Below are 72,089 nucleotides of genomic sequence, written 5' to 3'. Positions count from 1 at the left end.
GCGGAAATCGTGGGAGGTATATCGGTCTGGGGGTTTCCGGGCGCGCTGGCTTCTGCGCAGTGTTGTTGGTGGAGAGTCGGAAGGCGCTTCAGCTTGCGCCTCAGGATATGCGTTGTGAGCAGCTGGCAGCTGCAATTCTTGCCCGTCTTGTGGTGGCGGGGTCGGGGTTGGTGCATCATCGCGAAGAGGGGGTACTGCCGCGTCCGCGTCGTGCTGCGCCTCTTGGGGTGGGGAGGGGAGCGTCTCCTGATGACGCTCAAGGTCGTCGGTGTCGGGTCGTCTCGGGGCTTCCGCCCCGGTGTCCAGTCCTGCATACTGGAAAGAGCTGCCTGATCGCAAATGATCAACATGGACGTACCGAACTGTGTTCTGAGTCTCTACGAGATAGGTCACAGGGCTGACTAGCCGCACTATACGCCCTTCCGTCCATGACACCTTCTCTTGCCGGACAGTCTTCACGTTCACCCAGTCTCCTTCCTTAAACGAACGGAAAGTTGATCTCCATTGGTCATGCTGCTGCTTTAGCCCTTCTTGCCTACTCTGCATGTCATCCCGAAATGATGGTCTTAGTAATGACAGTTTAGTGCGTGGAGTTCGTTTCAGAAACAGTTCAGCCGGACACTTGCCAGTTGCCGTGTTAGGGGTTGTCCTTTACGCCAGCAGGAAGTCGTCCAGTCTCTCCCGCATCGATCTGTTGTTACCTCCCTTGTTGTCGTGCAGAAGCTGCTTACGAAGACTCCTTTTTACAGTTTGCACCGACCTTTCGGCAGCCCCGTTGGACTGCGGATGGTATGGCGGGCTGTACGTGCGTCGGATGCCACAGGCATCGAGGAAGTCCTGGAACTCCTGCGCTGAAAACTGGGGGCCGTTTTCAGAAACCAGTTGTTCAGGGTATCCGTAAGCAGCAAACAGACTTCGCAAGCGCTCGATAGTTTTCGAGGCTGTAGTAGAGCGCACAGAAAACACTTCGATCCACTTTGAAAACGAGTCCACGCACAAAAGAAATGTCGTTTTTTCAAAGTCAAAAAAGTCCACATGCACTCGTTGCCAGCAGCGGGCGGGAACCGGCCATGGCTCGAGTGGAGAACGGGGAGCGCTATTTTGCATTTGTTGGCAAATGCTACACGTTTTTACCGTGTTTTCTATCTCTGCGTCTAGCCCTGGCCACCAGAGAAGCTACGTGCGAGCATCTTCATGCGTGAAGCACCGGGGTGTTCCGTGTGCAACAGACTCAACACTGCATTTCTCATCTTTGTTGGCACAACAACACGACTGCCCCATGTGACGCATCCCGCTTCCAGCGACAGCTCCGCACGTCTGTTATAGTACGGTACAAGTTGAGCATCTTTGATTTGTGCTGGCCATCCTTCAAGCGTATATCTGTAGACTTTGCTGAGAATGCCGTCATACTTGCTAGCTTTGGCAACGTCTTTAGCCGTCAGTGGCGTAGTTTCAAAAACAGCGAGCGTATGTGTCTCATCAACGCTGTTTTCGGTTGCAACAGGCAGTCTGGACTGCGCGTCCGCCACTTCCATTTGAGATCCTTTCCGATATCTCAAGTCGTAGCGATAAGAAGCCAGGATTAACACCCACCGTTGCATTCGAGCAGCCGCCAAAGATGGGACCTGCTTCCGTGGCCCTAAGATGCCTAGTAATGGTTGATGATCCGTGAACAACGTGAATGCCCTTCCATATAGGTAACGATGAAACTTCTTGAGAGCAAAGATTATTGCCAGCGCTTCTCGCTCGATCTGGGCATAGCCGCGCTCAGCTTTCGATAACGTCCTGGAAGCAAAAGCGACAGGCTTTTCTTGCCCACTGGGAAGTATGTGAAAAAGAACCGCGCCGAGCCCATACTGCGACGCATCACAGCTTAGAGCCAAGGGTTGCTTCGGATTGTAGTAAGCAAGTACCGGACTGGTCGTGAGCAAGTTCTTTGTTTTTCGAAACGCGCGAGAACACTCGCTTGTGCATTTCCAACGCGTACCCTTCTTCAGGAGCTCGTAGAGTGGCGCAGCCACAGTCGCCAAGTTCGACAGGAACTTGGAGTAGAATGTTACCATTCCCAGGAAAGCCTTCAGTTCAGTACCATTTGTAGGCTCCGGTGCACGCTCTATTGCCCTTGTTTTCGATTCCAGTGGCTTTATTCCATCCGCTGAAATTATGTGGCCCAGATAGCGGACTTCACTGCAAAAGAGCTTGCATTTTTCCATGCGCAGCGTCACATTGTGCTCCTGCAATCGTGTCAAAACTTCTTCCAGCCTTTTCCGACATTCATTCTCATTTGAACCTCCAATGATGACATCATCAATATAACACCCTACTTGAGGGATACCCTTGAGAAGCCCGTCCATGAGCGACTGGAATATGGCAGGAGCACTGGCAATGCCGTAAGGGAGCCGCTGGTACTGGTAAAGGCCTTGGTGGGTGTTTATAGTTAAAATCGCCTTTGCATTGTCGGCAAGTTCTACTTGCTGGTAAGCGGCAGCAAGGTCTAGGACGCAGAATACTTTTGAGCCTGCCAATGTTGTGAACAAATCTTCTGGCAAGGGAAGAGGGTAGTGCTCAGTCAGCAGCACAGGGTTCACCGTGACCTTGTAGTCACCGCACAACCGCACTTTTGCTCCTCCGTCTTTCGGTACCACTACCAGCGGAGTCGCCCAATCGCTTCTGGTGACCCTTTTCAGTACCCCCGCCCGTTCCAAGGCGTCTAGCTCTTCGGACACAGCTTGCTTCAATGCAAAAGGCACGGGACGGGCCTTGCAAAATACTGGCTTGCTGTCTGGCTTCAAGAGGACCTGTGCTTTGTAGCCCGTTATCAGCCCCATCTGCGGTGAAAACAAAGCCTGAAACTTCTTCTTAAGTTCCTCCATGGCGTCGTCTTGCTGTATAGCATGGACTTCCTGCCAGTTTAATTTCAGCTTCCTCAGCCAGTTGCGGCCGAGCAGACACGGCAACACTTTCCCACCGTCATCTACTATCAGAACAGGTAGAACGTCAGTTTGATTAGCGTGCTCAACACGCACATCAGCCGACCCTACGACCGGCACTTGTTCTCCTGTGTACGTTCTTAAAGGAACCGTAGCCGTCGTTACTGTCAGATGGGGAAACTTACGAAGAAAAACTGACTTCGGCATGACGGTGACGGACGCCCCTGTGTCGATTTGCATCCTTAAGGCCTGTCCTTCCACCAGAACTGTGACATATTATGCAGACTTATTTGTTGTTATACTGTATATTTCTTGCTCTTCTTCAGACTCATCGGCCGAGTTATCGATCGCATTCGGCGCGTTCGGTTTGCCTGTGCGCTGCCTGCACTTTTATTTCAAGTGACCTTGCTCTCCGCAGTTATGACACTTGAACTTGCGATATCGGCAATTATTGGCCGCATGGCGTTTACCGCAACGGAAGCACTCTACGGGCTCAGTCTTGCTTCGATAATTGTCCTTAGCACGGTAGCCTTGACTCAGAACATCAACTTCTAGTCCTGAGCGCCTTTGTGGTATACTTTTCAGCTCTTCTAGCTTTACTTGTTGAGTCTGGGTGGTGGCTAGTTCACGATTTAACGCAATTTTGCACGCCTCTTCGAACGTCAGCTTTTCAGCGGCAACCAGCTCACGCTGAGTGTCGACGCAGCGTAGCCCGGCGACTAGCCTGTCTCTAAGCGCTTCGTCGAGAAACTTGCCAAACTCGCAAGTTCTGGCCAGGTGCTTCAGCTGCACAATGAATTCGGCTACAGTCTCTTGCTCAAGTTGCAATCTTCGGTTAAATCGGCACCTTTCCGCAATCACGGCCTTTCGGGGACTGTAGTGTGTTTTCAGTAGCGCCGTGACCTCGTCATACGTTTTGCTGGCAGGGGAATTCGGAACTAGCAGGTTCTTCAATACTTCATACACTCGAGGTCCTACTACAGTCAGGAATACGGCTAGCTTCTTGCCTTCAGCCACATCATTTGCCAAGACGTAAAGCTCAAATCTTTCCAAGTAGGACTCGAAGCTGTCGCTCCTTTCGTCAAAAGTATCAATTTTTCCCACCTTCGCCATTGCAGCATCCGCCAGGCAGTAGTCTTCAGCAGCAACCGAAGAAAGCAGCCAGCCGCCTCGATCCCATCCTCGTCGCCAGTGTAATGTAGTAGCGTGCGGCAGCCGAGCGGCCGCACCAAAGAACCAGCGAAGACCGGTGCAGGACAAGAAATCAGCGTTTATTTGTCTGACGCTTCTTTTATACGCAGCGGTTGCTTATCCGCTGCTGCTATCAGTGCGCGTCATGGCAAAGTGACGCGTCATGCACTTGACGCTATCACAAATGTGACAGAAATAAAGGATTCTATGGCTCAGAAAATCCGAGTTCGGAGCACTTCGGAACAGTGGGAGCGGCAACCCAGTCCTCCAAAGAGGATTGGTCATCCATTTCCAGCGAGCGGCCAAACTCAGCGGTGCCCTGGAATAGGGGCGCCGACCTCTGCAACACGGAGGGAGACATCTGCTTGAAGATGAAGACCTCTGTCTGACCGAAAGACCTTGTTAGAGCAATAAAGTGTATCCTATCCTATCCTATCGGTGGACACCCGAACCACGCCGTAAGAGGCTTGACCTCTGGCTCACTTGAAGGCCCGAACTGTAAGCACCGCGAAATCGTTACGAGGTAGCGTAGTGTAGCTTTCGCTTCAGAAGTGAAGGACAGGAATGTTGTCGGCCATGGCAATTGCTATCTAATATCTTACGCACCCCAGCTGCGGCCGGCGGAGGTGAAAGGCAAAGGATAGCGAGAAGTATAGAGGGGTGCGATAGCAAGAAAGCACAGGGGCTCGTGCTGGGTTTGGGTATCGTCTTCTTCATCAACTTCCAATCGGGCGGCGTGAACAGATCAGCTTTGCTGACCATTGCATTGGAGCAGCACGCCATCGCCGCAGCCGAACACCACGTGTGCATGCTTCGTCTTCACAGCTCGTCAGTAGACTTAATTGCTCTCCGTAATTTTTCCCCGTTGCGAAAAAACTTGACAATTATGGTGAGTCAGGTTATGCCGAGATATGAGATGCAGCAAATGAGCCGCACAAACTCCTGTATGTATCCAGTCACCATACATCAGCCAATAATATACGGACCCATATCACTGCCGCCTCTTTCGGAAAAAAAATAAAAACAATAAAGTGTAAACAAGTCCGAAACACCAGGTTATCACTCATTCTTATACGGCCGCTAGTTCTGTTCAGTCATCCAGTCACAACTTTTCTGCACACCAAAAAACCTTTACCATGGAGACGCGGACCGATCCACGGAGAGAAGTTGGGTGCAGCGCTAAATAATTCTATTCCACGCACTACGTTCTGTACTCACTGAGTGATGATCAGGGCCTTGGCGCAATTTGCCTTTCACCCTTCCTATTTGACAGCAGCTGGGAGGGTTAATGGTACTTGCAAGGCAGTGACTTAAGCATTGTCCCTTTATACCGACAGCAACAAAGGGTTGATTTATGGAGGAGAGTGTTCCGGCATTACCTGACAATAGATGTCTAGAATTCTGCCCCCAAACAGGTTTGGCCGCCATGGAGAAAGAGTTGCCGCTGTTCAGAGAAGCTGACTTCCAGTGTTTTGGAACGTGTCCGTAGCCTATTGTAACATGTGTACTGTTATAGTACATAGGCAGTCTTTTCTTCTTTTCTCTGTGTCTTGAGAGGTTCGTGATCTTATGACACGTGTTCCTGGTTAGCTGATGTGACAATGCCCCTGCTGCTTCTTAAACCATTTCTGATCTTCAGAAATTAGCTCACACAGATGAAATTTGATCCTGAAATAATTTTCGTAAATATAAAAAAATAATCGGGCTATGTAGGACGTTTACTAAACGCAAATAGCGACTGTTGAACTAAGTGTTTAGGCTATCTGAGCTTCCTGCTCCTCAAAGTAATTGTTTGCCGTGGCTGTCAAACTTCTTAAATTTCATTATTTGTTCGGTTCACTCTCCACCTAACGGCTGTCCAGGCTCTTAAGTGTTCGTGATAATACAGCTTTTCTCGTCCTGTATATGTGCATTAACCTCATTCTTCACACTTTAGACAACTTACCGACAATGTTGTTAATGAGAGCAACTGTTGGGCTTTTAGGGTTCCAATGCCTGATTATCGCAGCAACAAGCTTGTCTTTATCAGCAGCAATTGGAATTCTCGTTGTCTTAAATAATTATGTACGCATTCTGGAACTTTTAGCCATATCTTGTGTGATGTGCATATATACTTGCTGTAGTTTTTACAAATGACAGCTGAAAGTCAGACGAAGACGGCGCGTGCGCGTACACCGCGTTAACCGCAATCCGACTTCTTTCTTTGCTTGCACCCCAGTGAAGAAACTGACTAGGGCAGCCGCACAGTAAGCCCGCCATGAACACACTGGCTGAAAAAAGGAAAAAAATAGAAACGCAAAGGCCCCCCCACCCCCGAGAAACTGGGCTTGAGGGGAGGACGCACAAAGTGGACAATGGGCGAAGCTTACTAGCGTCTCTCTCTCAAACCAGAGAGGAAGAATGTAAGAGAAGGAGGAGGAGCTCAGCTTCATGCGGCACGTGGTGGCGGCTTTGTGAACTAGCGGCGCATGAACCAGAATCCTGGCCATGGTTGGAATCTCAGTGCCAGCTGGGCTACCAAGAGCACACACACTGACAGACTGAGGTTAAAGTTCGCAACTTCTTGCTACACGAATGCCTGGATGAGAAACACGATAGGCAGAGGCATACGACTGGGATAGGCACAAGGGCCTCTAGTTCACGTTACACAATCCTTGTGACAGTGTCTGCGAGGGCAGGCATTTCAGAGAGTGGACGTGCTGGTAGCTGCTGGTCCTAAGAGGAAGAGGTTGCTGCTGTGTTAGGAAGCCGAGAAAACAGCTGCAGAATACAGCAGCTTTCAATTTGCTCGAAGCGATGGCACTCCCTGATGGTGTCAATGATAGTGCGGTCCTTGCAGACAAGCAAATGAAAAGCATCATCCACAATGCCATTGCAGCCCACGTTGTCTGATTCAGTCAAAACAACGTCCACTTCGTGGCTAAGCGCCAGGACATCCAGAATATAGGTATGTAGCCCTCTGTGACAGACTGGGCGCGTGACAAAAGCTGTTGTTTCGAGGTTACCTTCCAAGCATCAGGTCTTGCAAATAATATGCGTAGTTTTTCCTCACAAGTGTCCCAGCTCATGTGCTCATTGTCATGTGTTTCATGTTACACCCTGGGTGTGCCAGTAAGGAAAAACATGACATTCGCCGGCTTCAGAGTAGGGTCCCACATTTTATAGGTGATGACTGGCACGTATGAGCAGAGCGAGTCATCAGCATCCGTGTCATCAGTTTCAAACATGCCGGAGTATCAGGGTGACACCATGACTACGAAAGGCGCGCTAGCCATCCTCTGTGACTCTGTGGCGGCCTGACTACTTCAAGATTCATGTCGCGATCGCACACCCGGCTCCTCCACCAAAAATGTTAAGTGGCGAATGACCCAGTGACGACCCTGACACAGTGCACAGGAAAAGAACACAGAGCCTGATATTTGCACAAAAGCACAGAGTACCAAAAGCGGCAACGCGCACTACCAAAACACTTCATTCACTTCATCCTCATAGCACATAAAATGAAAGAGGGGAAATCATGCAGCATCACTTGTACTAGATAAGAAGGCACTATCGCAGTAAAGTAGTAACACAAGGGGCAGAGGCAACCCTGACAAGGGGTATTGAACACCGATTTTGTGCAATGTGATGCTGTCAAATAATAGAAGAAGCAAGACATATAAAAGCTGTGCTAACAGAAGCTCTGGAGATAGAGATAACCCTAAGAGAGGAGGGCTTTTATTTCTATCACGATAAACTTTCATAGATAGTCCCAGCTGCACCAACAATGCATCGGCTGTGCTGCAATTCAAGCGAAGCAACGTGTCATGCGCATCGGCCTGCAGCCGCGGTTAACACTAAGCACACGGCCCACTTTACACAGCGTGGCGCCTCTCAGTTTGCTATGCAGCTGACCCATGTTACGCAAGTGGAAGTTTTAGGCCACTTGGTAAGACATGGCGTAGAGGAAAAAGAAAGCGCAACTTCAGACAGGACGCAACACTGAGAAGTGGTCGTACGTCCTGTCTGAAGTGGTTTTTTTCCTCTACAGCACATCAGTGTGTTCACCTCAACAACAACTATGTAGGGAAGACCGAGATAACGTATCTGTGAACACTCACCAGAAGAACTCCTCAGTTCAGCACACATCAGAAAGACATGAAGCACGTGTCTACAACCGAAAGAGTACAGGCAACATGTGTGCTCCATCATTATCACTACAAATCAAGAAGATACACAAAAGTAGCCATTGTGTTTGAACACAAAAATAAATGCTATTTTCACTGCCTGCAACACCCAATACTCTGTCAAGCAAAACACTCAGATAATACAGCTACAATATAGCTATGATATACCAGCTATGATGGAACAATACTCAAAGTACGCAGTTACTACCTATGATACACTAAGCCAAGATACACTTCTGTTAAAAATGACAATGGAGCAGAAAAACAACACTGAGAATTTTCTCTACCACGATAGACTTCTGCTGGCTATGAAGATGGAGTACAATGCTGAAAATAACCTGTAATATAGTCCTAGCTAGGAGAAGAAACAAAATAATCTGAGTCTTCAACAGTACTTTCACACATTCCAAGCCCAAGGAACCCACAGGCGACATCCTTATGTCATGTGAAGCGTTGTCTGTGCGGAAAATCTTGAGCTGTTCTGATGGAAGCAGAGCAGAGAAGTTCCTTGCATGAAGAAAAAACAGAGTACCTTACTCCCATTTTACTCATTTCTGTTTAGAGTGCAAACTCGTGTAGGCACGGCCAAGTACGCACGCACGCACAATCTAAACACGAATACGCCTATATGGGAGTTAAAAAAAGGAGTAGCTTACTCACATTTTGCTCATTTGTGTTTAGAGCGGAGACGCCCATAGGCGCGTGGACGCACGTACGCACGCTCGAAACACGAGTACGCCTAAATGGGAGTAATAAAAAGGGTAGCTTACTCCAATTTTACACATTTCTGTTAAGAGGGCACACGCGCGTAGGCACGCGCACGCACAATCGACACACGAATACGCCTATATGGGAGTGAAAAAAGGAGTCGCCTACTCCCATTACTCATTTCTGTTTAGAGTGCACACGCGCACGCACGAACGCACGCACACTCTAAACACGAATAAGCCTATATGGGAGTAAAGAAAGAGTAGCCTACTCTCATTTTACTAATTTCTGTTTAGAGTGCACACGCGCACGCACGCACGCACACTCTAAACACGAATACGCCTATATGGCCATAGAGTGATAAAAAGAGTAGCTTACTCCTGTTTTACTCATTTCTGTTTAGAGTGCAAACGGGAGTAGGCACGCGCCCGCACGCACGCACTCTAAGCACGAATACGCCTATATGGGAGGAAAAAAAGAGTAGCTTACTCCCGATTTAACTCATTTCTGTTTAGAGTGCACACGCGCACGCACGCACGCACGCACACTCTATACACGAGTACACCCATATGGGAGTAAAAAAAGAGTACCTTACTCCCATTTCACTAATTTCTTTTCAGAGTGCACACGCGCAAGTACGCACACACGTACACTCTAAACACGAATACACATATAGGGGAGAACAAAAGTAGTAGCTTACTCTCATTTTACTCATTTCTGTTTAGAGTGCACACGCGCGCGCACGAACGCACGCACACTCTTAACACGAATGCGGATATATTGGTGTAAAAAAGGAGTACCTTGCTCCCATTTTACTCATTTCTGTTTAGAGTGCACACGCGCGTAGGCACGCGCATTCACGCACATTCTAAACAATATTAGGCCTTTATGGGAGGAAAAAAGGAGTAGCTTACTCCTATTTTAATCATTTCTGTTTAGAGTGCACACGCGCACGCACGAACGCACGCGCACTCTTAACACGAATGCGGATATATTGGTGTAAAAAAGGAGTACCTTACTCCCATTTTACTCATTTCTGTTTAGAGTGCACACGCGCGTAGGCACGCGCATTCACGCACATTCTAAACAATAATAGGCCTTTATGGGAGGAAAAAAGGAGTAGCTTACTCCTATTTTAATCATTTCTGTTTAGAGTGCACACGCGCGCGCACGAACGCACGCACACTCTTAACACGAATGCGGATATATTGGTGTAAAAAAGGAGTACCTTGCTCCCATTTTACTCATTTCTGTTTAGAGTGCACACGCGCGTAGGCACGCGCATTCACGCACATTCTAAACAATAATAGGCCTTTATGGGAGGAAAAAAGGAGTAGCTTACTCCTATTTTACTCATTTCTGTTTAGAGTGCACACGCGCGCGCACGAACGCACGCACACTCTTAACACGAATGCGGATATATTGGTGTAAAAAAGGAGTACCTTACTCCCATTTTACTCATTTCTGTTTAGAGTGCACACGCGCGTAGGCACGCGCATTCACGCACATTCTAAACAATAATAGGCCTTTATGGGAGGAAAAAAGGAGTAGCTTACTCCTATTTTACTCATTTCTGTTTAGAGTGCACACGCGCGCGCACGAACGCACGCGCACTCTTAACACGAATGCGGATATATTGGTGTAAAAAAGGAGTACCTTACTCCCATTTTACTCATTTCTGTTTAGAGTGCACACGCGCGTAGGCACGCGCATTCACGCACATTCTAAACAATAATAGGCCTTTATGGGAGGAAAAAAGGAGTAGCTTACTCCTATTTTACTCATTTCTGTTTAGAGTGCACACGCGCGCGCACGAACGCACGCACACTCTTAACACGAATGCGGATATATTGGTGTAAAAAAGGAGTACCTTGCTCCCATTTTACTCATTTCTGTTTAGAGTGCACACGCGCGTAGGCACGCGCATTCACGCACATTCTAAACAATAATAGGCCTTTATGGGAGGAAAAAAGGAGTAGCTTACTCCTATTTTACTCATTTCTGTTTAGAGTGCACACGCGCGCGCACGAACGCACGCGCACTCTTAACACGAATGCGGATATATTGGTGTAAAAAAGGAGTACCTTACTCCCATTTTACTCATTTCTGTTTAGAGTGCACACGCGCGTAGGCACGCGCATTCACGCACATTCTAAACAATAATAGGCCTTTATGGGAGGAAAAAAGGAGTAGCTTACTCCTATTTTACTCATTTCTGTTTAGAGTGCACACGCGCGCGCACGAACGCACGCGCACTCTTAACACGAATGCGGATATATTGGTGTAAAAAAGGAGTACCTTGCTCCCATTTTACTCATTTCTGATTAGAGTGCACACGCGCGTAGGCACGCGCATTCACGCACATTCTAAACAATAATAGGCCTTTATGGGAGGAAAAAAGGAGTAGCTTACTCCTATTTTACTCATTTCTGTTTAGAGTGCACACGCGCGCGCACGAACGCACGCACACTCTTAACACGAATGCGGATATATTGGTGTAAAAAAGGAGTACCTTACTCCCATTTTACTCATTTCTGTTTAGAGTGCACACGCGCGTAGGCACGCGCATTCACGCACATTCTAAACAATAATAGGCCTTTATGGGAGGAAAAAAGGAGTAGCTTACTCCTATTTTACTCATTTCTGTTTAGAGTGCACACGCGCGCGCACGAACGCACGCGCACTCTTAACACGAATGCGGATATATTGGTGTAAAAAAGGAGTACCTTACTCCCATTTTACTCATTTCTGTTTAGAGTGCACACGCGCGTAGGCACGCGCATTCACGCACATTCTAAACAATAATAGGCCTTTATGGGAGGAAAAAAGGAGTAGCTTACTCCTATTTTACTCATTTCTGTTTAGAGTGCACACGCGCGCGCACGAACGCACGCACACTCTTAACACGAATGCGGATATATTGGTGTAAAAAAGGAGTACCTTGCTCCCATTTTACTCATTTCTGTTTAGAGTGCACACGCGCGTAGGCACGCGCATTCACGCACATTCTAAACAATAATAGGCCTTTATGGGAGGAAAAGAGGAGTAGCTTACTCCTATTTTAATCATTTCTGTTTAGAGTGCACACGCGCACGCACGAACGCACGCACACTCTTAACACGAATGCGGATATATTGGTGTAAAAAAGGAGTACCTTGCTCCCATTTTACTCATTTCTGTTTAGAGTGCACACGCGCGTAGGCACGCGCATTCACGCACATTCTAAACAATAATAGGCCTTTATGGGAGGAAAAGAGGAGTAGCTTACTCCTATTTTAATCATTTCTGTTTAGAGTGCACACGCGCACGCACGAACGCACGCACACTCTTAACACGAATGCGGATATATTGGTGTAAAAAAGGAGTACCTTGCTCCCATTTTACTCATTTCTGTTTAGAGTGCACACGCGCGTAGGCACGCGCATTCACGCACATTCTAAACAATAATAGGCCTTTATGGGAGGAAAAGAGGAGTAGCTTACTCCTATTTTAATCATTTCTGTTTAGAGTGCACACGCGCGCGCACGAACGCACGCACACTCTTAACACGAATGCGGATATATTGGTGTAAAAAAGGAGTACCTTGCTCCCATTTTACTCATTTCTGTTTAGAGTGCACACGCGCGTAGGCACGCGCATTCACGCACATTCTAAACAATAATAGGCCTTTATGGGAGGAAAAGAGGAGTAGCTTACTCCTATTTTAATCATTTCTGTTTAGAGTGCACACGCGCACGCACGAACGCACGCACACTCTTAACACGAATGCGGATATATTGGTGTAAAAAAGGAGTACCTTACTCCCATTTTACTCATTTCTGTTTAGAGTGCAGACGCGCGTAGGCACGCGCATTCACGCACATTCTAAACAATAATAGGCCTTTATGGGAGGAAAAAAGGAGTAGCTTACTCCTATTTTACTCATTTCTGTTTAGAGTGCACACGCGCGCGCACGAACGCACGCACACTCTTAACACGAATGCGGATATATTGGTGTAAAAAAGGAGTACCTTACTCCCATTTTACTCATTTCTGTTTAGAGTGCACACGCGCGTAGGCACGCGCATTCACGCACATTCTAAACAATAATAGGCCTTTATGGGAGGAAAAGAGGAGTAGCTTACTCCTATTTTAATCATTTCTGTTTAGAGTGCACACGCGCACGCACGAACGCACGCACACTCTTAACACGAATGCGGATATATTGGTGTAAAAAAGGAGTACCTTGCTCCCATTTTACTCATTTCTGTTTAGAGTGCACACGCGCGTAGGCACGCGCATTCACGCACATTCTAAACAATAATACGCCTTTATGGGAGGAAAAAAGGAGTACCTTACTCCTATTTTAATCATTTCTGTTTAGAGTGCACACGCGCACGCACGCACGCTCACTCTAAACACGAATATACCCATATGGCAGTAAAAAAGCAGTAGCTTACTCCCATTTCACTCGTTTCTTTTAAGAGTGCACACGCGAAAGTACGCACACACGCAAACTCTAAACGCGAATACACGTAGAGGGGAGAACACAAGAGTAGCTTACTAACATTTTACTCATTTCTGTTAAGAGTGCACATGCGCACGCACGCACGCACACTCTAAACACGAATGCACCTACATGGCAGTAAAAAATGAGCAGATTACTCCCATTTTTCTCATTTCTGTTTACAGTGCACACGCGCCTAGGCACGCGCATGCACGCACACTCAAAACAAGATTACGCCTATATGGGAGTCAAAAAAAGAGAAGCTTACTCCCATTTGACTAGTTTCTTTTTAGTGTACACGCGCGCACGTAGGCACGCACGCACACTCTAAACACGAATACAAATATATGGGAGTTAAAAAAGAGTAGCTTACTGCAATTTTACTCATTTATGTTTAGAGTGCTCACGCGCGTAGGCATGCGCACGCACGCACGCACACTCAGAACAAGAATACCCCTATATGGAAGGAAAAATAGGAGTAGCTTACTCTCATTTTACTAATTTCTTTTTAGAGTGCACACGCGTACGCACGAACGCACGCACATTCTAAACGCGAGTACGGCTATATGGGAGTAAAAAAAGAGTAGCTTTCTCCCATTTTATTCGTTTTTGATTAGAGTGCACACCCGCGTAGGCACGCGCACGCACGCGCGGAAACTCTAAACACGAATACGCCTATATGGCCATAGCGTTATAAAAAGAGTAGCTTACTCCCATTTTACTCATTTCTGTTTGGAGTGCACACGCGCGTAGCCACGCGCACGCACGCACGCACACTCTAAACAATAATACGCCTTTATGGGAGGAAAAAAGGAGTAGCTTACTCCCATTTTACTCATTTCTTTTTATAGTGCACACCCGTGTAGGCACGCGCACGCACGCATGCACACTCTAAACACGAATACGCGTATATGGGAGTAAAAAAAGTAGCTTACTCCCATTTTACACATTTCTGTTTAGAGTGCACACGCGCACACACGCACGCACACTCTAAACAATAATACGCCTTTATGGGAGGAAAAAAGGAGTAGCTTACTCCCATTTTACTCATTTCTTTTTATAGTGCACACCCGTGTAGGCACGCGCACGCACGCATGCACACTCTAAACACGAATACGCGTATATGGGAGTAAAAAAAGTAGCTTACTCCCATTTTACACATTTCTGTTTAGAGTGCACACGCGCACACACGCACGTACACTCTAAACACGAATACACCCATATGGGAGTAAAAAAGGAGCACCTTCCATTTCACTCATTTCTGTTTAGAGAGCACACGCGCAAAGGCAAGCGCACGCACACTATAAATATGAATAAGCGTTTGTGTAAGTGAAAAAAGGAGTAGCTTACTCCCATTTTACTCATTTCTTTTTATAGTGCACACCCGTGTAGGCACGCGCACGCACGCATGCACACTCTAAACACGAATACGCGTATATGGGAGTAAAAAAAGTAGCTTACTCCCATTTTACACATTTCTGTTTAGAGTGCACACGCGCACACACGCACGCACACTCTAAACAATAATACGCCTTTATGGGAGGAAAAAGGAGTAGCTTACTCCCATTTTACTCATTTCTTTTTATAGTGCACACCCGTGTAGGCACGCGCACGCACACTATAAATATGAATAAGCGTTTGTGTAAGTGAAAAAAGGAGTAGCTTACTCCCATTTTACTCATTTCTCTTTTGAGTGCACAAGCGCTTAGGCACGTGCACGCACGCACACTCTAAACAATAATACGCCTTTATGGGAGGAAAAAAGGAGTAGCTTACTCCCATTTTTCTCATTTCTCTTTTGAGTGCACGCGCGCAAGTACGCACACATGCACACTCTAAACACGAATACACATATAGGGGAGAACAAAAGGAGTAGCTTACTAACATTACACTAATTTCTGTTTAGAGTGCTCACGCGCACGCGCGCACGCACACTCTAAACACGAACACACCTACATGGGAGTAAAAATTGAGCAGCTTACTCCCATTTTTCTCATTTCTGTTTACATTGCACACGCGCGTAGGCACGCGCACGCACGCACGCACACTCTAAGCACGAATACGACTATATGGGAGTGAAAAAAGGCATAGCTTACTCCCATTTTACTCGCTTCTTTCTAGACTGGACACGCGCACTTACGCACCCACGCAGATTTTAAACACAAATATACCTATATAAGAGTGAAAAAAGAGTAGCTTAATCTAATTTCACTCATTTCTTTTTACAGTGCACACGCGCGTAGGCACGCGCACGCACGCACACTCTAAGCACGAATACGACTATATGGGAGTGAAAAAAGGCATAGCTTACTCCCATTTTACTCGCTTCTTTCTAGACTGGACACGCGCACTTACGCACCCACGCAGATTTTAAACACAAATATACCTATATAAGAGTGAAAAAAGAGTAGCTTAATCTAATTTCACTCATTTCTTTTTACAGTGCACACGCGCGTAGGCACGCGCACGCACGCACACTCTAAGCACGAATACGACTATATGGGAGTGAAAAAAGGCATAGCTTACTCCCATTTTACTCGCTTCTTTCTAGACTGGACACGCGCACTTACGCACCCACGCAGATTTTAAACACAAATATACCTATATAAGAGTGAAAAAAGAGTAGCTTAATCTAATTTCACTCATTTCTTTTTACAGTGCACACGCGCGTAGGCACGCGCACGCACGCACACTCTAAGCACGAATACGACTATATGGGAGTGAAAAAAGGCATAGCTTACTCCCATTTTACTCGCTTCTTTCTAGACTGGGCACGCGCACTTACGCACCCACGCAGATTTTAAACACAAATATACCTATATAAGAGTGAAAAAAGAGTAGCTTAATCTAATTTCACTCATTTCTTTTTGCAGTGCAAACGCGCGTAGGCACGCGCACGAACGCACGCACACTCTAAGCACGAATACGCCTACATGGGAGTAAAAAAAGGAGTAGCTTACTCCCATTACTCATTTCTGTTTAGAGTGCACACGCGCAAGCACGAACGCAAGCACACTCTAAGCACGAATACGCCTACATGGGAGTAAAAAAAGGAGTAGCTTACTCCCATTACTCATTTCTGTTTAGAGTGCACACGCGCAAGCACGAACGCACGCACACTCTAAGCACGAATACGCCTATATGGGAGTAAAAAAAGAAGTAGCTAACTCCCAATTTACTCGTTTCTGTTTAGAGTGCACACGCGGGTAAGCACGCGCACGCACACACACTCTAAACACGAATATGCTTATATGAGATTAAAAAAAGAGTAGCTTACTCTCATTTTACTAATTTCTGTTTAGAGCGCACAGGCGCGTAGGAACGCGCACACACACTCTAAACACGAATACGCCTATATGGGAGTGAAAAAAAGAGTAGCTTACTCCCATTTACTCATTTTTGTTTAGAGTGCATACGCGCAAGCACGAACGCACGCACACTCTAAGCACGAATACGCCTATATGGGAGTGAAAAAACAATAACTTTCTCCCATTTTACTCCTTTCTGTTTAGAGTGCACACACGCGTAGGCACGCGCTCGCACACTCAGAACAAGAATTCGCCTATATGGAATAAAAATAGGAGTAGCTTACTCTCATTTTACTAATTTCTGTTGAGAGTGCACACGCGTGCGCACGAAAGCACGCACACTCTAAACGCGAATACGGCTCTATGGGAGTAAAAAAAGAGTAGCTTACTCCCATTTTATTCGTTTTTGTTTAGAGTGCACACCCGCGTAAGCACGCGCACACACGCTCGGAAAATCTAAACACGAATACGCCTATATGGCCATAGAGTGATAAAAAGAGTAGCTTACTCCCATTTTACTCATTTCTGTTTAGAGTGCACACGTGCGTAGACACGCGCACGCACGCACGCACACTCTAAACACGAATACGCCAATGTGGGAGGAAAAAAAGAGTAGCTTACTCCCATTTTACTCATTTCCCAGTTGAAAAGTACACCGGGAAGTTTTGGTGTGGTCTGGTGTTTTCTGGTGTGAACACCAGAGTTTTAGTGTGTTCTACTGTTTACACCAGTCTGGTTTGGTGTGTGCTGGTGTGCACATCCTAGTGTGTTAGTGGGTTTTGATGTGCCCACCATACTGGTTTTGAGTGTGCTGGTGTGCACATCCTAGTGTGTTGTGATGTGCACACCAGGGTTGGTTGGTGTGGTCTAGTGTGCACACCAGACTAAAGTGCACATCAGAGCGCTGGTGTTGGTAGCGTGCACATCAGAGAGATGGTGTTTCTTGAGTATGAAACACTGCCCACAGAAGCGAATTAATTCGCTGCTTGGATCATGAGCAGCTCAGCATAATTGTACAATAGATATGTAAGCAATTACTTCACACCATTAAATAATAATTTAATTATATAGAAATAATTATATGTCGAATATCACGGTGAATTACACGGCGTCAGGAAATATCTGAAGATTAATATGACGCGCCATTGCAACATCGAGTGCCTTTGAGGGGCTGATTATGGTCGTTCTAAACACGGAGGTGCGAAGCGCCTCAGTCTAACAGCAATTTTGTAGCAGTTCGCAGTAATTATTTGCCATGACACGCGCAGCGCGAATAGCCCCGCGCCAGCGCCTAGCGTGCTTCCCAACACCGTTCAAATCCAGCGCGCTTCGGCTAGGTCACGTGGCAGGAAACACTTTATCCTCTCTCTCTGCATTCCAGTGCGATATCCGGTTAGGCCTTACGCCGCGGCGTGGCGTGGTCCGTGCTGGTGTTCGTGTGCTGTTTGTGTTTGAGTTCAAAATCGTTGCTTCAAACTTGCGTTTGGGTTTCCTGCTTATCGTAGCTTGCGCCGCGTGTCAGCAATGCAGCCGTTCGCGTACTTTGTGAATAAGTGACCACGCCGAGAAGCATGGAGCCGTTTCATATTGACAACACGTTCGACTTCAACCGTGGCAGCCGAAAAACAAGAGAAGAAAGGAGTTACTGCAAGGCGTCGAGTGTTCGTTTGCAGGTGAGACCCATAGTGTAGCGCAGGAATGCGTGCAATTTGCGACCGCGGAAATAAACGAGCGAGCACAAAAACGAGAAGAAACGGAAGGGACGAGGCTCTGTCAGTTCTGCCCTGTTCGTTTCTCTTCGGCATTGCGCGTGTTTCACTGGTTGTTTCCGCGGCAGCAAAGTGCATTCCACATCGAATCATCAACATGCTGGTCTGTCAGTGTTCACAGTGTATGCGTTGCTACGCCAGCGCCGAGGTCGGTCTGTCATAGATGCGTTTGCTAAATGCCCGGCACGCGTAGGGTCCTAAATGTAAATGTGCGAATTGGATACCGCCCAGCAAGGCGCTGTCGCAGCGAACTGTGTGACTGTGTTTCGGGATTTCGTTAATGTGGTTGCCCGACTTCCTGTTTATTATTCGACGTGCGACGTGATCGTGCACTGACATCGCACAGCACACGGGCGCCTTAGCGTTTTTCCTCCAGCTGTCAAGCTCAGGGTGCGAGGGGGGTGACGCGTCAAGGCATGCAAGCGACTGAGTGAATTGAGCGACGCGTCGCAACGATACCCCAAGAGGAAGATGGCTGCTCAATCACCAGTGTAATACCCCTGTCACACGGGCACTCTAAAGGCACTTTGAACTAATGCTCCTTTACGCTCCCAAAGGAGCACTACTTCAAGGGAGTTCGTCCGTGCTACACGGTCGCGGAACGACCTTCGCAAGAACTTTTTAGCGCCCTCATCGGCGAAAAGCGTTATTTAAATTGCAAACCTCACTGCACATATAAATACATAAATGTCACATTTTTTTAGTAAATTAGTTTTATAACCGTATTATGTTAAAGCTAGAGTCACTAAATAAAGACTTAGAGTACCGTCACTGCAGCACGGCGGTAAGCAGGGGCGGCCATTTTGTTGTTTATCATTGTTGCCAGATTGCCGCTTCGGCGACCTCGCCGCTAACTTTTGCCCGGCCATTTTGTAAACAACGCTGTTAGCCACCCTGCGCTGCGGCGGGGATCGTAGCCGTACGGCATGGAAAGCGGAAAGCGCATGAAGCGTTTTCCATCATTCTGCGAGTTGAAACAGCCAACAACGCAGCAAAACGGCATCATCGTATGCTCTTGTGCAGCTGAAATGCTGCGAGGCGCGGAATCCCTGGTCACTGAGTCGGTCACCGGCAGCACTCGCAGCACTAGGACTACCACAGTTGCCCGACTGAAAACGCATAAGCCACAAAATGGCAGCCCCCATGAACCGTCGCAGTGTAAACAAATATCACGTGATGCAAACTGACCAATGATCGTGGCGGCGGCACAGAACAATAAGAGAAAAGAGTGCCGGTACTCTAAGTCTTTATTTAGTGACTCTAGTTAAAGCAATGCAATTTTAACTGCAATAATGACATGATTTTCCAAGTACAGAGCATAACATCACAGTGCTGGCCACACTGAGCCCAAATGGCTCGTATATCTGGAACGAGAGTATGCCGTGGTGAGACTGCCACAAAACAAATGATCTTATATTTTAAAACACCACTAATCTTATGAAGTGAATTTATAAAATGAAAATCTAACGTTTCTTTTCTCAATTTATTTATGCTGTTAACTCGCTGGGAGAGAGAGTACTCCCTTGAAGCCTCAAAGGACGAACTCGAGCTGCCTTGTTTCGAAGCTCCTTTGAGCTAGGTGTCCTTTGGCGCGTCCGTGTGGCAGCGCGCGTTCGTCCTTAGAGTAATGGAGCATTAGTTCAAAGTACCTTTACAGTGTCCGTGTGACAGGGGTATAAGATTGGTAACGTTGCCTGCAGCTGTTAAGTTCGTTTAGTTGCAGGCGGTCGTGAATAAAAATCATAGCTAGATTTTGACGAAGAAGTAGCCCTAGAAAAAGAGCGCCTCGTAGCCGTTTCAAAATAAGTGTTTTTGAATAACCTGTGTAGTACAGAGCTTATCATGATAAACTAGTGTGAGCAGGTGGCGTTTTTAAACATTTTCTTGTGGTTGTATGAAATGCCAGTAATACAAATAATTACCAGGAAGTGCCAGGCATTGTGGGTACAAAATACACAGTGGGAAATTATGTTATTCAGGTGAAGTGCCTGGTGTTCAGTAGTGAAGAAATCTGAAAAGAGCTTCATCAGAGAGGATGTCTCGACATACGTAGTGGCACAGGCAGGAGCTTATTGGTTTACGTTTTTTTTTATGGCAGCTCCACCATACTTTTTGTCCAGATTTGGGGCAGCTCTTGTCTGTGTCCCTTTCAGCGTACATTGCAGAGCACAAGTATGTATTGAGTTTTCTAAGATCTGTTTTTTCACCTTTGTGTTGAGATCAGTGTGTTGCAATGTCTGCTTTGGACCAGAACGTTGAAGGCATGTATTGGCATTCCCCTATTGAAAATAAGATGTGTGTCTCTTCTAAATAGGTCACCATCAGATAGTACCACTTTCCTGTTCAGTATGAAGCAGTGCTTAAATTCCGGGGGGCCTCGGCAAGCCTCAGAACCCCTACCAAGACTAACGAAGAATCTGAGACTCCCGGTACTAGAATGTAGGGAGTGTATGAATCCGAAGCAAGCAACCAATTTTCTTTTTTTGTTAACGGTACTTAGAACATTTGTTCTGTCATTTCTAAAATTTCGTGGTAGTTTTTACAAGAATCATTAACACGTTTTATTAAAGCCGAGATGAAAAAAAATGCAGTTGACAGCACAATACAAAGGGTGGAAGAAAAAGGAAAACCTGCACCCTCATACCACGAGTGAGTCCAGAGCTGGCCGCTCAGCTCTAAGGCTACACAGCAACAACGAGCACACTGGCATAGCCTCAGCTCAGCCACTTTCTTGCTCTCCCGCTCTAGTTCCCTCCCTACCTGTTCTCGAGCCACTAGAGGCCCCCTTCAATGCAGCCAGGCTTTAAAAAACACCAATATGAAGTAATGGGCTACAGGGCAGCATTTTAAGGTGGTATTACAGCATGAGGACAATGCTTTTATCCTTTTTTCTCTGGTACCTAAGTCACATGGCACTCCTCATAGACAATTATAGCAGGATAACCATGTTATTCTTCTGCAATAATGCCGGTGTCACATATCACTCTTCCGAGGCTGCTCCAGCAAAGGCATCTTATTTCACTTGGCCGAAAGAATATCAACAGTGTTATATAGTGCAGCTGTGAATGCGCCTCAGAGATGAAATATGAATTGCACTGTACAGCTTCCCTTGTAAGCTTTTTTTCTGCGGCCTCTCACTGTAGTTGCAATATTTTTACTGCCTCTGGATCTGAGTACAAAATAGGCGCCGTCTACTGCAAACTACTTCAGGATCTGTTATATTATAGCCTGTGCACAAAAAAGCTGAAAGTGGTAAATGAAAAAAAGGTGAATCTTCAACATAAAACATTACCTCAGTTATTATCTTGGTGAGTTTTGATGTTTTTCTTGCCAATTCACTTGCCTGGTGTTGACGCTGTGCAAGTTCAGTGAATATACTTGTCTAATGCAGCATTAAAAAAGATATGTGACCAAAATTAGGTGTTTATAGTCCTTGAAACTAATTTTTTAGGTGTTGCACATTTCACTGCTCTCAATTTGCAGAGGTAGCAGTGTTTAGTACTGCTTGCCTTCTTTCTGTTGTTCTCTTTTCATTGATTGGTTGTGCCCTGTTTTTCTGTGTTATTTTGTGTTTTGTCATCACGTAGTGCATCCCTTCTTTTCTGTTTGTGCATCCCTTCGCTTCAGAGTTTTTTTTTTGTGGCAGGCCTCATGACAGCTGGCAGCTTTCCTTTCATTTTTGCCTCGTGGTACTAGAAAAAATATAGTTTACTGAAAGGCTAAATTCTAAATTGTACAGCATCATTTAGGTGCCCTCTTCCTTCTTAGCAGATGCCATGAATGGGGATGCCTACTGTTGCCAAGAATCTTACATTGACACAAATTTGGTTCACAAATGCAGGGCATGCTTTGCTCTCATGTAGAGTGCATTTGCAGTGTATATTTTGTATATGGTCTCTTAGTTGGTGACTGACATAGTGGCGTCATTGGCTGACTTGTATTATTATGAGGTGTTAGAATTTGTTTTTCTCATTGCTGATGAACGTTTACGGGACCTTATTATGCCTTCTTGAACAGTCATGTCTTTTTTTGTTGCTTTAGGTAGGATACTGTGGCTCAAATGAGCGAGCATCTGGGGCCAGAATACCAGTATAACTTCGTGCCGTTTGTCAGCTTTCTTTATGATTGCATAACTGTGGCAGTAGGGAATAATTTCAGGTCTCAGTGGCCCTTTATTTGCTTTTGTTTTTGAGCCTTTATGTCAGATTTTGGAGGATAGTTTGTCACAGCCTTCATCATTGAAGTGGGGTAGCACAAGGTGCCAGCCATGACAATTGGCCATTGTAACTGAGCACCCCACCCTCACTTTTTGAGCACACAAAAGCTGAGATCAGAAGGCAACTTTGCTGAGCATTGACATCGTCTTTTTACGAGCGTAATGTTACAAACCACTTGTAAACTTCCTTAAGCTATTGGGTTCAAATCATGTTTTTGCTTATTCTAACTCGCTGAACTGCACTTTCATTGTGCCTTCATGGAATTTGACGCCGGATTTCTGCTCCTGCAGCAATTCATGTAGGTCAGATGGGAGGTTGTGTTAAGTAATGCAGCATGGAAGTGAAAATCACAATGCACACTTATTACTATTTTTTGGTCCTTGACCAATTTCTGTCACTTAGAGGCACTGTACTAAAAAGTAACTAATGTGTGCCAGAGCCGCTGGAAACCTTTTGTGTGAAGAAAAGGCATACTGACTTTGGTCGTGACAATTTGATGATTGTGCAAAATTTCAAAATTACCATTTTACTACTTCTTCATGCACATGTACTCTCTTGTGTCACATAAGGTGTAATGGCGGAACTTCTCTCATTTTTCTTTGCACTTTTGTTTTGTTTTGTTTCTATGTATATTTTGTATTTCTTAGCATGAGCACCATAGGCCATGCACTCCTGTATTGCTTTGTATAAGGAAACAGTGGCGAGTACAGCGTGTGCGGGCTCCTCATTGAAAACTGTTCTGAGGCACTAAGTTGTTTGCCTTGGACTATATCAATAGCCCATGCACTTCTAGGTCAAAAAATATTAAGTAATATTTCGTTCAATTTTGACTACAAGAAATTTGCTAAGCAGCATGTTGAGGACATATTAGCTTTACTGCAGGTCAACCGGCATTAGTGCCTTGCTTGACAAGGGTTTGGGGAAGAATTGTAATTAGAAAATTGCTCTTGCAGTCGCTGCGTGTTGATATAAACACTGGCAGTACTCCTTGTATTTTATTTTCAGTATTTGTTGCTCCACTTACTAATCTGTGATTTTCAAGGATCAAGTTAATTGTTTTTCAATAATTCTGCAGTTAAAGTTGCAAATTCTTAAAAAGAAAGCATGCAGTTGCCTTTTGTGCACTGCTATCAGAACTCACCGCTATTGCATGGCACCATCAACACCAAGGTGTATGTCTTGCATTGGTAATAAACGAAATGATTTCTTACTTTCTTGCTTCAACAGGTGTTAAAGCATACTGCCATTGTGAAGTGTACAAATGCAATTAATATCACATTCCTGGCTGTGAATATGGCTAAGAATTTTTATACTTGTGTTCTTTTTCCTGTAGGTGTATCTGAATTCAAGGTAGAGAAGGCAGTTTGCGGCACCAAGAAGGGAATCCCAAAGGATGCATGATTTCACAAGAGGGCTGCCACTACCATCTGGTCAACAGAAGCAGTTGCACAATGCAGTTCCAGTAGCAAGTGCTCAGGAGGTGACAGTGGAAGGCAAGGAAAAGCTTCTCCACAAGGCTAAGCATAGAGGGCAGGGATAGTCGGTTCTGGGAAGAATTATGAGACATCATTTCAGCGCACAAAAAATATGTCCGGTGACCATGGTGTCTATTCTCTTTGTTCGTGTGTTTTTCTGCGCTGGAGTGATGTTTCACAATTCTCTCTGCAAGGCATTGACTGAAGTGAAAAATAGATGCACTGAGATGTAATTGCCAGCTTTAGCTGGCTTTATCTCAGAGGCATATTCTCGGTCCATCAGTGTATGCGAGAATTACGACTCAGGTTTGTTAGTGGTTTACAATATAAAAGCACCAAACAAAGGATAATGACAAACATATAAGATGTGACCAAATAATTGCACATATTGTCTACATGTGAAAGTTCATTTACAGGAGGTTAATTGATGGGTGCAATTAGCTGATGTGAGGATAAAAGCTTAAAGGCCTAGGCACTATGTGCAATGTGGCAGTGCATGAGCAGTGAAATTGTCCATAATGAACAACTTTTAATGAATACTTTAGTATCATGCAATGGAGACAGAAGATTGGTGGTACTTGGGAGTCAATTGCCCTGAAGCTTGGATTTTAACTGCTGAGGCTTGAGTGATGCTGATTCAGTGTAGGCTTTCGTGGGTGCTGTCACATTTGCCATCATTCATGAATCCTCTGGTTGTCTCTGCTTAATGACGAAAGTTTCCATATTATAACTTGTAGCCATCACTGAAAATTTTGCACAAAATAAGCTTGAATTGAATGCAGGCCGACCTATTGTCTAGCTGACAGATGCCATGATGGTAGTGACTGTTGGCGTCCATCATGTAGCCTGTAATGACCCCTCTTTTCCCTTCTCTGCTCTCTTGTAGAGATATTATGCATATAGTTTTGCAAATCATATTCTAACTTGGGCTACTTCAGCTTACATGTAAAAAGTTTTTGGCTACTTTTTACTCAAGCATAGGTGTGCTTGAGCTATCTTTTGCTAGTTTTGCTGCATGCTTTGTAAAAATAGTTTGTGGCATTGATTATGACTATCTTAACCACTTTTTCACACTTAGGAGGGATGGGCCAATGAGGCCTTTTAGAGATGGCTCGAAGCGGATGCAATACTTTGTTTCATACATGTTGGGAGGGATCATGTGAATTTTGTGTTTCCCACTGGGACTGTTACAGGAGTGGATTTATAAGCAAGATACAAATTAACAGACAGTAACACAAGGGTCAGCAATAAGGTTTAAAGAAAAAAGATATTAAAGTATCAGTAAATGGTCACATAGAGTGTGGCATAGTTGATGGAAGATAGTGCTCAATTCTGGTCTTCAAAGCATGCATTCAAACACATTCAAAGCAGTACAGGCAATTGGCCCAACATTGGAATCTGTATTAGCAAAGGCCGGCCTTACATGTATTTGTGTGGCAGTAAACATTGCTACTTTGGAAAAGGCGCCAATCTGCCATACAATGTCAGTAAAGCTTAAAGAACCCCACTTGTTCTAAGTTATTGTGGAGCCCTCCATTACAGTCGAAGAACAATTTTTACCAGCCGAAAAAGAAGAGGGACAAGAGGAGAACCTACACTGGTTCATGTGTATAGGTTCTCCTCTTGTCTGTCTTTTTTCGGCTGGTAAAAATTATTCTTTGACATTACTTACCAACTGGCCCACCATTCAGCCTTGCTGCACTACAGTGTGCTGCAGCCGTTATTGCTATCTGCCTTGCTGTGAGAAGCGGCTCTTGCAAGTGATATGCCTTCTTAGATCCAATCAACTGGTTAAGCATATTTTTAAGAGGGTTTCAAATTGGGGTAAGTTGGTAGTTAACATTGTCAAACATAATTGCACTCTTAGACTGACGTGGGAGAACACAGGGACGGCACAAACACTGGTGCACAAACTATGAAATGAGGTTTAGTGTGGTGTGCACACATATATAAGTTTAACATATCAAAACATGAAAAACACATTTGAACCAGCAACTTTGCTATCGTATCGTCAAGCATCAGAAAGAGTTTGTCCCAGCAGATCGGTTTATGTTTGGTATATCTTGTCCAAGAATTGCTTTTCCTGTTTGGTAAGCAAAACTGAAGGGTCACTAACCCACGTCCCTTCTTTTCCTGATTCCAAGCATTAGGCTTCCCACAGCTCCCTGGTTGTCTTATCTTTGGATTTCAGCAGAACTGTAGTCTGTTGGAAGTGGGGTTTGCAGCTGTCGCATCTGGCGCAATGTGCCGCCAGATTTCCAGGTGACTTAATGTGCCGGCAGTTGCGGTTATGCTCTCTGAGTCTTTCATTTAAACATCTGCCCGTCTGGCCCACATATGCTCGGCTGCAAGATAGTGGTATCTTGTAAACCGCTCCTTCACAGCACTCGACGAACCTGTTTGTGTCCCTGACGCCACAAGACTTCTCTTCTCCAAGACTGGTTTCTTCATTTACCTTCGCACACATTCCTTTCAGTTTTCTTGGTGCGGAAAAAACTACTTGCACTTCATGCCTTTCGGCAAATTTTTTCCTACCGTACATTCATGCACTTTCTCACAATTTGATAAACGTTTCTGGAAGGCATGAAGTGCAAATAGTTTTTTCCACACCAAGAAAACTAAAAGGAATGTGAGCGAAGGTAAATGAAGAAACCAGTCCTGGAGAAGAGAAGTCTTGTGGCGTCAGGCACACAAACAGGTTCGTTGAGTGCTGTGAAGGAGTGGTTTACAGGATACTGCTATCTTGCGGCCGAGCTTATGTGGGCCAGACGGGCAGATGTTTAACACGTTCACTGCGTAGCCCCTTATCATAGTTTTGATCTCTGTGCGTCGTGGCCCACCGGTGGGGCACATTTCTGAGGCTGTTTTTTCCGCCTGCTGAAAGATGGCTCTACTGGCATTTTTGGTTGCAGCTTGCGCGGGCTACTTCAATCATGTATGCTAGCGCAGAAAATCATCACGTAATTCCCTTGGCCCGTGCATTTCCAGGAAGTTGCTTCCCCTGGGGCCGCATTTTATAAGAATCCATTGTCCATTTTCCGCTCCATTTCGCGTGACGTAAGCCTGACTGAATCATCAGACGAAAGCAGCAGTCGATCAATCAAAGAACTGAAAAGCAGCAGATACCCGCGTTGACGATAGCCTTCGCCATTCGTTGCGCGCTGTGGTTCAATATGGGCTGCAATGTGCATCCAATAGTGAGGTCCGGTCGCCAATGAGCCAATAGTCAGGTGGCTTCCCACGGACGTTTGAACGGCACGGCTACGTCATCGAACAATAATGACCTGACGTAAAGGACCAAATGGATCATAGAAACAAAATGGATAATGGCTTCTTGTAGCATACGGCATCTGGAGAATTTATCTAGTCATTTATTACCGCGACTCTGCTCGCTTCATCCCCAGTGAACGCGACTGAAGCGCGTTCTCAAGGATGTCCTTGAAAAGCAGCGCCCTTTCTGTCTACCAAATTTCTGCTTTATGCAACTAGAGCGCGGCCAAGAGTTTCGGTCGTTCTGGTCCGCACAAATGCCAGAGGCGCTTGTTGCTCTCGCACCCTCGATTCTTCTTTCTTTTCCTGGGCATGCACAAGTTTTCACAATATAGAGTTTGCGTTTTGAAGCCGTTGCCTGCTACGTTACCTACCCACCGACCAGCTCCCCTTTGTGGGGCAACGTCACGTGACCCTGCGTTTCAGCATTCACTAAGCACCAATACTCAAGAACAAGACCTCAAACTCTACATTTTATTCAAGTACTTCCAGAATAATTTTCGTAAGAAAAAAAAAACAGTTCAAATCACAGCATTTGCAACTAAACGTCTTACGTGCCACCAGCTAACGATGTCAAAAACGTAGTCTATGTTCAGGAGTTCTACTCGTGCAGAAGATTGAAACATGGCAAACACATAAATGGCCTTCCCGCGCAATTTGCGCAGAATGTAACAACTTTCTTCGCCATTACCCTTGCCTGCTCTGGACTTCTGCGAGCTCTCAGCGATGCGTAGCATCCAGTACATCTCCTTCGGACAGACCGTGCAGGTCCATCGGCCTTTTCCAGCGTATGGGCGCGCTTTGTTCCGCGTGTCCTTTCGGTCTCAATCTGAGCTGTGTTGAAGAGTGCGCGTGCCAACTCCTTGCGGAATTCGATGATTGGCGACGTTTTACCTTCCACCATTGAACGGACAACCCATGCGTTCACAACTGCAGTTCCAACGATGAGCTCCACCGCAGCTTTCCTATACCACTTGAGCCCTTTCCGTAGGCAGGAGTAGTAGGACGTCATTTGGTCACTGTAGTCTACGCCCTTTTTCGCCACGTTGTAGTCGAGGACTGTGCGCGGTTTCATGATCGGCTCACCCTTTCTCGTTTTTTTTCCGGTATCAACAAGGCTGGCGTCATGCTCAGCAACCATTGTGATCATGAGAACGGGCCGTTTATCCAACCACTTCAGCACCTTTACGCCGTTGTGGGATTCAAGACCAACGACTTCGCCTTTTTTAACTCTAGCTTGTGTAACTTCTTTCGGAAGCCCCTTTCGGTTCGATCGGAGAGTGCCACATAAAAATGTATCATCTTTCAACAGGCGTGACGCAAGCGGCATGCTCGCGTAGAAGTTGTCGACGAAAAGTGTGCGACCGCAGCCGGTGAAGCCAGCCATCAAATTTACTACTACTTCTTCGGCATGCCCCATGCCCGCTATGGCGCCAGATTTTCCGGCATATATCTGCACTTTCAATGTATAGCCCTCCTTCGTGCAGGCCTTGTATAGCTTGACTCCATATTTGTGGGCTTTACCAGGGATGTATTGCCTAAAGGCGAGGCGCCCACGCCACGGAATCATCGTTTCGTCAATGACAATCTCTTTGCCTGGCTCCAACACTGAGCAGAAATTGCGATTCATTTTTTCCATCAAGGGTCGAATACGATAGAGACGATCCTGCTGTGCGCTCAGTTCCTCGTTATCTGCGAAATGCCAGAACCTTAGTAGCAGCAGAAACCGGTCGCGGGCCATGTTCTGGCGAATGCAGCTTACGCCGTACAGATCGCTTCTTGCCCAGTAGTGCTGCAGACTAGGAAGCCTTACTAGACCCATGCAGATCAGTACACCAACAAACACTTTCATTTCTTGCACGTTTGTCTCAGTCCATTTCTTCACACGCGATTTCTCTTGTAGGACGTTCGAGTCTATGTACTGTTTCCCATACCTGTTTGTCTCATGAACCATCATGTCCCAAATGTCATCAGTCAAAAAAAGAGAAAACAAGCTGAGAGCATCGTTGCCAGTCGGGAGGCTGATTAGCACAGGAGGGCTCGAATACGATATCGCTCTAACTCTAGTCGTTATCGCATTCCAACTTTCGGTAGGTAATGCAGCCTGAACATCACCATTTTCTGAATCCTCAGATACCGCTTCGCCGCAATCGCTTGACTCACCATCCCACAGTTCAGAAGAACTTTCCAATAACTCTTCGAGGCTGTCATCGTCGCTGCTTGGACACTCAACGTTCGCTGGAGCAGAAGTTGTGCCGCACGAAGTGGATGGCAACGTATTTGGGCTGCCGTGTGTCCCGGCGGATCTGCTTCCACCGCAGGGTCTTTTCTTCTGGTTTTCTGTACCTCCGTCGAATATTTGACAGTCCATCACGATTTTTGAATGCTCGTAAAAAATGGAAATCACAAGGATGAGGACCACGAGGCTTGGCACTGAGAGTGAGCCAAGTTATTGCGAATAGGACAGACTAATTCTTCAGCTGAGCTCTTGCACACATTGTGAGCGCTTTTCAAAAGTACGTTGCGCATGGGCAAAGCGCCCGAACAAAAGGCTGGCGCGGGTAGCTGGAACATTTTCTGCCGTCAGCTTTATCATCAGACCCATTGCAAGCGCCAATGTCAATAAATACAGGCGCGCTTTATATCTCTACCGCCATCTGTGATATGATAGTGGAAACGCATTTTCATGCATTTGTGGAAGCATATCGTCGCCGCACTGCAAGAAACGCCTCGTTGTTTGCGCCACCACGGCTGGACTGCGTTGCGTGACCCACCGGTGGGCCACGACGCAGTGAACGTGTTAAATGAAAGACTCAAAGAACATAACCGCAACTTTCGGCAGATTAAGTCACCTGGAAATCTGCTGGCACATTGTGCCAGATGCGATAGCTGCGAACCCCACTTGCAAAAGACCACAGTTCTCAAATCCAAAGATAAGACAACCAGGGAGCTGTGGGAAGCCTAATGCTTGGAATCAGGAAAAGAAGGAACATGTGTTAGTTACCCTTCAGTTTTGTTTACCAAACAGGAAAAGCAATTCTTGGACAAGAGATACCAAACATAAACCGATCTGCTGAGACAAAGTCTTTCTGATGCTTGATGATACAATAGCAAATTTGCTGGTTAAAATGCGTTTTTATGTTTTGACATGTTAATCTTATATATGTTCACATGCCACAATAAACCTCGGTTGATAGTTTGCACACCTGTGTTTGTGTCATCCCTGTGTTCTCCCACATCAGTCTAAAAGCGCAATTATGTTAGTCTCTTAACTCGGAATCAACTAGGTCATTTTTTGTAACTGGAACCCTAGCGCGTCGATGTACCAAAAGAAGTGCATCTCACTGGAAGACAGGGAGTGCTAGGCACCATAGTGGATAGTGCACAGTACCCAGAATCTACGGTGGGTTTTGTATGTGTGCAAATGTCTGCAGGTACCATACAGTGAACTGCACCAGATGCTGAGGATCTGTATAGCAAGATAATACCTAAACAAAACTGATGTGTGCTCAGGCAGCTTTGGTTTCAACAGATTCAGCAAGAAAATAATCTGGCAGCTTTTTTTGCACATCTGTTGTGGTTTTACAAGTGGCAGGGTTCAGAGCATCTTGTTTAATTTTCATTGAAATTGAGTGGGAGAAAAGTTTCCTTTCGAATCGTTAAAATTCTAGCCTTGTCTGTTTGTATGTGGCATTGAGTTTAAAATAAATTTCAACAGTCTGCTTTTTATGCTTTTCCGCCAAAATAGGAAGAAATGAAGAGGAATGGTCTTCTAAATAGATGCAGACAGACATTGCTTTACTGTTCTGCACCCTGTGGGCATAAAAAGTCTCTATACATGGATTTTCTCACCCTGAATTGCACTCACATCAAATTTTTTGTTTTTACTGGAACTGCAGCTTATCTCATTTTTGTGCCCATCTTTATGGGCATCTTCTAATCATTTCTCTAATGCTTTAATCCCTCTTAATTTTTTGTTTTCTGCAGTGTAGAATTTCCATGGTAATTTATTTCTCTAGGTTACGAAGTATTAGAATCTCTGATTCTGGTAATGAATGAAATTACCCGAGATGCTTGAGTGCTGTTCATTGCCTAAGAAAGCTTGATTTTGTATTAAAAGGACTGTCATGCTCAATACCACATGCAATGCTAAATATTTGGTAGGAATTCAGATTATGAAGTGGGTGTACCCAGCTGTGGTGTAAATATGTGCAATTGGCTATGAATGCAAAAAAACACAACGCAATAATTCACTTTCATTCACACAGCATGGTGATGAACAAGGGCAAGGGGGACGCATCACAAAGTGTTTTTGGCGTCTTTCCGTGTATGCATTGTCACACTGTGCGAATGAAAATATGAAATATTAGCTCATCCAGCAACTGATTTCAAGCATCTTAATGCAAGTGTGGGGCTTTATGTGAGTAGCATTGATTTACTATAAAGCAGAAGACTCACTTGGTTTACTGCAGAGGCATTGCGAGTCGTATTGAATGTGTAGTACATGTTTGCACCACTGAGCTAAATTTAATGGCAACAGTTGCTAGTTGCCTTTGTGCTGTGATTGGTATACTGTACTTCACACAAATTTGCGATTTTGTTCTGTTCTTCAGGTATTGGGCTACACAGCTAGAGTCAAGCTGCTGTCAGGGAAATGCAAGATTTTCGACTTTCTCAGAAAAGATGCATGCTACGATGCAAGGGGCCTCTAGCTTGACTGCACTGCCAATTTTGTCTACCAATAAAGCTAAGGATGCTTTTGAGCAAATGTGAGCATTTTTTCTTTCTATACATGCTTGTTCTTCATCTTCGGCAAGAACACAATTGATGTGGTTATGTGCATGCTCCAGCGTACAATCGTAAAAAATTATGACGCTGCGAGTGTGTGTCAAACTATGCCTAACTGTGTGCAGGTGCCACTTATAAAATGCTCGTGCCGTCAAGACCGGCACTGCGAGATCGGTGGATGTTAGTGCACCTGTCTCGACATCAGGAGTGCTTGCAGTTTTACGCCATTTGGCGTGCGCTCACAGGGATCTTTTTAGTTTCTGCTCACGATAGTATGTGCAAACTCACATCATCTCTATCAACACATTGTACAGTACACCAACCACACCAAATCGAATGGTACACCGACCACACCAGAAAACACCAAACGAAACCACATCAGAACCGGTGTCAATTGACTGGGTCACAGAACACCAGACCGGAACACACTAAAACACACCACACTACACCACATCAGGACCCGTGTCTGAAAAACCGGTCTGGTCGGAACACCAGACACGGTGACACCAGAAAACACTACACCGGGTCACACCAGAACCCGTGTCTGAAAATCCAGTCTGGTGTAAACACCAGAAACGGGCTGGTGTTTTTTTCAACTGGGACACCACCGTCACGTAGGTGAAAGTGCCTTTGAGGTGTCCACTGACCCTTGGAGCCAGTTATGCGCCTTTTCTTCCCTATAAATCACCGATGTCAACTCAATGAACGCCGGCGGCCTATGAAAAAATATGAAAATTTCTTTTTGGTGAAAGAAAATGGAGTATCTGTCTCACATATCGGCGAACACCTGAACCGTGCTGTAAGGAAAGGGATAACGGAAGGACTGAAAGAAGAAAAGAAGAAAGAGGTGCCGTAGTGGAGGGCTCCGGAATAATTTCGACCACCTGGGGATCTTTAAGTTGCACTGACATCGCACAGCGCTCAGGCACATTAGCATTTCGCCTCCATCGAAATGCAGCCCCCGCGGTCGGGTTCTAATTATCAGTGGCTGGTATCGGTAAGGCGTGCGGTGCACGTCGCGAGACAAGGGCGACAGTGCGGACTGTGAAGGCGGTCTCGTGGGCTGACCTAAAGGGCATCTTGACACTCAACGTTATCGACGACCCTTCGCCTCTTCATGTCAGCCGTTTCGAACCAGTGGGGGCGCGACCAAAGCAGTTCTGTTTCTCGAAGCCTTATAGCGTATCCGAATTGGCAATCCAGAGCAAGGTTTCTTGCTTTAAGAAACCGAAGATTGTGTTGCAATTGGCGACTTTACGTGTGGTAAAAAGTTTTGCTTCGACATCGACAGTAAGGTTGTTAGACGCCCTAGACATCCTGCTCCATCGGGTCGCCGATCGGAATTCACCACACGGCATCATGGCAACCTCTCATGCTGCTGCGTGCTCTAACTGGTAGCTTCTTGCGCTATACGTCAGAAGTGGTCGTCTTCATCATGTTCCATTCATTCGTTCAGCGCCGCGAATGTTTGCCAAGGCCGATGGAGAACGGACGAATGCTATTTGCCTCTTCAAGCAGCAAAAAGGACGTTACGAACGCAACGAGAGGCATTCAACACGCCACCCTAGTACGAAAAAGAGCAGGAATGAACGCTCCGGCATTTAAAGCACCTGTAGCGACCCGCGTCACCAGTGCCAGCCACGTGCAGCAGAAGAGGAAGTAGTGCCAGGATGTGCAACAGGTCGTGGTCGACGAAACGGAGCGGCGGTGTCTGCGAAGGTTGTTGCTGTTGCCTGAGGTCACATGGCACATACCCACGACGGGGGATTGTCCAGGGTTCAGTGGGGAGACCCCATAGAACTAGTTTAAACTGGTGTCAAGCTAATGATTGTGCCTTGGGTGAAATTTCAGAGTAATTTAAAAGAAAAAGGAAGAAACAAAATTTCGTTAGAGAATATCTGAGAAATAAATATATGAAGATACCCAAACGGTTTATTTTAATGCGGATATTTTGGAAACAATTAGCAAGATAATCTGCCAGTAGCTGTTATATAATTGTGGAGGTATTCGCAAACTTGATGCAATGCAAAACCCCTGGCGCTTGCGCCGAAAGAGGAGGGGAACCGACAAAGTGAGACCCAACTTCGTAATAGGAATTTCTAGGTGTACTCTCCTCTGATGTGCAAACCTCCGGCAAGAGAGTAGGAAATTTTCCAATGTCACTTCACCACAAGCCGCACAAAGGTTTGTGGGACTGAACCTGCATCTACATAAGTAAAGATTTAAACGGGGAATCATGCACTGCATGAGTTTCATCGCTACCTCACACTGCCGGGATTTACACGCACGAGCCTTCCATGGGTACATGAGATATTGGTAGTCAACAGTAGAGAGTAAGGGATCGTTGCACGTGGTGGTTATAAACTGAAAACGCCGAAATCGAGTCATACCGAAAAGAACAGGATTAGGGACGCTACAGTCAAAGGTGCATTTAGAGCTGGTTTTGCCAGAAAGTCTGCTGCTTCATTTTGCAAAATACCGCAGTGGCCTGGTATCCAAACGATACCCATCCAGGAATAAAAGACTTAAATGAGCGCCTCAAAAAAACGTCTTGTGTGGACTCCAGTGCCAGCAAAACACAGACAGTCTAAGAGGAATGTCACCAGAGAAACTGTTTGCGAATTTTCAAAGCGGCCAGCCCAAGAGCCATGAACTCTACTACAAATATGGTTGTGTATGCCGGGACTCTAACCGAAAAGCTTCAGAAGAGAGGCTTTGGAAAATACCAACCCCTGCCTTCGTGTTGGCGCCAGACGCATCTGTAGCAGTTACTGTCTGTTGCGGGTACTGGGCAAGGTGGTACAGGGTACTGGGCGAGCAGCGAAGATTAATGGCGCATTCCAGCGTTTTCTGTAATGCCTTTGTCTTCTACCTCTTAAAACATGGTGTCTTCTTCTTCTTCTTAGTAAGCATGGCACATACCCACGCAGGGGGATTGGCCAAGGTTCAGTAGATAATCCCAATGAGGTATTTGCGCAGGAAAAGATAGGCGTGCGAAGACTGAATCAAGATAAAAACTGGAAAAGTCAACCGCATTAAAGAAATATGAATTACCAAGAATAGGATCGAGCAAGTTTGGACATGCGACAAAATTTTGTTTACAGCTAACAAGGTAATCGATCACTTGCACTTATGTAATCATGAAGGTAGCCGCAAACACTGCTTAACGGGAATCCCTTTGCGCTCGCACCGAACGAAAGAAGAATGCAATAGGCAGAGGGAGTCCTAACCTCGATAGAGGATCCCCCAAGTACTGTTTTCTCTGAACTGCGAACCGCCGGCTAGAGAGAAGTAAATGATATATTGTTTCAACTTGCCCACATGATACACAAAGGTTTGTTGAAGCGAACCGACATCTGCATAAGTACAAATTTAAGTGAGGAATTCTGTATCGTAGAAACGTCATTGACACCTCACAAAGCCTTGGATTTACACCACCGGATATTCCATGGGTATTTTAGGTGGTGAAAATTCATGGTATTGAGCAATGAATCACTCAAGTTGGCTGAAATATGTTTGAAGCACTGTAAACGTGAAGTTTCTAACAGAATGAGGTGAGGGACGGGATAGATTACAGGAGCGCTAAGAGCTTACCTTGCCAATAAATCAGCCACCTCGTTAAAATTGACGCCCGAATGCCCAGGTACCCAGACAAAGCTGATCGCACACACTGTGCGCGGAACAAAAAACCTAATCGAACGATTCAATAGAGATTTTCACATATTTTGGAGAAAGACTAGAACTGAAAGGCAGTCTGCAAGAATAAGAACCCGTGCTACATGCCTAGGAAGTTTGAGAAGAGCCAAACCAATGGCCAGAAACTGTGTGAAGTATATAGGAGTATAATCCGGGATACGAAAATAATAGGTCCAAGCCAGCTCCTGGGAATATATCCCAATCGCCGCCTTCTCACAGCTGCCGGAGGCATCAGGGAAGATAACAGTAAGAGGAAAATTTTGTAGGTGTTCAGAAAGGAGACCATTGAGGATATTTGCGGGAATATGTTTCGCATGGGACGGAAAAATATGGTCGTAATAGAAGACGGGGTCAGCCTGCGTATCTACAAATTGTTGCAAGAAGATCAGAACCTGAAGCGGGGCAACAGATTCTGTGTGAACCTAACTTGCGGAAGCTGATAGCGTTGCCAATAATTAGTGAGAAACAGGTGTAGTTGGGATAGAAAATGAGACTACTAATGCCGGCGGCCGGGTCAAAGGACCTGACGAGAGTACGCACGGTTAGAAGTTGGAAAAGAGATCGCGGATACGGGCTTCCAGATAAAGGACAGCGTTTGAAGCTAATTTTGGGAGCCCGAGGCACAGCCCTAGGGCACACCTTTCTAGTAAAGCTAATGGCTGCAGCTTGTAGTTTGCGCTACCAGAGAAAAAGACGCAACCAAATTCCACAATCAGTCTCAGATAAGCCTTTTAGAGCAACAGTAACGTTTCACGACGCATGCCAAACTTTTTAATGCCAACTGGTGTCAACCGGCCAAGATCACGTTCCCTTTATTAACATTATTCTTAATGCGGCGTCGCCAGTCCAAACTTTGATCATAAGTAATGCCTATGTATTTAACCGACTCCACCTGCGGAATTGGAGTGGAGCGGTAGACTAGCGAGATGTACAAAGGAGTGTCGGGCAGAAATACCAGCACGCCACATTTGCTGACATTAAGTGATAAATTAATTTGGCTCAACCAGATTTAAATAGCATTCAGGTATGCCTGCAAATAGCCGTAGAGATCATGAATATCCTTTGCTGTTGCGAAAAAAGCTATATCATCTGCGTATACATAAACTAATGTTTGGATGAATGGGTATGTCCCGAACCAATATGTTCGATATCCAGAAGGTGAGTTGTAAAGTCTTGCGCTAAAATATTTAACATGCCCACAGAAACATCAGATCCCGGGGAAGTAGACTGCCTGAGACATAGCGCCTGCTAGTGCCACCTCTTCTTCGGCACGTTCCCGTTGGTGGTCCCGGGGTCGCTTCATATCAAAAGTGGCGAACCAAGTGGAACGCGTTGTGCAGCTAAAACAAGGTGGGGGCGGCCACTAATCACGGATGCTCCTCAATACTCGAGTACGTCTCCCAGCATGTATGCGCAGTCTTTAGGTTGCGCTACGCATTTATCTCATTCGAATTCAAATTGCCGGCGCAGTTGACGTCAAACCAACGTGGTTTTACACGGCTACATGCCAAAGCAAGAAAGTGAGCCACGCATCACTGAAGCGAAAGAAAACCGGGCGGAAACAAATTTACATGGCCTGACAGACACAGATCAATGGAGTACTGCTAGTAGTGCCTATTAGTCGTCCCAGAAATGTACCACGCCTTCTTGTAAAACATTTCGTACTCGCACCTGGTGTAGGACGAGATACACTGCATTTGACTTTTTACCTTTATTGACAGCGCACTGAAATTACAGAAAAGCGCACACAAAAGCGTTACTGTTCACTCAAGAAATCAAAGTGTGCTGCTAAATGCGAGAAGATATAAAGGCAAAAAGATCGAAAGGAAAAGAAAAAAATAGGAAGATTATTGCGCTGTGAAGAGCCTTGCCGCATTGTCCTTTTTATGGGCTTGGTCCCGACAGCCGCAATATCGACACCAGCCTATTGGCCGCCTGAGTACTGGAGCAGCTCAAAAATAAAAAATCAAAGTTTCTCTCTCTTGCCATAAGTGTCTCTGCACATCCCTGATCGCGGTTTCACACGATCACACAATCCTGGCACTCATTGGTGTCCAAGGTCATAGAAAAAAAAAGGAAAGTGCTCTCTTTGCCAGGCGCACTAGGCGCTGTCCTCGCTCCACACCCGCTCTCAAAATTCCACTCCGCTAGAATGTAAACCTGCACCGCATTCCATCGATGATGATGATGAGAGATCCGTTCATGTTCTGGCAGGTTCGCTGAAGCCGCTCTGCGTAGCATCAGACCTCTGCGTGGAGTGCACAGTCGCAGCGCTTTCACTGGCAGCTGCGGCCTCTGCAGCTCCCCATTCGCCGCCAGCGTGAATCACATTTGGCACCTGGTCCGTTGCTGGCTGCTCCGCTTCTCATAACTCGGGACACAAGGAATCACATTTCGCACCCCGTCCGTGGCTGCCTGCTTCGCTTTTCGTAACTCGGGCCACCGTGAATCACCTGCGGGCACCCGGTCCGTGGCTGCCTGCTTCGCTTCTGGTAACTCCTGCATAGCCACCGCAGAGAACGCGTCGCTGGCACCCAGGCTGACGAAGAAGTCGCCTCTGCCTTGTCCTCCTGCACACCCGTCTACTTATGCCCGAGGACGCTAGCCCCAGGACCGTCGTGGTCGCGACGAGCGGGCGTCGGCCGGCGCTTGGGGGAGAGCGCCGCCGCACCTCTGCCGGTCCACCAACCTTGTCCTCGGGATGCGGGGTTGCTGCGTTCTTCCTCGTCGTCACGCTTGAGTCCCCTGGTGTTGTCGCTCGAGGAGGCGAAGACGGGCATGGGCCATCCAGGAAGAGCGCGATGGTCGCCTGCCGGCTCTCGATGGGGTTGGCCTGCGCCTCGGTCTTCAGCGTGCCCTTCTCGCCGATGGCGGCAAGCCGAGGCGCGCCGGGGCGCCATGGCGCCGGGCCGAACACCAGCAGCAGGAGATGCGACCGTCACCACCACCACCCAGGATTTGAATGCGGCGTCAGCGATCCGAGCCTGTGGTGGTCGGCGGGGCGCGTGCCCTCCATCTGCTTCCGCTTCATCCCCTTCTCCGCTGCTGGCAGCGAAAGCTAAACAATGGCACTTGCACATCGCGAAGGACGCTCTGCCAGGCTGTGTGGCCTTATAATTTTATCTTGCGAATCCCAAAAGATGTGGAGAGCATAATGCGGTCTCCGCATGCGGTTCGAGCAGGCACTACTTTTCAATTGTTTGCTTATTTTTCTTTCACAGATGCCAGCGCCGCGTACTGGCAGAATTTATTGCAGCGCGGGGTAGTATATTCGCGATAAAAAAGAAGAACAATGACACGTGGTCTTGCATGATTCGTCCCAGCTTATTCTTCGATTCTTCATTCATTCAAATAAGTATTATTATTTCTTCCACGAGACTTGCGGCAGAAAATAGCTACGCGGAAGGTTTGCATGTAAGATTCCAGAATCTTCCATCAAAAGGAATTTTTTTGTGTTCGAAGCAGCCCATTCCAAAACACTCGTAGTGGTGCGAAGCCTTTCATATCCATAACTTCACGTGGCCTCTCTGACTTCGTCCAAATAGGTTCACACATATAGCGGACCATAAAACGCATAGAAACAGTGGACATCTCAGTTATCGTCTATACTACATTTTATGTGTTACGTTGTGTTATTTGTGCTAAATGTATTCCACTGCATATAGCACAGAGTGATGTGATTTCTCAATCCCCAAGTCAATGCACCGACCACGAAGGTGAGTTTGAGCCACTTTTTCAGATTCAAAACATTTCGTGGAAATCGCTTCAGCGCTTGGTTAGGGCGCTCTGCTGCTGATCCGGATTTCTCGGGTTCGAACCCAATCGCTGCAGCTGTGTTTTTATGAAGACAAAACGCTAAGGCGCCCGTGTCCTGTGCAATGTCAGTGCAAATTGAAGATCCCCTTGTGGTGGAAATTAATCCGGAGCCCTCCACTACGGCACGACTTTTTTCCTTTCTTCCTTCACTCCCTCATTTATCCCTTTCCTTACGGCGCGATTCAGGTGCCCAACGATATATAAGACAGATACTGCGCCATTTCCTTTCCCCCAAAGCCAATTATCATTACTATTATTATTGCCGAGGAAGAAGTGTTGCGCTGTTTTCAATTGTTCAGACATGGCCGTCCAAGTTAGGCATATTCGTCTCGAAGACGGTTCGTATACATGTACCAGGTATTGCATCCTTAAAACCTCGACACGGATGCTGAGCAAGTAGAAGGGAAAGCAAGCCCTTAAAACAGCAGTCAGAATGCGGACGTGCGCAACCGCAGCACGATGGCCCTCGAAGACGAAGAAATAGAAGGTAGAAGAGGGCAACTTGTAGTGTTCAGGCTGCGCTGAAAAAATGAAAATTGTTTTTGGGGAAATGAAATGGCGCAGTATCTGTCTCAATTTTCGGCGGACACCTGAAGCGCGCCGTACGGGAAGGAATAGGAGGGAGGGGAGGAAGAAAGAGGTGCCGTAGTGGAGCCTCCGGAATAATTTCGGCCACCTGGGGATCTTTAACTTGCACTGACATCGCACAGAACACGGGCGCCTTAGCGTTTCGCCTCCGTCGAAACGCAGCCGCCGCGGTTTCGTTCGAACCCGGGAACTCCTGATCAGTTGCCGAGCGCCATAACCACTGAACCGCCGCGGCGGGTGGCTGCGCTGCGTCTGTTCCGCTTTGCCACGGGAAACTGTTATCGCGGCAATATTTATTTCTGAAGGTATCTGAGAGGCTTTAGAGAGATGTCGGTTTTTCCGTGTTTGCTAGTGAAGTAGCGCTTTCGCTAGAAAAGGTTGTTCCAGCCCAGTTGAGTTCATGAATAGCAATGCACCTTGCGTTCACTCCGCCAACCACTGAATGATGAAAGACGGAGTAGAAGAGCGAAGGAAGAGGAGCACAACACTTAACTCGACACTTACTGCACCAAACCCTGGCCAATCCCCCACCGTGGGTATGTGCCATCATCTTTCAGGCAACAACAACAGCAACTTACGTACCTCTTCTAGAAACCTGCTAATTCTCGGAATTAGCGCTTATAACAACCGCGCTCGAGCGTGCAGTTTTTGCTGCGTGTCACATGGATACCTCGCTTTTCCTTTTATCATAAGGTTCCATACTATCTGCGCTAAGCGCAACCGAGTTGGGATCTGGGCCCGAAATGGTGCTGTTATTATGGCCATCCTGTGCTTGCAGCATTGACTTAGCGGGACGCCGCGAGTGGTGCGTCAAATGCTTACAGGCCAGACGGCGGTGCAGCTATGTAGACTCATTAGAGTGAGGACAGGCGCAGCGCGCCGCGACGAAGCGGCTAGGTTAAAGTAAAACCTGGCTACCTGGCTGGAGATTCCTGACTTGGCTCCCACAGGACTTCCCACAGTTCCCACAGTAGGATATCCTACGTATTGCGCAGGGGTACCTAGCTTTTCTTCTTGCCTCCCTTCACAGTTAAGCGTCATGTACAACCTGGAACAAACACGAGCTCTGAAACGTCTTTTCTGCAGTTGGGCTCAGCTAAGTCTAAAACGACAATCTAAGACGACAAGGAAAGAGTTGTAGCCAACCATTGACGTACAAGTGTCATTTTTCTGAATGTTTCTTCGCTACGCAGAGCTCACATCCTCTCAGTGAATTAAGAAACTAATAAATAAAGTCTGAAACGTATACCCATCTAGATACTTTACTAATCAATGTGATGTACAGGGAGCACTAGACGACGACGACAAGGAAAGAGTTGTATTCTATCGCTCACATACAGGTAAGATTTTTCTGAATGTTTCTCCGCTACATGGAGATAATCAAAAAAGAAGGAACGAACACTTGCAAGCAGAAGGTCTATGGCTAAATCTCTGTGGCTCTGTGTTTAAATCTTTACTTATGTAGATGCGGGTTCAGTCCCACAAACATTTGTGCGGCTTGTGGTGAAGTCGAGACATTGTAGCATTTCTTACTCTCTTGCAGGAGGTTTGTACATCAGAGGAGAGCACACCTAGAAATTTCTACTACGAAAATGGGTCTCACTTTGTCGGTTCCCCTTCTCCTCTCTTTCTGCGCGGGCGCTGGTGGTTTTTCATTGCATCAAGTTTGCGAATACTTCCAAAATTATATAATAGTAGCCGGCAGATTCCCTTCCTAATGGTTTCCAAAATTTCCGCATTCAAGAAAGCGTTTAGAATTTTTATATATTTAATTATTTAATTCTCAGATGTTCTCTCCCGATATTTTGTTTCTTCCTTTTCTATTAAATTACACTGAAATTTCACCCAAGGCACAATCATTAGCTTGACACCAGTTCATCCTATTCTATGGGGACTCCCCACTGAACCCTGGACAATCGCCGTCGTGGTTATGTGCCATGTCACCAAGGCAACAACAACAACCTCTGTGGCTGGCCTGATAAACTGTGGCCTTTGAGCAACCTGAATGCCTACAGATGGCTAAACCGGGCTAAAGCGATGAGGAACAACAAGAAGTTCTTGAAGGCATGTGCGATCCGCTTTCAGATCTTCATCTCCAGCTACAAAGGTTGCGATGACGAAGAAGTTGCCACAGACGGCGGGTGGGTGCGTGCACCCCTTCCCAATTTCACCCAAGGCACCCAATTTCACCCAAGGCAGGGTCGATCTCGGCCTGTGTCGCTGAAGCGCAGCTGCTGCTCTTGGTGACGTGGCCCAGCAACACAGGCTTCAGGCCAGTGGCTAAGTACCTGGCGGTGTTGCGCTAGCTTCATGAATTCTCCTTCTTTTTGTATGTGCTTGCTTCCTCCTGTTCTGGGGTGATCGGGCGGGGGACGAGAGCTTAATGTCTACTACTTCTCCCGGCCAGCGCTTTTCCCCTTGGTCGGCATCTCTTCCTCAAGAACAGCTCCCAATTGATCTCTTTTTCCGCAGTGGTGTTTCAAGCATTCCGATCGCTTTAGTGCCTTCCCATGGAGGCGCTATCCGACTGAACAACCCGGAGGCAGTGCAGGCGGCCCTTCAGTTCACATCGAAGCACTTTATGCCATTACCAATGTCCGGCAGTTCGGCAGGGGTGGTATTTTGTGCAGGTCGCCGGATAAACACTGTATTGAAGACCTTCTAAAGTGTAAGACCTTCGCCAATCACCCGGTGAGCGCATTCATTCCGCTTCATCTAGCATGTTCCAAGGGCTTGGTCCGAGGGTCGACTCTCGATTGTGCCCTGCGGAAACGCTTGAGAACCTCTCGCCTGCAGGAGGGATTGCTGTTCATCGATGCAGCAGGATGGCTGACGGAGTAAAAATTCCTACGGAGTCTGTCATTGCCACATTTGCAGGAATATTTTGCCCGTCAGAGATTAAGGTGTGGCCATTGGTTTTTCGAGTAGATGCCTTTAACTCTCGGCCCCTTCAGTGTCCAAACTGCTGGTGATTTGGCCACAGCGGCAAAGCCTGCAAATCGGCCTTACGCTGCTGTGCCTGTGGGGAACGTCATTGCAGAGAGGAATGTCCTGAACAGCAAGAGAAATGTTGTTTGTGTAGCGGTGCTCACCCTGCTGATTCACCTGACTGTCCTGCACGAGCACAAGAAGTTCAGGTGCTCGAGGTTATAGACAAGCGCAGATGCACGCGGAGAGAGGCTTTTGCCGCAGTCAAGGAGAGCGCCTCAGGCTACTCTAGTGTGGCCGCCAAATGCCCACCCATAATGGATTCTAGTTGGTCCCAGGCTATTACAGCGGCAGTTGAGAAAGCTGTGGAAAATGCAATGGATCGCATTATGGAAACCGTGTCCGCGTGCATTTCGCTGGTCATAGCTGCACAGATGACCAATCTTCTGCAGGCGTCCACCGCTCCGCTCTTGTCTTCTTTGCCTTCGGAAGCTACCCCTCCTTCTGCAGTAATCGATTCCGCTCCACAGGGCCAAAAACAATGTGAGCAACAAAAGACCTCTCAGGCCTCTCCTTCGACCAGCGTTATGGACTCATCCTCTATAGGCTGTATGGATATGGAGTCTGATCTCCGCGCCCACAAACGAAGTGGGTCTCCTCTGAATATTGCAGGCCCATCTTGCCCCCAAGCGAAGACAAAGAAAAGTAACGCAAGTCAAAATGCTAAGACCAGGATTCTAGAAAAGGCAGTCGCGGCTGAGGCACTCCCGCCAAGATAGGGTTCTTAAGTGCACTAGAGTGGAATTGTCGATCTATATTCTCAGCTTCAACAGATTTACATTGCCTATGCAATCAGCTTCTACCAGATTTAGTTGCTTTACAGGAAATATGGCTAACTTCAAATTCCAATTATAATCTCAAGAATTACCCTCCTTTGCGGCTTGACCGGTCATCCCGAGGGGGAGGGTTGTTAGTGCTCATCTCTACAAAGTTTTGCCACAGGGCATGCATTTCTTTCCATTATGCGGACAATGAATGTGAAATCCCTGCGGTTGACCTCAGCGTCCCAGGTCACCAGCCCTTTACGGTAGCTAATGCATATTTCCCGTCTGGTGTGCGTGACACTGGGACCCTTGACTCACTCATGTCTAGTAGCCGATCTCAGGTTCTATTTCTTGGAGACTTCAATTCGCACCATGTGGCGTGGGGGTTTAAAACAGACAGCTTTGGTTCTAAACTATTTGATTTGGCTTCTGACAACAACTTGATTTGCAACAATTTCGGATTGTCTACGTTTGTTCGGAGCCAATGCCGCTCTGCCTTGGATTTAAATTTTTCCTCCCCAGGAGTCTCTGGTATATCTTGGGCGACTGTTGACAATGCAACAAACAGTGATCATCTACCGATTAGTTTCGAGTTTTCGTGTAAATTAACTCTTCCTGAGCGACATCAGCGCACGTTAATAAATTACAGTTGCTTTAAAGACACGCTAAAATCAGCCCTCCAAATCACTTCAGACACTTGCGTTTCGACAAGTGCCGAAAGCAAGGCTGCACATCTATGTTCAGTACTGGACCATGCAAGGCAAAAGTCTGAATTTTTGGTTAAGAGAACCAAGGGTGCAATCGCGAACAATTGGTGGAATGCTGAGTGCACGCGTGCATACAGACGACGGAAAGCAGCTTGGAATAAACTTCTCATCAATCAATGCCCAAAAAATTGGTTGGATTATAAGTATGTTGCAGCAACATTTAAGCGCACCGTCGGCCGTACAAAGGAGGAGTATAATACAAATCATTACGATTTTCTTTCACAATCAGGAAATAAACGAGCTTTGTTTAATTTAATGAGGCGCAACAAGGTGATTCCACCGGCTGCCAACATTGAATCCCTCGTTCAGTCCCCTGCTGAAATAGCAAAACCCTTAGAGGATATTGCGTGAGGCTCAGAGCTTCGCTTTAAATCTGCCTTATCTTCTCCTACTATATTTACGTGCACCTCAAGTGATTTCACTGAGGTGTCTATGCCTGAGCTGTCGCAAATTGTTCTGCGCTTATCCCCAGCGCCTCCTGGCCCCGATAAGGTCACTTCATCTATGATCAAAATTTTGTTCAATGAATCTTCTGCAGACCTGCTGGCTCTAGTTAACCATTCTATTGAAGGTCCATGGATACCGCATGAGTGGCGTCTTGCTGAAATAGTTCCACTGCTTAAAAAGCAAGGGGAGGGCTTAACTTTAGACAATATACGCCCTATTTCCTTAACATCGAACCTAGTGAAATTGGTAAAAAGGGTCCTTCTCAGCCGTGTCATGTCATTCATTTCAGAAAATGCTATATTGAATCCATGTCAAATTGGTTGCAGGCCGTGTTGTTCAATTTGGTGTGCTCATACTGACCTAGACAGTCGTATTAAATTAGCTCGCAATAGAAAACAGTTTGCGGCGCTTGTCACCTTGGATGTCAGTAAAGCATACGACAGCGCTGAGCACTCGACACTATTACTAAGATTACAGGAACTGAACTTCCCATGCTATTTTGTAGCCTGGATTTCTGCTTTTTTGGAAAATAGAGAATTTTACTGCTGCCAAAATGGTGTTTCCTCAAAGAGATTTCCACAGACAAGAGGTGTACCGCAAGGATCAGTTCTCTCACCTGTTCTTTTTAACATTTTTCTAAACTCAATTCCATGCATTCAAAATGTGAGCACTTATGTGTACGCCGACGATATTGCATTTTTTGCAACAGCAGGTGACATTCACACTCCTTATCGAACCCTGCAAAATTACCGGAATGTTCTTAACAACTGGTTAGGAAGAATTCATCTGTCCCTTAATGTGAACAAATGCGCATTGTTAGTATTTGCAGTTTCTGCTCCTGTAAATATCTGCCTGGTCTATAGAAATAACTAATTACCGCAAGTTCAGACTGTGAAGTATCTCGGAGTAATATACTACTCTACTCTTTTCTGGTGGCCACACATTGAGCAACTTTATGCAAAAGGAGTTCGGGCCATTGGTATCCTGCGTAGGCTTTGTAGTGCTAGCTCAGGCATGAGGAGGCATGCACTTCTGATGATTTATAAAATGTACGTCCGCCCAAATTTGGAGTTCGGGTGTGTTTTATTCTCGGGAGTTCCAGCCTATAAACTTCGCCTTCCTGTGCGGTTGGAGCGTGAGGCGTTGCGCCTTTGTCTTGGGCTTTCAAAATATGTCGCCAATGCTGTTCTGCGCCTTGAGGCGCGAATGCCATCGTTATCAGCTAGGTTTCGCCTTTTAACAGTTCAAACAGTTTTAAAATTGTGCGACTCACCTCTTCACGCTTCCAGTATAATATTTCTTAGTCAACCTTCCGCCTTTTTTTAATGCTGCCTGGTCTCGTTTTCATACCCCGCAGATATGTTCCGTGCAGTCCCTCCTTGATCCCATAAATACTCATTTCACAGATGTCCGCCAATTGTATAACAACTCATCATCTGTTCAGATTGAATTCGATGACATTTTCCTATCGAATGCAAAGCTGCAGCCCTTCCCGCTTCTTCAGGGTCTGTTGCAGGACCACCTAAGGTCCTTTCCCTCTCACGTTCTTATTGCTACCGATGCCTCGCAGCATCGTGAGAAGGCAGGTGTGGGAAATTTTTCGCCTTCACTGGATTGGTCTTTTTCTCTCCGTCTTCCTGACTTCACTCCCATTTTTCTGGCTGAATTATTAGCAGTAATCTTAGCCTTACGAAAATTAGAAACTACCGTTTCCCAGGTTGTGGTTATGAGAGACTCTCTGTCCATTTGCTCTTCCTTATCCTCACCCACTGAGTCTCGGGCATTAAGCCTCTTTAAGTTCCTGATTCCGCTCCATCTAAATTCGGTAACGTTGCTTTGGGTACCAGTTCACATGGGTTTACACTAAATGAGGTTGCATATTCCTTAGCTAGAGCCTTTCTCTGCGGCCCAATTGTTGTTGTCCTACCAACGTGTGCATATACAGCTTCGGTGAGGTTTCGCAGCTACACAATAATTCAGGAATTTGCTGCCTCGACTATTACATCATCTCCCGAATATCAGCATCGTCTGCATCCTTGGAGTAGCAAAGACTGGCGCTCACGCAGACTAGAGGTCTCTTTCACGCGCTTGCGTTCCCGGGTTCCACTTCTAAATTTCTACCTTCACAGATCTGGCCTGGCGGCTTCCCCACTGTGCCCTTTTTGTGCCGAACCAGAGACAATAGATCACTTCCTGCTGTTCTGCCGCCTTTTCCCTCGTTTGAGGAAGCGTCTTTTGCAAATTTCATTTCATCAACTGGGCTTGCCTGTGTCTTCCGCGGTTGTTCTTTCAATTGGCGCTTCTTTGCTTGGACGAAGCGACAGGAGTGTGCGCTCTGCTGTGCAAAATTTTCTTCAAGAAACGCAGCGCCTCCCATTCTAATTTCTTCTTCCCGCTCTCAGTCAGTACGACATTGGAACATTACAGGCATTGTATACTATTGTGCACATTAAGCCATTGTCCCGTCTTCGATCTCCAAGTTAACAGGACCCCTGTCCTTCCGTCTTCCAATCTATCAGGCTACATCCTATTACCACTCCTTTTCCCGTCAAAACTTTCCTATATCCAGCAATTAACCGCCTGTGTCTTGGCCGCTCCCCCGTAGTGGGTATGTGCCAGCAACGTCTGAGGCCTTCGTTCCTTCCTTCCCCCCTCTTCCTCTCTGTTAACTGAACGCTGACGCGGCATACGAAGCCGGAGCAGCGAAGGAGGCCGCCGCTGTGGCTGCAGCTCCTGCTGCAGCAAGTGTTCCGTCCTACTTCGTGGCGTCGCTGTGCGCCTAGGTGGTCCTCTATCTGCACCAAGGGCGCCATGCAGCCCTAGCGGGTGACGTAGGCTAAGTCTAGCGGTGTAGCTCATCACCCTCCGGGACCCGGAAGCCATCATTTCAGTGCTTGACGGTTCCTTTGCAGCATGCGCATTCGTCTTCAGCCACTCGCATGCCACCCAAGGCGAGCTGAAGAACAGTCCTGAGAACGTGGGCAACTTCGTGTACCGGGCCGAGGCGAAGCAGAGCGGAGGCAGCGCTAGGAGGACCACAGGCCGACTCCTGTTCATTGGCTTCGGTACGAGCTCCTGCCACCTTTGGCGTTCGAATCGACGTCGTGGCGCCGCTGTTTGCCTGCCCGCCAGCGCCAACGTTGGAGGGTCGCCATGGAGACTGAGTGGGAGGCGCATGTGAGCCTGCCGGTGGAGCTCATCAATTGCCGGGGCCCGGCCGCGATCAACGCAGTCTCCAACTGTTCCAGTGCAGCTTGCACGTTCTTGTTGGAGGCTCACAAACCAGCAACAACGAGCTGAACAGCGCTGTGGATGTACGAAACATCATCGCTTCGCGGGCCAGTGTTGGGGACCAGCAGAGCGGCGACGGCGCTTGGGTGGAAGGAGGCGCAAGCTGACGTCCGGATATCCACGATGAAGTCCTCGGTACTTGTGTCCCCGGCCGCGGAGGATGAGGCAAAAACAGAGGTGGGAGTGCCGAACAGGGGCAGCGTCTCCGCTCTCCAGACTAAAAACGAAGCGTTCTCAATGTTGGCTACGCACTCGAAGTCGGTTCAAGGCGGCCACGCAGTAGCAGCGGCTGCAGCTGCTGCCACGGGTGCGGTGGTGGTCTGCTCCGTTCAGAGTTCGAACGCACACAGCAGGGCGTCGGCAAGGCTGCCTGAATGAGGACGGCACTTTTAATCGCCGGAACACATGCCCGGACTTCTAAGATATTGCAGCTAAGTTGTTCTTGGTAGAGACTGTTTCTGGAGCAACTGCGCCTAGTGCACCTACTATAATGACCTCCGCAGGGGCCTAGTTTTTTTTTTTACTCTGGGCATCATTGAGGAAGATATGCCATCTTTGATTTATAACTCATCGCGATGAGACGTGTGTGTAGACACGGCTGGAACGAATACGACTGCAGTGCTCAGGGTGCCAAGTGAGCGAGTTCGGTGTCAATACAACCTAGGAGCGCAACACGTTGGTGGGACGAAACAATTTGATAGGCCTTTTCTTTGAAATCCTTCTGACTTTATTTTTGCTTTCCCGATGATTTTCACGTTTTTGTTCGTGTTTTTTCCCTATCGGTAGTAGGAGGAAAGCTGATGTTCGTAACTATTGCTGCTGCTACAGCTCCGGCTTTTTCGCTCGTGCTACAGCTCTGGCTTTTTTACCTTGCGCTACAGCTGGGGCTTTTTTTGCTTGCGCTACAGCTCAGGCTTTGTTTTCCGCTCGTGCTAGAGCTCGGGCTTTTTTTCCGCTCGTTCTTCAGCTAGAGCGTTGGTTTTCTCTTGTGCTCCAGATCGAGTTTTTCTCCTTAGTTCCGGCTACCTGCTCGGTTTTCTTTTTTGTCCTCCCGATTTATCTCGCACTTCTCTGTTTGCTTGTGCTTGAAGTTTTTTTTCTTCCGTGGCACTTTATTTTGCTCATGCTTCGGTGCGGGCATTTTCGCGGGCATGTTCCGGTAACTGCTCGACCTTTTTTATTTTTGCTGGAGATCCTGTTTTTTCCTTTTTTTCTGCTTGTGCTTCTATGCATTTTTTTCCATGAGCACTGCAGTCACAACTTCGCTCCTATTTTTTGAAGCACTTAGCCTGCTGGGCTTTATTTCTTGTTCTTTAATGGTCACTACGAAGAGTCAGCGCCTGCTTTTTGTGAGGGTTTCGTAGCACTACTTCGAGATTTTGTTTGCTCTCATGCTTGGTTTTTTCGCGCTTTTGGTAGCAGCAACAAACTCTCGCCATTGGTTTGCGTTTTCATTGCACTGCCTACTGCTTTACCCTTTTTTAGTGCCCATGTAGCTGTTTGGGCTCACTTATGCTTTGCGTGTGTAAGAGTGAACGAGAGAATTATTTTTTTCTTCGCTTTTTGGCAGCAGCAAGAGAGGTTTAATAATAATAATAATAATTGGTTTTGGGAAAGGAAGAAGGAGGTGCCATAGTGGAGGGCTCGGGAATAATTTCGACCACTTGGGGATCTTTAACGAGCACTGGCATCGCACTGCACACGAGCGCCTTAGAGTTTTTCTTCCATAAAAACGCAGCCGCCGTGGTTGGGTTCGAACCCGGGAGAGAGGTTTTCTTCGCCTGCTCCTGCTCTCTTGATGTGACTTTATTTTTTTTTTTATATTGCGGGGAGAGGCAGCTTCCTTCCTTTCTTTGGTATGCATTTTTGTCTTATGTTGAAGTGAGTGGATGAGTCAGAGGGTGGGCTGCCACTCTTTTTTCTTGGCTCCGGCATCACGGGTTCACTTTTTTTTGCTGTGTTTACTGGAGAACTTGGGTATGAACTTTCTGTTCCGCGCTTTCGGCGGCAAAGGCAGCAGGACTTTGACTTCATATTTTCTTTTTTGGACTTTCCTTCTTTGCTCTGTGTGGTCCAAAAATGCTCATAAGGTGTGCGTGTTTCCGGTTACAATTAAAAGAAACTTCTGCGGCTAAGTTTCAGATCCCAGCCCTGTGTGCGTTGGAGCGGCAGCTATACAGGTGCCCATAAAAGTTTTCAGAACACTGATATCTCTTTTTTTTAAATCGCTGACCAGACACACAGCCAGGCATTGAGTGGCGCATTGTGCAAATCACGCACGGAAGTTCAAAGCACATCTTCAGCTTCTGGCTGGGTGCCTAGGTTGCAAAACTGTTAAGCTTTGTAGCAATTCTCGTGGTCCCAAAAATTTTTGGACACCCATACGAGCCACAGCGACGCGTTGCCATAAAGGCACTGAGCATGAATTTACTCAATCGAGCTGAATTGCTACGCAGTCTCTCACAAGACGTTTATTTAAAATTTATTGCTGATTACATTTGCTCACGTCGTTCAAAATGAAAATTGATTTCCGAGGGAAGAAAATGGCGCAGTAACTGTCTTAGTAGAACTTTCTGGTGGGCTAGATGGTACATTTAAATTCATTAGCGTGGGCTAACAGGACGAACACAGGAAACTTGGAGAAGACGCTTCTTCTGTCTGCGCTTCTTTCGCCTTCTCCAAGTTTCCTGTGTTCTTCCTGCTAGCGCACGCTATTCAATTGAAATAACTGTCTTATCTCGGTGAATACCCAAACCGCGCCGTAAGGGAAGGGATAAAGGAGGGAGTGAAAGAAGGAAGAAAGAGGTGCAGTGGTGGTGGTCCCCGCGTAGTTCAACCATCGGTGGCTTGGGCAAGCACAGTCTACATCATTGACTAATACCCCTGTTACACGTGCACTTGTAAGGCCTTAGAAATTAATGTCCTTTGCCCCAAAGGCGCGTGACGCGCATCTACACGGCAAAGCATCGAGACCTTTGCGATAAAGTTTTGTAGCAATAAAGGCGGCCGTCAGCGGCCTTAAAGTTGCTTAAAGGAGCAACCCAGACGGCAGCGCCAGCTAGCGAACTCAAAGAATAAAAAATTGACGCAATTTTTAGTTTTTAAACTGTAAAAAATATCTCATTTATCTTATTCAATGGTTAATTTTGCGTTACAGTGCATGCACTTAACCGTTGAAGAGGCTATGACTAAAGACATCCACACTGCTAAGAAAGGACTTGAACGCTTTTCAGCAGCCGCATCGACACACACGTGCTTGCGCATCTCGCTTTGCTGTTTTTTCTTCATTTGCTCTTTGTTGAATGCGTGTTTTGAGTTTGCTTGTGTGCACAAAGACACAAGCAACAAAGCACTCTTCTCGAACACAACGAGGAGCCGAACGGAAAAGTGCGCCTACCGTGGTCGGACCGAGAACGATGAAAAAAAAAAGAAACTTTGATTCGAAATATCCGTTTCTCACCGTCAGAACGCTCGTTTATTATCGTGATAGCTACTTTTTCCAACATAAACGAATGCACTCTTAGCTGAAGTGCTACTGTCTGCTTTAATTTCATAATGTTACTAGCGCCGTTTCACACACAGCGGTGACTTTTGGCATTCACGGAGGCCGCGTTCTAGCTCCTTTGGATTTGCCGTGTAGCAGCGTCACTGCTCCTTTTCGGTTTTCCTCATTTAGTGCAATAAGACAACTTTACGGCAAAGGCCTAGAAGAAGTCCCGTGTGACAGGGGTATAAGAATGACTCGCCAGCCAACAGCGAATTTTCCCGCGCTGCTCGCAGCACCGTAACGCACGGCGCCTAGCGACAGTCGGAGGCAGCTTTCACGGCGCCACCTAGTCGAGCATATATCGGGTCACAAGTGTCTTCACTCTGCCGAATCCTTACGTGCCTCGGGCCTGTGTAACAGCATGGTCCATGCCAAGCATTCCGAGACAAGGAACGCTATATGAGCCAGGCGCGCGTCTCCCATCGTTCAGAATGTGGTCTCTCGTATGCCGTGGCCCCAAGCGGCTACCGGTGAAGTTGGCTTTGAACAGGCGGCGCGACCCGCCTGTGTGGCTCAGTTCTTAGGGCGCTCGACTACTGATCCGCAGTTCCCGGGTTCGAACCCGACCGCGGCGGCTGCTATTAGATGGAGGCGAAACGCTAAGGCAGCCGTGTGCTGTTCGGTGTCAGTGCACGTTAAAGATCCACAGATGGTCGAAATTATTCCGGAGCCATCCACTACAGCACCGCTTTCTTTCTTTTCTCACTCCCTCCTTTATCTCTTCCCTTACAGCACGATTCAGGTGTCCGCCGATATGTGACTAATACTGCGCCATTTCCTTTCCCCAAAAACCAATTTATTTATAACGCGCGGCGCGGGAACAGATAAACTTGGCTGGCCACTGCACGAGAGCACTAATCATTCGCCGCAGCCGATCACACCACCCATTAAACTGCAACGCACTCTCGCGCTGTGCATAGCACGTCGTCTCTATCAACTTCCATCTGGCCAAAAAAGTCACGAAAGGAAAGGAAAAGCGCATAACTGGCTCTCTTGGGTAAATGAACGCGTCAATCGCGCTTTGAGCTACGTGATGGTGGTGACAGAGAGAGCTGCGCTGATTGCGTTTGCGTTGACAACGTTTTGACAGAAACGCGGCACTGACCCCAACCGCGGCGGCTGCGCTTCGATGGAGGCGGAACGGTAAGGGGCCCGTGTGCTGCGCGATGTCAGTGCACCGTAAAGATGCCCAGGTGGTCAAAATTATTCCGGAGCCCTCCGCTACGGCACCTCTTTCTTCCTTTCTTCTTTCACTGCCTCCTTTATTTATTTGCTTACAGCGTGGTTCACGTATCCACCGATATGTGAGAAAGGTACTGCGCCATTTCCTTTCCCCCAAAACCAATTTTCATTTTTTCCAATAGGCCTTCAGCGTTCATTGAGTTGACTCCGGTGGTTTCGCACACTATTTCGTTATGAGCAATGCTAAGCCGCCAGTAATCTTTTTTAACGTCTCGTGTTCAACCTTGCCTTCACTAGGCATAGAATGTCGGAAGCGTAGATACTGCTAGCTCTAGTCCTGATCGCTGAAAACACAGAAGGATTGCAAAGACTCTGTTCATCTCGGCCGAGGTGAAATCCGAACCTCTGAACCTTTACTTAATTTACTGGAACAGCAGCACATACCGATTGCGCGACGTTGCCGAGTGGTTAAAATACGCCCTTTGCCATGCAGCACCACGCTTCTTATGTGGTTCGCTCAACAGCGGAGATTAATTTTATGCGACACGACAGGAACACCTTAGGCAGTCTTCTCAACTGCCCGACTATATTTTACAGCGACGCTGCCACTGGGCATGTAATATGTGCGTATACTGGTGCGTGCGCTGGGGAGGGCGTTCGTGTTCCGGCGCTCATTTTAGTGCGAAGCCACTTAGCCGCACTCCCTGCGTTTCAGCGGTGCCTTTTTATGTGAAGCCTCTGAGTAGCTAGTGTAACTGGGTCACTGTGTCAGAGGACACCTCAATGACGCTGTGAATAGGCGGTGGTGTCTGCCTAGAAAGTGAGACAATTTTGCGCTTTGCCTCCTATAAAACCAGCGGAAGGTTTAGACTGTGCAAAGTACGCGCCGCTAATTTGTGGTCCCCGAATGATTTATGACCCTGGCTAAACAGTCTTTAGCGGCATCAGCGCTTTCACTTGTCAGGACGAAAGCAACGGATGCGAGAGGGGTAACGCTATAGACCCCGGGGAAGTAGCTAAGAGACGGCCTAAGTGAACAGGGAGCGGTGGAGGGCTGTCAAGCATAAAGTGGTCCTTATCCTGACTGGTTTTCCCTGGGGACTTCCTCATAATACCAGCATTGCTTTTCCTCCACATGCACTCTTCCCCTAAAATACAATACCACAACCAAACGCACGCAGATGTCGATATGTCACTGCGTGGCGCCTAAGAAGACGCCGTCTAGCCATTGTATGTACTATCGCGCTCAATATGAGTTGCAACGCGCCGTCATCGACCGCAGCTGGCTCCCTGGTGTGCATCCTCCCAACAATCGCTCGGAATTCTGGGAAGAACTGCCATTCCAGGAAACGACCACACTCCCTCTCAGGAAACAGCTTGCTATAATTGAAATGAATTCTATTTGACTGTGATATTCTACTGCATCCCAACTACCATCGACAAGTTCATTATAAATTTCCTGTTATTGGCTCAATTAAGAATTCAAGATGAAATAATTGACACTGAATTCAATTTCATGCAAGAGGAATCCGTGAACACGTTTTACTATAGTGAAAAGTTTCTTCAATCGAGTCGTGATGCATATCAAACTAGATGATTTTTATAGCCCTCTGCGGCTAAGGTTGTCATGAGCTTGCATGAAGTAGTCACTAATGATTCTCGTCACGTGACCATGCTCATGCATAGCAAATTATTTTTCTAGCTGGGAATGACGCAAATCTAACAAAATGGTTTCCGTAGCCCTGCTCTGCAATCACAATAGTTAGGCCCAAAGGCTTAGTCATTAGTGACCGTAGTCACGTGACCACGTTCTAGCACCAGCGAATTATTTTTTCTACCCAAGCATGTTGCATATCAAAGTTAATGGGACTTAAAGCCATTTTTGGCTATCTGGATGACAATCTCGCACATGAACTCACTAGTGATTCGGGTCACGTGACCGAGTTCGAGTGTAGTGAGTGAGTGAGTAAACTTTATTGCTCTAATAAAGGAGTCTTGCTGCTCGCCCGAAGATTACTGATGTCTTCCAAGCTGATAGTGGTTGGCGCCCCGAGTCCAAGGCACCACTGTCCCTGTCCATTCGGCATGCGTGGCTCACTCGGTCTTTTTGGACCTTAAGCTTGCTGCTGGTTAGCCGGTCCTCCCACTGCTCCGCATTTGGCTCTTTGTTACCTCGGAAAGCTACATTGTGTATGCATTACCATGTGACATGATACAGCGTGGGGGTTGCCCCGCACCACGGACATGTATCCCTATACTGCTCCGCATACATCTTATGTAGAATGTGAAGGTTGTGGAAGGCTCCTGTTTGAAGTCTTCTCCAACATGTCACTTCATATTGTGTTAACAGAGGATGTGGCTGGGAATATTTGCGTCTTCTGCCTTTGATGAGGTTGAGGATAGCTGCGTACGTGAGCTCTACCGTTATCTCCGGGCCATCCGAGGCGTTTCACGCACCAGCTCAGATAGTAAGCTCGCGAGCTAGCTTGTCCGCCTTCAGATTGCCTTCGACTCCGGCCTGTCCGGTACCCAGTAGATCCTATGTTGGATCTCTTCGTTGGTTCGCTGCGTTTTCAAGAGTAGTGTAGTGAACTATTTTTAATAAGGCATGATACATATCATACAAAATGTTTTTCGCAGTCTTGCTCTACTATCACTAGAACAAAGCCACATGACCACGTCACTAGTGACTATAGCCACTGAGCACCTTCGGGGGCGGTGCATTATTTTTACATCCAGACATGTTGCATAGCAAACGACACAGGTCTTAAAGCTCTCTTCGGCTATCAGCATGACGAGCTCGCATGATAAAATGACTAGTTTTTGCGGTCACGTGACAAAGTTCGAGCATAGTGAACTCTTTTTGTACCCAGGCATGATGCATATCTAACAAAAGGCTTTTATAAGCCCTTCTCGGCTGTCACTATGAGACGACCGCATGACCAAGTCACTAGTGACTATAGTCACGTGACTACGTTCGAGCGCGGTGCATTAGTTTTACATCCGGGCATGTTGCATATCAAACGACTCAGGTGTTAAATCTTTGTTTGGGTATCAGCATGACGAGATCGCATGATCAAATCAATAGTCATTGCGGTCACGTGACAATGCTCGAGAGTAGCGAACTCTTTTTTACCCAGGCCTGATACATGTCAAACGAAAGGTTTTTCGAAGCCCTTCTCGGCTGTCACCGTGAGAAGGCCGCATGACCAAGTCACTAGTGACTGTAGTGAAGTGACCACGTTCGAGCACTGAGCATATTTTTGCTACCCTGGAATGTTGGATATCAAATGACTGAGATGTTAAAGCTCGGTTTGGCTATCAGCATGACGAGCTTGAATGATTATTCACTAGTGATTTTAGTTACGTAACACTGTTGGAGCTTAAAGAACTCTTTTTGTACCCAGGTGTGATGCACACCAAACGAAATGTTTTTCTAAGCCCTTCTCGGCTGTCATAATGAGAAGACCGCATGATCAAGTCGCTACTGACTATATTCCCGTAACCATGTTCGAGCACGGTGCATTAGTTTTACATAATACAACATTTTGGACGAGTTGGTTACCTACATCCATTATTACAGCGCAGTCGCAGTCGCGCAGTGCCGTCTTTGCGCTGTAATAATGAATGAGTTTTACATCCAGGCATGTTGCATATCAAACGACTCAGGTCTTAAAGCTCTGTTCGGCTATCACCATGACGGCCTCGCATGATCAAATCACTTGTGATTACAGTCACGTGACAATGTTCGATCATAGTGAACTCTTTTTGTGCCCAGGTGTGATGCATATCAAACGAAAGGTTTTTGGAAGCCGTTCTCGGTTGTCACTATAAGACGGTCATATAAGCAAATCATTAGTGACCAGTCACGTGACCACGTTCGAGCACAGTGCATTAGTTTTACATCCAGGCAAGTTGCATATCAAACGACTCGGGTCTTAAAGCTCTTTTCGGGTACCAGCATATCGAGCACGCATGACCAAATCACTAGTGATTTCGATCACGTGACAGTGTTCGAGCTTAGTGAAGTCTTTTTTTAACCAGGACTAATGCGTACTAAACGAAAGGTTTTTCGAAGCCTTGTTTGGCTGTCAGTATAAGACGGCCACATAAGCAAGTAATTATTGACTATAGGCAAGTGACCACGTTCGAGCACTGAGCATTATTTTTTACCCTGGCATGTTGCATAATAACCGACTGAGGTCTTAAAGCTCTCTTCGGGTATCAGTGTGTCGAGCTCGCATGATCAAATCAATAGTGATTTCGGTCACGTGACAATATTCGAGCATAGAGAACTCTTTTTGTACCCAGGCGTGACGCATGCCAAACGAAAGGTTTTTCGAAGCCTTGTTTGGCTGTCACTATAAGACGGCCACATAAACAAGTCATTAGTGACTATAGTCACGTGACCACGTTCGAGCACTGAGCAACATTTTTTTACCCTGGCATGTTTCATGTCAAACGACTCAGGTCTTAAAGCTTTGTTCGGCTATCACCATGACGAGCTCGCATGGTCAAATCACTTGCGATTGCGGTCACGTGATTGTGTTCGAGCACGGTGAACTCTTTTTGTACCTAGGCACGATGCATGTCAAAAAAAATGTTTTTCGAAGGCCTGCTCGGCTGCCATATAACAAGGCCACGTGTGCAAGCCACTACTGAATGTAACCGCGTGACCATGCACATTCGAGCACAGTGCATTATTTTTATACCGAGACGTGTTACATATCAAACAACTGAGGTATTAAAGCCCTCTTTGGCTCTCAGCGTGATGTGCTCGCACGATTAACTAACTAGTGATTCCCGTTACGTGACCACTTTTGAGCGCATTGAACTTTTTGCACCCACGCGTGATCCATATTAAACAAAATGGCTTCAAAAGCCCTGCTCAGATATTACAAATGTGGGACTTGTGGGGTTGACATGGGGAGATAAGTACGTTCTCCCCACTCAATCGCGGCTGACATTGTTTAAAGCCGCCCGGACCCCACCCCGTGATCGCGTACGCTACCGAGAGCACGTCAACCACAGCGGGCCTTGCTCTGAGAGAACAAAGGAACGACACATTGGCTGACACAAACAGGCATTTATTGCTACAGCAACAATAACGCCAACTAGCAACAAAGTACTCTAATGAATCGAGGTCATCCGACTCACCAGCAAGGTTCCGAGCGAATGTTCGCCCGCGCTAGGGCAACGAATATTCCGCAGCCTGGACGGAACGAGAATACGGGAGCGGGTCTCCCCGTCACTTCCTTGTCCCGCCGGCGAAGAGCGGAGCCGCGAGCGAAAGGTCCGCTCGCGCCGACGATCCCAGCCGAAGCCCCCCATGCCCCCTCTCCCGCGCGCGCGCTTTGGCAGTCTCCCGTGCAGCGACGCTGGCGCCCTCTCTTGCCAGTTAATGTAACTGACAAGTGAATGCGTCCATCCTCGAAGTGAGACTGTTGCTGCACGGTGCCTAGCGGGAAAGCAAACACAGGGGGCTGCAGGGCAGGTCCCCACATCCCCAAACCTTAAATAGACCCACGCGCCTGAAAGTACATGTTATGGAGGAGTCTCCTGGTCTTCATGTCCTTGAGGCACGTCTTGCAGCGGAGGTCACGCAGACAGCGTCCACGCAGTTTTCCGCGGTGTTCCGAAGGTGGCGTGAAGGTCTCCGCTGGGACGCGGACTACCGTGTCCGCAGGCCCGCGAGTCGAAGGCCGGTGGGAAAACTGCAGGCCAGGATTCTGCAGTTGTCGCCAGTTCAGCAGCAGCCGGAGGTGACTGCTGACTGGTCTCGCCAAAGCTGCCCCGGATGGATGCGGCGAACAGGATACAGGCCGCTCCGTCGCAGCAGGTGGCAGCGAGACGATGTGCACCGGACAGCAAGCCTGGGTGGCTCCACCGGATCTGCAAAATTGCCGAAACGCACTCGGCGTGCCTTTAACGTAGGTCACGGGAGGGGAAACGGCATCCGGAAGGGCCTCGTGGCACAATGCCTAACTCGCTAGCAAAACGTGTCGGCGGCTGTGCAAACGCAAAGTTCGAGTGAACAAAGCCCTTTCTTGAGATGAACGAGACTGCTAAGTTCGTGCGAGGCTACTAAAAAAAACGGGCGGGCAGCAAAGTGCGCCCCCTTTCAACACCACGGTCCGAAAAGCATTAGGCCTAACTACCACTCCGACAACGACCGCGAACAATACAAAGATCCGAAACGGGTTACGTGCGCGGAGACGCGAGGAGACATCAGCTTTGTGGGGTGGTCCTGCTCCGCTCACTGCACAAAGCAGCTTCTGAGCGGTCGGCGCCCACCGTATCGGAAGGTGTCGGAGCGCCCGGTGCCCAGCTGCAACACCAGCGAGCTCGTAGCGGCACCCGTGGCCTCAGGCCACCCGGCTCCCGGAGCCGCGGCTCCCAGAGTCGAAAATAAGACCTTCACGCCACCTTCGGAACACCGCGGAAGACCGCGTGGACGTTGTCGGCGTCACCTCCGCTGCAAGACGTGCCTCAAGGACATGAAGACCAGGAGACTCCTCCATAACATGTTCTTTCAGGCGCGTGGGTCTATTTAAGGTTTGGGGATGTGGCGACCTGCCCTGCAGCCCCCTGTGTTTGCTTTCCCGCTAGGCACCGTGCAGCAGCAGTCTCACTTCGAGGATGGACGCATTCCCTTGTCAGTTACATTAACTGGCAAGAGAAGGCGCCAGCGTCGCTGCGCGGGAGACTGCCAAAGCGCGCGCGCGGTAGAGGGGGCATGGGGGGCTTCGGCTGGGATCGTCGACGCGAGCGGACATTTCGCTCGCGGCTCCGCTCTTCGCCGGAGGGACAAGGAAGCGACGAGGAGACCCGCTCCCGTATTTTCGTTCCGTCCAGGCTGCGGAATATTCCTTGCCCTAGCGCGGGCGAACATTCGCTCGGAACCTTGCTGGTGAGTCGGATGACCTCTATTCATTAGCGTACTTTGTCGCTAGTTGGCGTTATTGTTGCTGTAGCAATAAATGCTTGTTTGTGTCAGCCAATGTGTCGTTCTTTTGTTCTCTCAGAGCAAGGCCCGCCGTGGTTGGCGTGCGCTCGGTAGCGTACGCGATCACGGGGTGGGGTCCGGGCGGCTTTGAACCACGTCAGCCGCGATTGAGTGGGGAGAATGTACTTATCTCCCCATGTCAACCCCACAAGTCCCACATTTGTAATATCTGAGCAGGGCTTTTGAACCCATTTTGTTTAATATGGATCACGCGTGGGTGCAAAAAGTTCAATGCGCTCAAAAGTATTCACGTGACGGGAATCACTAGTTAGTTAATCGCGCGAGCTCATCACGCTAAGAGCTGAAGAGGGCTTTAATACCTCAGTTGTTTGATATGTAACACGTCTCGGTATAAAAGTAATGCACTGTGCTCGAACGTGCATGGTCACGCGGTTACTTTCAGTAGTGGCTTGCACACGTGGCCTTGTTATATGGCAGCCGAGCAGGCCTTCGAAAAACATTTTGTTTGACATGCATCGTGCCTAGGTACAAAAAGAGTTCACCGTGCTCGAACACAATCACGTGACCGCAATCGCAAGTGATTTGTCCATGCGAGCTCGTCATGGTGATAGCCGAACAAAGCTTTAAGACCTGAGTCGTTTGATATCCCTTATCCCTTACTAGCATATCTTCTAAACTTCTAGAGCACATTATATCATCAAGCTTAATGTCTCACCTTGATTCAATAAATTTCTTTTATCCTCATCAACATGGCTTCAGGAAATCATTTTCATGCGAAACCCAGCTGGCAGAGTTCACCCAAGACATCCTTAAGGCCATAGACGATAACCTCCAAATAGATGCAATCTTCTTAGACTTCTCGAAGGCATTTGATCGCGTACCTCACAACCATCTGCTTGCGAAACTTTCGTTCCTGGGAATTCCTGCTAATCTGATATGCTGGCTCGAACATTTTCTAAAAGGACGCTCGCAGTTCACATCCGCCAATAACATCCAGTCACCCTTAACAGATGTAACATCTGGTGTCCCTCAAGGGGCCGGGTTATCACCATTACTCTTCTTAATATACATCAACGACCTGCCCTCTAATATTCAATGCAAATTGCGACTCTTTGCGGACGATTGTGTCATCTATAATGCAATAAGTAACCCAACCGATAACCTCACTTTGCAACTGGACCTTGACGTTATTGCATCATGGTGTGAAAAGTGGCAAATGCCTTTAAATCTTACTAAGTGCAAATCGTTGTCCTTCACTCACAAACACACCTTGACGAATCACACTTACAGCATTTCATCAGTCCCTATAACCGTTGCAAAATCTTACAAATATCTAGGTGTACATCTCACATCAACACTTTCTTGGGTCACCCACATTAGAACCATTTGCTCCGACACTTCACGCACACTTGGCTACCTGAGAAGGAATCTGAAATCTGCATCACCTAACATAAAACAACTCGCGTATGAAACATTTGTGCGGCCAAAATTAGAGTATGCATCATCCATCTGGCACCCATGGCAATCGTATCTCACCATCGAATTGGAATCAATTCAAAATCGTGCAGCTCGGTTCATCACTTCATGTTACTCAAGAGAAGCCAGTGTCACCGCCCTCAAGCAGTCCCTCCGTCTCTCAACACTGGAATCACGCCGCGTCGTTTCCCGCCTATGCTTACTTCATACATTTTATCATAACACAAGATCACGGCACGCTCTATTAACCGCCCCACTACGAACGTCCTCCCGGCTTAGTCACGGTAACCCGATAGCACGCATCAGTGGCCACACGTCAGCTTACAACAACTCATTTTTCCCCAACGCAATAGCACTATGGAATTCACTGCCTAACGACATCGCTGCATGCACTGATCACAAAACATTCCGCGAGAAAATAAAAATTCACCTCACATAAATCTTGATCACTTCTGCGCTCTTTTGTAGCGAGTATTGCTTGACATATCTTTGTTAAATGATGTATCACTTGCTGGAAAACCCTGATATGACTACAACCCCTTTTATGTTTGTTTGTATGTTTGTTCTTTTTATTGTTATGCATGTTCCCATCATCGCCGTTGGAAACCAATATGCCCCCCCCCCCTTATGTAATGCCTTCGGGCCTTTAAGGGATCAATAAATGAAATGAAATATGAAACATGCCAGGGTAAAAAATGTTGCTCAGTGCTCGAACGTGGTCGCGTGACTATAGTCACTAATGACTTATTTATGTGGCCGTCTTATAGTGACAGCCAAACAAGGCTTCGAAAAACCTTTCGTTTGGCATGCGTCACGCCTGGGTACAAAAAGAGTTCTCTATGCTCGAATATTGTCACGTGACCGAAATCACTATTGATTTGATCCTGCGAGCTCGACACACTGATACCCGAAGAGAGCTTTAAGACCTCAGTCGTTTGTTATGCAACATGCCAGGGTAAAAAATAATGCTCAATGAAAGAACGTGGTCACTTGACTACAGTCAATAATTACTTGCTTATGTGGCCGTCTTATACTGACAGACAAACAAGGCTTCGAAAAACCTTTCGTTTGGTACGCATTACGCTTGGTTAAAAAAAGACTTCACTAAGCTCGAACACTGTCACGTGATCGAAATCACTAGTGATTTGATCATGCGTGCTCGATATGCTGGTACCCGAAAAGAGCTTTAAGACCAGAGTCGTTTGATATGCAACTTGCCTGGATGTTAAACTAATGCACTGTGCTCGAACGTGGTCACGTTAAAAGTCACTAATGACTTGCTTATATGGCCGTCTTACAGTGACAACCGAAAATGGCTTCCAAAAACCTTTCGTTTGATATGCATTGTCACGTCACGTGACTGGAATCACAAGTGATTTGATCATGCGAGGCCGTCATGATGATAGCCGAAAGGAGCTTTAAGACCTGAGTCGTTTGATATGTATGCAACATGCCTGGATGTAAAACTAATGCACCGTGCTCGAATATGGTCACGGGAATATAGTCAATAGCGACTTGATCATGCGGTCTTCTCATAATGACAGCCGAGAAGGGCTTAGAAAAACCTTTCGTTTGGTCTGCATTACACCTGGGTACAAAAGGAGTTCTTTAAGCTCGAACATTGTTACGTAACTAAAATCACTAGTGAATAATCATTCAAGCTCGTCATGCTGATAGCCAAACCGAGCTTTAACATCTCAGACATTTGATATCCAACATTACCGGGTAGCAAAAATATGCTCAGTGCTCGAACGTGGTCACTTCACTACAGTCACTAGTGACTTGGTCATGCGGCCTTCTCACGGTGACAGCCGAGAAGGGCTTCGAAAAACCTTTCGTTTGACATGTATCAGGCATGGGTAAAAAAGAGTTCGCTACTCTCGAGCATTGTCACGTGACCGCAATGACTAGTGATTTGATCATGCTGATACCAAAACACAGATTTAACACCTGAGTCTTTTGATATGCAACATGCCCGGATGTAAAACAAATTCACCGCGCTCGAACGTAGTCACGTGACTATAGTCACTAGTGACTTGGTCATGCGGTTGTCTCATAGTGACAGCCGAGAAGGGCTTATAAAAGCCCTTTGTCTGATATGCATCATGCCTGGGTACAAAAAGAGTTCACTATGCTCGAACTTTGTCACGTGACCGCAATAACTAGTCATTTGATCATGCGAGCTCGTCATGCTGATAGCCGAAGAGAGCTTTAAGACCTGTGTCGTTTGCTATGCAACATGTCTGGATGTAAAAATTATGCACCGCCCACGAAGGTGCTCAGTGGCTATAGTCACTAGTGACGTGGTCATGTGGCTTTGTTCTAGTGATAGTCGAACAAGCCTGCGAAAAACATTTTGTATGATATGTATTATGCCTTGTTAAAAACAGTTCACTACACTACTCTTGAAAACGCAGCGAACCAATGAAAAGATCCAACATAGGATCTACTGGGTACCGGGACACGCCGGAGTCGAAGGCAATCTGAAGGCGGACAAGCTAGCTCGCGAGCTTACTATCTCAGCTGGTGCGTCAAACGCCTCCGATGGCCCGGAGATAACGGTAGAACTCACGTACGCAGCTATCCTCAACCTCATCAAAGGCAGAAGACGCAAATATTCCCAGCCACATCCTCTGTTAACACAATACGAAGCGACATGTTGGAGAAGACTCCAAACAGGAGCCTTACACAACCTTCACATTCTACATAAGATGTATGCGGAGCAGTATAGGGATACATGTCCGTGGTGCGGGGCAACCCCCACGCTGTACCATATCACATGGGAATGCATACACAATGTAGCTTTCCGAGATAAAAAAGAGCCAAATGCGGAGCAGTGGGAGGACCGGCTAACCAGCAGCAAGCTTAAGGTCCAAAAAGACCGAGTGAGCCACGCATGCCGGATGGCCAGGGACAGTGGTGCCTTGGACTCGGGGCGCCAACCACTATCAGCCTGGAAGACATCAGTAATCTTCGGGCGAGCAGCAAGACTCCTTTATTAGAGCAATAAAAGTTTACTCACTCACTCACTACACTCGAACTCGGTCACGTGACCCAAATCACTAGTGAGTTCATGTGCGAGATTGTCATCCAGATAGCCAAACATGGCTTTAAGTCCCATTAACTTTGATATGCAACATGCTTGGGTAGAAAAAATAATTCGCTGGTGCTAGAACGTGGTCACGTGACTACGGTCACTAATGACTAAGCCTTTGGGCCTAACTATTGTGATTGCAGAGCAGGGCTACGTAAACCATTTTGTTAGATTTGCGTCATTCCCAGCTAGAAAAATAATTTGCTATGCATGAGCATGGTCACGTGACGAGAATCATTAGTGACTACTTCATGCAAGCTCATGACAACCTTAGCGGCAGAGGGCTATAAAAATCATCTAGTTTGATATGCATCACGACTCGATTGACGAAACTTTTCACTATAGTAGAACATGTTCACAGATTCCGCTTGCATGAAATTGAATTCAGTGTCAATTATTTCATCTTGAATTCTTAATTGAGCCAATAACAGGATACATATAATGAACTTGTCGATGCTAGTTGGGATGGAGTAGAATATCACAGTCAAATAGAATTCATTTCAATTATAGCAAGCTGTTTCCTGAGAGGGAGTGTGGTCGTTTCCTGGAATGGCAGTTCTTCCCAGAATTCCGAGCGATTGTTGGGAGGATGCACACCAGGGAGCCAGCTGCGGTCGATGACGGCGCGTTGCAACTCATATTGAGCGCGATAGTACATACAATGGCTAGACGGCGTCTTCTTAGGCGCCACGCAGTGACATATCGACATCTGCGTGCGTTTGGTTGTGGTATTGTATTTTAGGGGAAGAGTGCATGTGGAGGAAAAGCAATGCTGGTATTATGAGGAAGTCCCCAGGGAAAACCAGTCAGGATAAGGACCACTTTATGCTTGACAGCCCTCCACCGCTCCCTGTTCACTTAGGCCGTCTCTTAGCTACTTCCCCGGGGTCTATAGCGTTACCCCTCTCGCATCCGTTGCTTTCGTCCTGACAAGTGAAAGCGCTGATGCCGCTAAAGACTGTTTAGCCAGGGTCATAAATCATTCGGGGACCACAAATTAGCGGCGCGTACTTTGCACAGTCTAAACCTTCCGCTGGTTTTATAGGAGGCAAAGCGCAAAATTGTCTCACTTTCTAGGCAGACACCACCGCCTATTCACAGCGTCATTGAGGTGTCCTCTGACACAGTGACCCAGTTACACTAGCTACTCAGAGGCTTCACATAAAAAGGCACCGCTGAAACGCAGGGAGTGCGGCTAAGTGGCTTCGCACTAAAATGAGTGCCGGAACACCAACGCCCTCCGCAGGGCACGCACCAGTATACGCATATATTACATGCCCAGTGGCAGCGTCGCTGTAAAATATAGTCGGGCAGTTGAGAAGACTGCCTAAGGTGTTCCTGTCGTGTCGCATAAAAGTAGTCTCCGCTATTGAGCGAACCACATAAGAAGCGCGGTGCTGCATGGCAAAGGGCGTATTTTAACAACTCGGCAACGTCGCGCAAAAGGTTCAGACGTTCGGATTTCACCTCGGCCGAGATGAACAGTCTTTGCAATCCTTCTCTGTTTGCAGCGATCAGGACTAGAGCTAGCAGTATCTACGCTTCCGACATTCTATGCCTAGTGAAGGGAAGGTTGAACACGAGACGTTACAAAAGATTACTGGCGGCTTAGCATTGCTCATAACGAAATAGTGTGCGAAACCACCGGAGTTAACTCAATGAACGCTGAAGGCCTATTGGAAAAAATGAAAATTGGTTTTTGGGGAAAGAAAATGGCGCAGTAACTTTCTCACATATCGGTGGATACCTGAACCGCGCTGTAAGGAAATAAATAAAGGAGGCAGTGAAAGAAGAAAGGAAGAAAGAGGTGGCGTAGCGGGGGGCTCCGGAATAATTTCAACCACCTGGGCATCTTTACGGTGCACTGACATCGCGCAGCACACGGGCCCCTTACCGTTCCGCCTACATCGAAGCGCAGCCGCCGCGGTTGGGGTCAGTGACGCGTTTCTGTCAAAACGTCGTCAACGCAAACGCAATCAGCGCAGCTCTCTCTGTCACCACCATCACGTAGCTCAAAGCGCGATTGACGCGTTCATTTAACCAGGAGAGCCAGTAATGCGCTTTTCTTTTCTTTTCGTGACTTTTTTGCCCAGATGGAAGTTGATAGAGACGACGACGTGCTATGCACAGCGCGAGAGTGCGTTGCAGTTTAACGGGTGGTGTGATCGGCTGCGGCGAATGATTAGTGCTGTCGTGCAGTGATAATAATAATAATATTAATTGGTTTTGGGGGGAAAGGAAATGGCGCAGTATCTGTCTCATATATCGTTCGACACCTGAACCGCGCCGTAAGGGAGGGGATAAAGGAGGGAGTGAAAGAAGAAAGGAAGAAATAGGTGCCGTAGTGGAGGGCTCCGGAAATAATTTCGACCACCTGGGGATCTTTAACGTGCACTGACATCGCACAGCACACGGGCGCCTAAGCGTTTTTCCTCCATAAAAACGCAGCCGCCGCGGTCGGGTTCGAACCCGGGAACTCCGGATCAGTAGTCGAGCGCCCTACCCACTGAGCCACCGCGGCGGGTAATCTCGTGCAGTGGCCAGCCAAGTTTATCTGTTCCCGCGCCGCGTGTTATAAATAAATTGGTTTTTGGGGAAAGGAAATGGCGCAGTATTAGTCACATATCTGCGGACACCTGAATCGTGCTGTAAGGGAAGAGATAAAGGAGGGAGTGAAAAAAGAAAGAAAGCGGTGCTGTAGTGGATGGCTCCGGAATAATTTCGACCATCTGTGGATCTTTAACGTGCACTGACATCAAACAGCACACGGGCGCCTTTGCGTTTCGCCTCCATCTAATAGCAGCCGCCGCGGTCGGGTTCGAACCCGGGAACTGCGGATCAGTAGTCGAGCGCCCTAAGAACTGAGCCACACAGGCGGGTCGCGCCGCCTGTTCAAAGCCAACTTCACCGGTAGCCGCTTGGTGCCACGGCCACGGCCGCTCGATCTCCCTCCTTGGGAGCGGCCTGCCGAGTCGCGGAGCAGACAAAGGGGAGAGTGTGATGCGGCTACTTGCCATTTCGGCCGCTAGGGGCGCCAAGCATCGGTGAAACGCTCCCGGTAGGCCGGCGCGGTCGGAGGCTCGGAAGCTGAGGCTTTGCGTGTTTTCTGTTGCGTTTACGTGGTGTTCCTGTTCGAACTTCACTGCGCTCACGTACGTGCGTCGAAAACAAGCATTGTGAACTCTTTTTCTGAGTGTAGTTGCGCACAACACTGGCGAATAACCGTAAAAGCGGTGCCGTGTCGTACGCCTTCGTCGAGCGAAAGAATGCTCCTCGGTAAGCTCTGTTGCACGTGCTCCTACGACGATTGCGTAAGCTACGTTTTTTGCCAGATCCTCTAAGGGGTTTTCGATAATGCCTAAAAACTGTTGTGTGCCGCGCTGCCTATCAAATGCTGCAAGAAACCCGGAGCTTTGTTACCATGAACTACCGTCCAATGCAAACCTTCGGGAGGAGTGGTTACGCAACATCTCGCGGCAAGGTGGTGACAAGGGCAGCCAGTGGCAACCGAGCTCCAGAGCAGCTGTATGCTCACTGCATTTCAATCAGGAGGATTATCGGCAAGGAACGAAGCGCAAGTTGCTCAGGCCGACGGCGGTTCCGACGAAGTTTCCCTTCTATCCCACACACAAACAGCCGGTGACTTCAAAGAAGCGGAGAACGCTTTGTCGTGCGCAACCTGACGTTCTCATATCTCAGACGACCGGCACTTTAGAAGGTAAAGAGAGAGGAATGAATGCGGAAGAGGAATCTGCACACTCAGATTTCAGCACTGAACACGGCGGAAGCGAAAGTTTCAGAGTCCAGTCAGCTGTAGTAGAAAGCCATTCTTCGGACGATTGCATCGGTGTAGAGGTATGTCGGATAAAGGAGTGTAAAGATGGAGAATGTCAGACGTCATTCAATTTGACAGGATTTTTCGACGAGACTAAAAGAAAAGCTCATCGCTTTGAAATGCAAACCCGAAGACTTAATGAGCGACTGCAAAAGCTGCAAGAAAGTTATGACGAAGTCCGCCAACGATTGAAACGTTATGAAGATGACCGAGCTGTGCAGGCCGCAGTGAACACGTCCCTTGGACCAGGTCATGAACTTTGACAAAGCAAGACCAGCTTGGGACGAGCCAACATTGAGAGAGTGTATATTATGGAAAGCAACGTCCTCCAAAGGATACGACTTAGTGCGCGGAAGAAAGCTTCTGAAACTACCGTGCCGAAGCACGCTGCAGAAGTTTGTTGGGTCGTCTACGGGAGAGACCGGAGTCACGAGCCTCATCAAGGAACGACTGCAGGTAGAGAGGGAAGGTATGAAATCAGAAAAAGAAACATACTGCAGCCTCATCATTGACGAAATGTCGATCCAGCAGAAAGTAATTTATGATCGTCAGGTAGACAAAATATTTGGGCTGGTTGACACTGTGTGCGAGGCTAGAAAAGGTGCTAGTGAAGTGGCCACTAGACTCCTTTGTTTTGTTGTAAGAGGGCTGTCCACACCCTATGTTATTCCGGTCGGTTACTTTTTTACAAGAAACCTCAAGCATGACCAGCTCCTCACTATGACGCTAAGTGTCATCAAGGCGGTTGAAGAGGCAGGAATCCGCATTGTTCGTGTTGTCACCGACAACCACCAGACCAACACCGCAATGTTCCGCGACATGTCCGAGGACAATACACTCCAACCTGTTGTTCGTCATCCAGTACGCGAAGGTGACCCTCTGTTCCTCTCATTTGATCCCAATCATCTCATCAAGAACCTGAGAACCAACCTGCTGGAAAGAGAGATGTTTGATGGTGTAGAGCCCATAAGAGGTGGTTTTTTCCTCCACACTTTATACGAGATTCAGGAGCAGCTGTTGGTCAAGCCGGTGCGATTATTAAGTCGAGCTCACGTGCAGCCAAACAATCTAGAAAAAATGAAGGTATGCCGCGCAACATTAATATTTTCCCCTGACGTAATCAACACCTTGGAGTGCCTTCAGGAGCATCCTCACTCACACGAAAAAGCATCAGAATTCAGCGACTGCGGATCGACCATCGCATTTATGAAGGCAATAAGTATGTGGTACGATCTTCACGACATCTCCACTTGGAAGTCAAGGCAAACACCATTCGTCGAAGCAGATGACGATCGGCTAACCTGGCTTGAGGTCGACTTTATCAGCTTCCTTGAAAACATCAAAGTCCGAAGTGGGGAGTCTCGTGCGAAGTTCCTCACTAAGGAGACTTATGAAGCCACTGTCATGACGACGAGATCAACAGTCGCTGTTGTCGAGTATCTGCTGACTGATCTCGGGCAAGTATAAATTTCACTAAACTTGCTTATTTAATTGTAGCCGTTTAGTCCATAGCTCAAAAAAAAAATCGAGCGCAGTACTAGCCTTTGATGTTCTCATTTAATTGTCGTTTTTTTTAGCTTCAAGTACGTGCTCATCCGGCCCTTTAACAGTGACCCAGTTGAGTCCCTGTTCAGTTGCTTCCGCCAGTTCAACGGTGGCAACGACCGAGTAGACGCCAGAACAGCTGTCTTCACGGCGGAAAAGTTGCTTAAGGCAAGTCAGATATTGTAATCAAACTGAATACTTTTTTCACGAACGGGTGAAAACATTTTGCAGGTAGGCATCTTGGAGGCTGCCAGGCATGGAAATGCACCTTCCAGCTCAGAGTGCCAAGCGGCACTGAGATGTGCGAACGTCACCTGCGAAGTGAAAAATCCAGCAGTTCCAGAAGATGCCCTGGCTGTGCTTTGGAAAATTCAGCACGTCATGAAGTACGACGAAGTACCTTCGGAAATTGAGTTCGCGCCACTCACGTACTTGGCTGGCTACCTTGTCTTTGTTTGTGAAAGAAAGGTAAGCATATTTATTTTGAAACCAAGCGGCGGTAAATTACGCACGTGATTACTTTTTTAGGTCACATGCCCTGAGTGTAAGCTGCTGCTTAAAGGAAAGCCTTCACGTGACGGAGCATACAAGTTCGTGTCCGGCCTTGACCAAGGAGGTCTGAGTTATGCGCGCCCTGAAGCTGTATGGCTGTGCAAGCTCATCTGCACGTTCGTCGACAGGGCCCTTATGTCCGCAAAGCTTCGTCGTTGTGCACGTATTTCCAAACTTCTTTCCAATGCCGTGCTTCCTCGCTTGAAGGACTGCCCTGTGATGTGGTGCAAAGACTGCATATACCCACAACACTGTGAAGAACTTTGTGAGATCTTTGTTAAGAAGCTGTTGAGGCCACTCCTAGCCAACTGGGCAGGAGACGTGAATAGCTCGTTGGAAAGTATCCCGAAACTTTCGCGGAAGCCTCTGTCCCGAAAAGTCTTGCGTCTATAGAGAGCAAATGTTGGACGAGTGGTCTTATTAAAGTGTTTCTAGCTTTCATTTTTGTATGCTGCGTATATTTATTACTGTATCAAAGGTACACGAAGTATCCTTGTGCTGTTGTCAGATGTGCTGAAAGTCTCGTGAGGAGACACATGGTTCGCCTTTAGCCCCTCCTCCTTGACATAATTCACAATATTGTCGCAAACTACAAGACTACAGAGCGAGCAGTGGTGAGTACAGGAGCGCTCGCGCAAGGCCCAGCACCATTAAATCATGCCATGGCCACTCGCCGTGTAGTCCAGTCTTCGGCTCGCCGTCACGTTACAACATGTATTTATGTCCTGCATAAGCGGAAATGTACGAAAAATCGTTACTGCTCGCCATCTTTTATATACATCAACAATACTGAGTAAACAAAAATTTCTGGTTATCTGAGGGCTCACTTTCTTCGAAAAAAGCAATAAGTGCGTCTGTGCCGTAAACAAGGGGCATGAGTTGAGCATGCGTGGACAAAACAATGTCATTAGTCGTTATGTCAATCTCAGTTGCGTGTTCTGCATAGCTTTGTGTGCTGCGAAATTTACCGACCACGCGGATATCGACAAACATCCGCGTACGCGACCGTGATCATTTTATTTGCGTTTCCAAAGGTGTGAAATTATACCCGGCAACCCCGTTCCCTACTTTATACCATTATGAATACTACAGGATAAAGAACCAGTACATCGAAATGTAATTTTTATTAAATTTCGGAGCCCTAACTCACAGGGCTCTGAGGCCCAGTGCATACCGCGAGGGGCAGTGCATACACCATAAAACTGCAGGCAACGATTCCGTTACAA

General features: G+C 47.2%; 1 long non-coding RNA gene across 1 annotated transcript; it reads left to right on the top strand.

The window, feature by feature from the left end:
* Positions 1-18,174: 18,174 nt before the first annotated feature.
* Positions 18,175-32,288, top strand: LOC144115285 (uncharacterized). Its single transcript, XR_013311338.1, has 3 exons — positions 18,175-18,462; positions 24,109-24,268; positions 32,134-32,288. It is a non-coding gene; the product is annotated as an uncharacterized LOC144115285 (long non-coding RNA).
* Positions 32,289-72,089: the final 39,801 nt, after the last annotated feature.

This window comes from Amblyomma americanum, chromosome 1 (assembly GCF_052857255.1).
Source record: "Amblyomma americanum isolate KBUSLIRL-KWMA chromosome 1, ASM5285725v1, whole genome shotgun sequence".
NCBI classification, from domain to species: domain Eukaryota; kingdom Metazoa; phylum Arthropoda; class Arachnida; order Ixodida; family Ixodidae; genus Amblyomma; species Amblyomma americanum.
Note: the sequence above shows the minus strand (reverse complement) of the source record. Positions and strands in the feature narration are given on the sequence as shown.